At 42.3% G+C, this 62,991-nt stretch overlaps 4 protein-coding genes and 1 long non-coding RNA gene across 7 annotated transcripts; 4 read left to right on the forward strand and 1 right to left on the reverse strand.

The window, feature by feature from the left end:
- Positions 1–26,839: 26,839 nt before the first annotated feature.
- On the reverse strand, positions 26,840–29,950 carry oser1 (oxidative stress responsive serine-rich 1). Of its 2 annotated transcripts, none has more exons than XM_079579154.1 (4): positions 29,865–29,950; positions 28,649–28,758; positions 28,228–28,344; positions 26,840–28,117 (listed from the first exon to the last, which is right to left on the reverse strand). In XM_079579154.1, exons 2-4 carry the CDS (start codon positions 28,723–28,725, stop codon positions 27,247–27,249), a joined length of 1,065 nt encoding a protein of 354 aa, XP_079435280.1. In that variant the 5' UTR covers positions 28,726–28,758; positions 29,865–29,950; the 3' UTR covers positions 26,840–27,246. The 2 variants fall into 2 exon arrangements, with proteins under 2 accessions (XP_079435280.1, XP_079435279.1); XM_079579153.1 differs by having other exon boundaries at positions 29,592–29,920.
- On the forward strand, positions 29,914–33,150 carry LOC306979967. 2 transcript variants are annotated; one of them, XR_013793978.1, is made up of 3 exons: positions 29,914–29,995; positions 32,574–32,703; positions 33,014–33,150. It is a non-coding gene; the product is annotated as an uncharacterized lncRNA (long non-coding RNA). The 2 variants fall into 2 exon arrangements; XR_013793979.1 differs by having other exon boundaries at positions 29,914–29,980.
- A 1,139-nt stretch (positions 33,151–34,289) lies between these two features.
- Positions 34,290–35,468, forward strand: LOC306979480 (sperm-associated antigen 4 protein-like; the record flags this gene model as incomplete). Its single annotated transcript, XM_079578433.1, has 2 exons — positions 34,290–34,637; positions 35,254–35,468. The coding sequence occupies 2 exons, from the start codon at positions 34,290–34,292 to the stop codon at positions 35,431–35,433; spliced, it is 528 nt and encodes a 175-aa protein (XP_079434559.1). The 3' UTR covers positions 35,434–35,468.
- Positions 35,469–43,695: 8,227 nt separating this feature from the next.
- manf (mesencephalic astrocyte-derived neurotrophic factor) lies at positions 43,696–46,473 on the forward strand. The gene is made up of 4 exons (XM_079578981.1): positions 43,696–44,048; positions 44,794–44,921; positions 45,817–45,958; positions 46,039–46,473. The coding sequence occupies exons 1-4, from the start codon at positions 43,961–43,963 to the stop codon at positions 46,221–46,223; spliced, it is 543 nt and encodes a 180-aa protein (XP_079435107.1). The 5' UTR covers positions 43,696–43,960; the 3' UTR covers positions 46,224–46,473.
- Positions 46,474–48,128: 1,655 nt separating this feature from the next.
- Positions 48,129–52,054, forward strand: rbm15b (RNA binding motif protein 15B). Its single transcript, XM_079578273.1, has one exon. The coding sequence runs from the start codon at positions 48,219–48,221 to the stop codon at positions 50,697–50,699; it is 2,481 nt and encodes an 826-aa protein (XP_079434399.1). The 5' UTR covers positions 48,129–48,218; the 3' UTR covers positions 50,700–52,054.
- The last annotated feature ends 10,937 nt before the right edge of the window (positions 52,055–62,991 follow it).

The following is a 62,991-nucleotide window of genomic DNA, read 5'->3' on the forward strand; positions in this document are numbered from 1 at the left end:
TTGCGAGCTGTTGCGGGCTGCTGCGAGTTATTGGGAATTGTCGCGTTCTGTCAAAAATCTGTCAAGAATTGGGCGAATGTGGACAAGATCGCTGCCGCGCACACCGGGGTGGAGGCGGAGCAGGGACGTCTCGCTCCGCCGTTCGCCCCTGACTCGTTGAGCTCTCGCCAAATCGGGTTAAACAAAAAGCAAATACACAGCTCAGGCCTGTCCATATACTGGAGAATAACAATAGTTTTTCAGCTGGAAAAACTTTATAATCCACAAACACAGGCCTGTCTTCACCTGCCCCGCGCCCATCGCCGCTTGTTTTACATGTCTACGGTTGTAAATAAGCCTTAACTTCTCCATGGTGTAGCTGCTGTAACCACGCGCTGTTGTTTGGGTCAGTGGAGGCAGCGTGGAAGATGCATTCAGGGACAGCGGGAAAGGCGCACTTCTTACTGTCCCTTTTTCCCCACAAACGCGGGGGGGAAAATCGAGACAAATATACAACAGTGGGGTTCTCCAGCGGGGGGCAATAGGGGTGGCAGGGACTGGCTCCCAAACATCAGGAGGAACGACCGCAGGAGGAGGAAAAGCCGGCGGAACAACTTCAGCACCTGAGGAGCGGCGGCGGCAGGTGCTGTCCCGGGCCTGGAGCGCGGACTGGCCGAGTCTGTGTGACTTTTCTTTTGCTACTGCAGGTACGAAAATGTACTTTTCGGCGTAGCTTGTGTTTCCATCAATTGTGTGCGTGAAAACAGTGATTCTGCTCAACGAATGCTGCACGAATGCTGTACGAATGCTGTACGAATGCTGTACGAATGCTGTACGAATGCCCTCACGTTGAATTACGAAGCGCCACTACGCATCACGACAAGGACACGCTCCGTTGTGTAAACCCAGCATTATGCTGGCACACACAGCTACTAGCCTGAACTGCAGCTGTTACTGCCTCCAGTATATAACATCTGCGCTGAATGGGGAAGATGGCACCTGAAGAACATCATGTGGACTGACTCCACTGCCTCGATGCTGGGTTTCCACATAGGCACGATGCGTTACGAATGGCATTTTTTCGTCATTCGCGACGTAACATGACTTAACGCGTCTTAATGGGATTCTTAACAGAGCGCATCAGTTCGTGACATTCGTGATGTTCGTGGAGAAACGAATCACCCTCTGTTCGTGGAGTTCGCAACGGAGCGTGTCCTTGTCGTGATGCGTAGTGGCGCTTCGTAATTCAACGTGAGGGCATTCGTACAGCATTCGTACAGCATTCGTACAGCATTCGTACAGCATTCGTGCAGCATTCGTTGAGCAGAATCACTGTTTTCACGCACACAATTGATGGAAACACAAGCTACGCCGAAAAGTACATTTTCGTACCTGCAGTAGCAAAAGAAAAGTCACACAGACTCGGCCAGTCCGCGCTCCAGGCCCGGGACAGCACCTGCCGCCGCCGCTCCTCAGGTGCTGAAGTTGTTCCGCCGGCTTTTCCTCCTCCTGCGGTCGTTCCTCCTGATGTTTGGGAGCCAGTCCCTGCCACCCCTATTGCCCCCCGCTGGAGAACCCCACTGTTGTATATTTGTCTCGATTTTCCCCCCCGCGTTTGTGGGGAAAAAGGGACAGTAAGAAGTGCGCCTTTCCCGCTGTCCCTGAATGCATCTTCCACGCTGCCTCCACTGACCCAAACAACAGCGCGTGGTTACAGCAGCTACACCATGGAGAAGTTAAGGCTTATTTACAACCGTAGACATGTAAAACAAGCGGCGATGGGCGCGGGGCAGGTGAAGACAGGCCTGTGTTTGTGGATTATAAAGTTTTTCCAGCTGAAAAACTATTGTTATTCTCCAGTATATGGACAGGCCTGAGCTGTGTATTTGCTTTTTGTTTAACCCGATTTGGCGAGAGCTCAACGAGTCAGGGGCGAACGGCGGAGCGAGACGTCCCTGCTCCGCCTCCACCCCGGTGTGCGCGGCAGCGATCTTGTCCACATTCGCCCAATTCTTGACAGATTTTTGACAGAACGCGACAATTCCCAATAACTCGCAGCAGCCCGCAACAGCTCGCAACAGTGCGGGACGCATATTCGTGACCGTGCGTAATAATTCGTGCCATTAATCGTAACACGCAGTAACAGGTCGCAACAGTTTATTGTAGAATGTTTTGACAATCATACTGGATGAAAAAATATTTTTTTTAAATGATAAATCTATTAACTGATTGCAAACATGTAATTTGTGAGTCATATTTTTAATTTTCAGGTAACATCTACAACACTAAATGATGGCCAAGAAACTAATAGGCAGAAAAATTGGAAAATATTTGTTAAAAAAAAAAGACATTCAAAGAAATGTACTCTTACATGGATTTTGTAACTAGATTCCGTAGTTTTCTATCATGATTGTAATCGAAAGACACCTTTTTGCACTATACTAGTCTTCAATTAGAATGTATTTTTGTTATTTATGGCTTACAATGGGCATCTGGAAACTAGTTACATAATATGTATAGTAGGCGCAATACAGTATATAAAAACACAATATCCACTGTCTTTTTTTAACACTGGAAACTGCTGCACTGGAAGGAGGGCATCTGTTCTGGAAGGAGGGCATCATCCCTTTGCGACTCGTCTGCCACGTAGGGTGAAGGACCAACCTGTGCAAAAATAAACAGTCAAATCCAAAACATCTCATTCCACCATATTCATGAATTTTTAGTAACTTTTTTGGCACATAATCAGCAATTACACCAAATTAAGGACTCTTTAATTTGCTGCCTGACATAACACCCGTCAAAACGTGGCAAAGTGTCTATGGATATTTATGTAATGTTTTCCCTATATTAATTGAATCAGTGTCTCATGTCTGACCCTTCGGATTTATTACTTTTAATAACATAGCTTAACTCTAAAACCTCTAGACTTGTTGTCGTTGCCCCTTGGCTATTTTGATAACTTGTGCACCTAGGTGTTGTGCAAAACAAAACCAAAGGACATAGTTATATCTAGCATACTGAATCAGGGCATAAGGACCATTGGTCGTGAGCGCAGGCCGACGCAGTGCGCATCAATGGCCGCTGTTGCTACCATAGAGTGCTTGTGATGGCACAACGCGCATACACTGTTGACCATTGGCAAAGGAGCAATCACTGTTTTAGTTACAACGCCTATTTTCCACACATAACGCCAATGTAATATACTCCTGAACATACCATTTTCTCACTTCTAATAGCATAGCTTTGGACGGACTGTAGTTGCAATGTTGTACCTCCGGCTAGCCTAGTGCGCATCGAGCCTAATCCTGCCTTACCACAACGGTACGTTTTATTTAAGGTTACTAACAAAGTACACAAAGCTCGCTATACCACCGTGGTTCAATAGACATCGATGAGAGACGCCAGGTTGGTCATAAACACTGAATCGAGGCTACAGGATAGCTTAGCATTAGCACCTTTTGCTTTGTTTTGTTTTTTGTTACCCACAAGACAGATACTTACCAAAATGTAGGATTAGCTTTGAATCTTCATGAAGTCTGATCAGTTGCATCAAATATGCCAGGACTGCATTTTTTTCCACCAGCAAGAAGTCACCGTCGCCAGAGCCTGCCCAGTGCCTGGCTCTGGTTCACGGCTGCCTGCGCTGCCTGCGCTGCTGAGGCGAACTCTTCTCTGATTGGCCAGGAGCGGATTGCATTTTCACATTGAATTTAGCAACCTTCGACGCGTGAGACGTTTTGTATTCCGCAATGCTGTAACCACAAGATGGTGCTGTTTCACCATGTATTCTTTTTTGTCAAATGCATGATTCTCAAAAGTCAAATACAAATACATAATACATTATCAAAAAGTAAAATGTATAACAAAATGCATAACTCTCAAAAGTCAAATACAAATACATAATACATTATCAAAAAGTAAAATGTATAACTCTCAAAAGTCAAATACAAATACATAATACATTATCAAAAAGTAAAATGTATAACTCTCAAAAGTCAAATACAAATACATAATACATTATCAAAAAGTAAAATGTATAACTCTCAAAAGTCAAATACAAATACATAATACATTATCAAAAAGCAAATTGCATTACACAATGTAGAATGTCAAATGCATGATTCTCAAAAGTCACCTAAAAATGCATAATGCATTATCAAAAAGTAAAATGCATTACACAATGTAGAATGTCAAATGCATAATTCTCAATTGCATTGTAAAATGAATAAAGAGACCAAAATCCCATGGCAAATATGTAATGCAATCAAAACATTTACATTTAAAAAATAAATGAAATATGTATTGGCAAAATGCATAAACATAATGCAAAATACATCCTTGTAATGTAAAATACATTTTTAAAATGTAAAATGCATGTTGATAATACATATTGCAAAGACAAATTGCACGGTGAAATTAAAGATTGCATGGCCAAATGTCAAATACAAATCTAAAATGCATGCCAAAATAACATAATGTAAAGCCATTTGACAATTGCATTACAAATTGAATAAAGCTACCAATACGCTTCCATAGTTGGAGGGACGGGCCAGTAGTGTGACCCTGCTGTGACTACCACAAGCCGTGACACAAACACAAATGTATAAACCATAAGACAAAGTTCAGTTTGAATCTGTGGAAAATAATGCAAAATCACATCTTTTCTGGAACTCCTGAACAAGTGAAAGCTTACATGAATGAGCTACACCATTATGCCAAACAAACACAGATCATATTTTTTAAAATAACTATTTCATTTATTTGCCATTTCCTGCTTTGAGATTGGCTAAAATGAAGCAAGCAGCGATGTGTTCCACTCTATTCTCAATGATTCCAGATACATATTACAGTGTTATATGCTCTGTAGTATCAATCTGGCTCTAGGCTAAGATTATGCACCTTAACCTTGACAAACCTCCAAATATACTGTGTTACAGGTGCCAGTAAAGCCTGAAGTGTGTGGACCTACTGACTTTGTTCATTTGCCTTTTCCCTGCAGGGCCCTCTCTGTCTCTCTTTCTCCCTCTCTCTCTCTCTCTCTCTCTCTCTCTCTCTCTCTCTCTCTCTCTCTCTCTCTCTCTCTCTCTCCCTCCCTCTCTCATGCTCTCTCCCTCTCCCTCCCTCTCGCATGCTCTCTCTCTCTCCCTCCCTCTCTCATGCACTCTCTCTCTCTCTCTCTCTCTCTATTTCTCTTTCACTCTCTTTCTTTCTTCCTCCCTCCCTCCCTCACTCTCTCTCTCTCTCCCTCCGTCTCTCTCTCATGCTCTCTTACTCACTCACTCTCTCTTTCTCTCACTCTGTCGCTCTCTCATGCTCTCAACGAGTCACAGGCCACCTTTTGTGTCCATGCAAAAACTCAAATTCCTCCGGCCTCTGCCCACAGTTGCACACACACAAGCGTTCCTCTGCCCAGCAACAATGAAGTCTTTGTGTTGCACACTGCCCGTGTTTTCATTTCATTTTTTATTGCTTCTGAGCTCCTCGCATGGAGAATTTAATCATCTCTCTGCTTGGTTCCTGAGGTTGGTTTTGAAAAGAATTTTCTTTGTTGGTCGGCTGGTCGTCCTGGAGGCCGACAGCTGTGGTGTGTGTTCCCATGAAGTGCACATACACAAACACACACTTCAACAAGAGCCAAGGACAAAGCACTAGATGTTTTTAAAAGCCTTTGTCCAGTGTTTTTCCAACTCTTATCATCATGGTTTAACCGCTTGAATCAAAACTTGTTTGAAGCAAAAGTGCTCATGTCTCAGGTCTGATTCCCAAGGTGGAGCCTTTCAGTATGAAGTTTCCTTGTTCTGTCCGTGCCAGTGTAGGTTTCCTCTGTGTGCTCTGGTTTTCCCACTAAACCATGTCTTATAACAGAGTCCTCCCTCTGGGGCCAGGACTCCCCTGATAAAGATTCAAATGTGACTAATACAACATTTAGACATTTCTGTGTATCCAAAGGTAGCAGATAAAATACATTATTATAAAACAGCTGAGGCTTCAACCTCTGTTTAGAAAGATACACAAAGTGAACCATTAAGTCCTACATTAACTGGATACATCTTTTACATTTTTTATTTCATTTGTGATAAACTAAATCGTTTTCAGTCTGTGTTTTCCCAAAGCCATGAGGAAAATTCTCAAAAACAGGGCATTGTTGTACAAGAGAAAACACGGACAGCACAAAGTCACTTTTTGAAGCCACAACACCTGCAAAGTGTTTGAAATGTTAGCATCCAGCGGCCCTTCAGGTGTGAGCATTCAGACTGTTAACCTAGTTTCTGGGAGGCTGCATACCTGTGGAGAATGGAGCTCCGTCCTCTGGCTGTATCTTGTGTTCAGGGCTCAATGTCCATAACCTTTGAACTACTAATGTTCACATGAGTATTGTTCATCAACAGGGGAAAGTGAATACACTAGCTTTCACAGTTAACTATTAAAGCACAGTGAGGCATCAAAGCATTCATGCATCAAACTCTGGAATAGTTCGTTTTTTTTCTTCAGTTTAGCACGACTACTGTAGCACATTAACATATTGTTGTGTAAATTTTACCCTGCATGTTTGTTATTGTGTTAGGCCTATTTTCATGCTTGGTGTGAAAACAAATGGGGATAAATGGTGCAAGTGTCGCCTCGGGTCCGAAGGTGAGATCCTGAAAGGCACAGCGAGGTGTTTCAGCTGTTGTAGCTCCACATTTCAAGGGGAAATAATGAAGAGACGTCTGCAACAACACTGTTTACTAGTCTGCAAAAACACTGAGCTCCTCGGTGAGTGAACCAATGCTACCTCAGGTCTCTGGCATTTCATTTTCACTTTACATCCAAAATACTCCAGACAATTTCAATGTTTCTATTTCCTTATTTCCTCACTTGTTTCAGCTGCAAAGATATAAAAGGCCATCAGTGCAGCAATAGGAGCCTTTTCCAGGGACAACAAACAACAGCTGTAAGAAGATGTGAATCCAACCTGGGATAATCTCGCCAAAACTGTCTTGTGGACTGACCAAAAGGAAAGAAGATTTCTGAAAAGTACTTTGGTAGAAATGGAAGTCCCTCTAGAATTGTGTTGTTGTCATAGCCTGCTCTATTTAATGGTCCCACGTTTAGTCCTCCCATTCCCGTACACACACCTTTTTATTCTTTAAACTTCCAGAGCGTGTCAGATTTTTTTCTTTCCCCAAAATGACTCAGAGACTAGTGAGAACATTACACCCTCCTGCACTTTGGACCAACTCGCCTCAGACGCTCTTCCTCGTTGTCTACCCAACATTTTGCTGCAATAAGGTTAACAAATATGGACGTCTACAATTCAGTGTGTCATGTTGTATTGTAAGCACATTCATAACTTGGCGTTGTGTGAAAATAAAGCACATGATACCTCAGACACAAAATATCTGAAGACAAATAGACAACGTTCCTGAGCAGTGAGCCTGCATGGGAACTGCCCATTCTGTGACAAATGGAGTCACTTTTGGTGTTTAGGGAAGAAAGGTGGCATTGAGTGAGCGCCCGGCCAATTAAAGCAGAGTCTATGGAGTCTGGACTCTGTCTGCTTCCTATTTCAGGTCTGAACGAGACATCGTCAGGTTTCAGGTTTGAATCTGATTTGTTTCTCACCGCATTGTTTTACTCGGTTTATTCTTGGTTTAGTCTGTTGAATCCACCGTGTTAGGGGGTACTAGCAAGCCTTGTCCATAGAGTGACAAAAGCTAAAAACAATGAAAAAAGAAACAAAAAGCTCAGTATCTGGTTATTATGGTCATTCTAACTTCACTGCTTTTATTTGAAGGATTACTCTAGTATGTTACATTTTAAATCCTCATTGGTTTATCATTATCAAATGTACCATTTGTTCCCAAAGCGGGGTTCATGGGACACTGAAGGGGGTCGCAAGATGATTTTGAGACAATATTCTGTTTTTGACATTGAATTTTATTATTGATTGAAAACAGCACGTTTCAGTGAAATGAAGCCAAAAATCAAATTACAGTATCCAAACTAACATCATTAAACCAGATTGTAAATGTTTTGCACCTTTCATTGTTATAAATGCTAAATACATTTTACAGAACGCGTCCCAAGTTAATTGTTGAGGGATTTTGGTGGTCGCGGCCTGAATCAATCAATGGTTTTGTATAGCCCAATATCACAACAGGAGTTGCCTCACAGGGCTGCACCAAGCATGATGGCATTGAAACAGAACAGTAAATAAAACAACGTAAAGTTCAGGCGAGTGAAGTATCCAAGCAAACAAAATGTCCAAACAAGTGTCGACAGCAGGTGGCGACGAACAAAATCGTATTCATTTTCACCAGCATTATGCCGGATGAACCATGTCTCAAAGAGGGGGTATTATGCTTCTTGCAGGTATTTGGTAATAATCTCAAACACACCTTGATCATTAGAAAACGGTTGGTTAGAAAATGCAATATTGATTTAAAATGATTCTCTCACTGTTTTACTTCCTGATCGATTGAAAGCACCTCCATGTTTTTGCCAGGGCAAGAAGAGCATTCTTTGGATGCACGAGTGGCTCTAAACACAACTCCAGGTATGTTTTTGATGAGGAAACAGTGTTGTAGCCAGTGTAAAAGCTCTCAAAAGCAGATTTTGTATAATACCCCACCACCACATTTAAGACTACGCAGACAACCATTCTTGCAACTATCCAATTTAGGGTTGCCTTTCACCTAATGTGCATACACAACTTTTGTGGTACAAAAGTATTCTAAACAATGACATCAAAGTTAAATCTTTTTGCTTTAAACTCTGGAGCAGTTGAGCCCCTTCTTCTCTCCACTTCAGTGGTCACCACTGCAGGGAGTCAATCACTTCCTGTTATTAAGTCTGAGTTGAGGTCAGAGGGTAAGGGTGAGAGGTGGAACATGGCGTTGACAAGGAGGAGGGCTCTGAGCGAGATCTCTGTGCAGATGGGCTTCTTTTGGCCCAGCCCTGTGTCTGTAAATCTAAATGTGTGGAGGCCACAGCAGAGAGCGGCTGGTGATAGGAGGAATTACTGAAGAATGTCGGGAATTTCCTGAATGTTAATGACAGGGGCTCTCAGTTTCCAAAAGTAAATTTTCTTTGCGTAGTCTTTTGTAATTAGTTCATGTAAATATACTGTCACAAACACAGCGGTTGTTTGTGCAAACGCAGCCAGACTGTGGTTACATTTCCTTAATGACACAGTGTAATCGGGGTCCTACAAGGATGTGTCATGTCCCCCAAGAAATTTACAGCAAATGCTAGAATACGCTGTTGATATGAACTTTCCTTTGTCACATTTATAATCAGTGCTGAGTATTAAATCAAAGATTTTAAATTATGTTTTTATTTTTATTTGGTCTTTTTTTTTTTTCTTATCAGATTTGATTTGAATTTATTTAAAAATCCGGTTCCATATTTGCCCCATTTCATTGTGAATAATATTTTCCAGAGACCTGAACAACTCTTTAACACATGAGTTGTTGGTTACTGATATCAAGCATCACCCATTGCCACCACTGGGTATAAAGTAAGTAACACTTTGTGGAAGTGGATTTATTTCTAGTTTCAGCAGTGGCCCAATAGCAGTGAAAGATAAAACTGTGGAGAGGACAGCAAAACTAAGAACAAGAACACAACAGTGCTTTATTCCAAAATGTGGGGGAAACCCCATATGCAAACAATAACTATGCAAACAGTAGACTATAGTTCATAGTTCCATGTTGATCCAGGAAGTGTATTTTCCTCAATTCTGAAAATCTCAAACAGGCTGCGTACTACTGAGCAAGTATTGCTCCAGTGATTTTCTTTAATTTCATTTTCCCCTAACATATTTGCTGTTGTGCGTGCCTGTGAATGAGTTTGCAACAGCTGTATCCAGGATCATATTCTCAATGAGGTGGTTGAGCAGCCTGTTCAGCCCATTATCAACGATGTGTATGAGTTACACCTCCACTATTGTTGTCCATGAGCCGGAGCCCAGAGAGAGTCTGGTTACACCATAGTGTGACCTGCCAAGCCTAGTGTGCACTTACAACGCCACTGCGCGTTTACATGTTGTACTGACAACAAAACAATAGCATAGAAATGCCAGATGTTTATGTAGGCCAATATGATTTCATGCTGCTTTGTGAGTTATTATCTTTAGTGTGAGAGGTCGACAGCAGTTTTTCGCTCAGTTAACAACAAAAAGGTATAATACTTTAGGTGTAAGGGTAAAATTATTGTTTCACTGGCCATATGGTGCAGATAATGTGATATGACCAAAGGCATCACTTACAAACGTATTGAAAATATAAAAAAAAGAGTAGAAGTTTTGCCCAAAGTATCTTCAAGGAGCAAAAATGCATCAATAACATAATATGGGATAGAAATAGTCCTTTTTTTAAACAACATTTCAGTTGTAATGCTTAAACCATCACACTTTTGCTGCAGTTTCAAATCTAGCTAAGCTTACATTAAAGTCAAAGATTAAAGCAGTACTAAGTAACTCATGCCTAGAGGCCATGAGCGCCACTTCAGGTGTCGTAGCAGTTTTGATTTTTTACTTATTAATTGTCCGTGAGAGTAAATGCTACGCTGATAGAAAAGACGAAGGGAGAGAGGGATATTGTACATCCAATTACACAATGGAGATCATTTATTTCAATCAAACTTTGCTGTAAATACTGCTTAAGTGCCTCCAACCCGGAGGCAGAGAAAGTTGCAAGGGTGGTTTTCTGGACAGAGATACTAGGGGGAGGTGAAAGACCCCCCCAGTCATCCCATTAACACTTGTATTATCCGGGGACTACGAAAAGGGTTTATTAAGGTAAACAAGTTACTTAGTTTTTTTCTATAAAGAGACAGACAGAGACAGAATGTGCAGTTCACAAATTAGCCACTGGGGTCACAAGTTTAGTGAATTATAACACTACTCTGATTTGGGCTGGGATATTTCATAACACACTTTTTTCAAGATGGTTTTATAGCATTGAGGCAATGATGGCTGTCATACTGTCTTGAGTCAAATCTGGTAATGACAGCTGTGCTAGCTTTTAAACATGTATACACATTTTCACATTGGTATTGATTTCATGTTATTGCCTATAGATGGATTTAACGTGACATCAAAATCTCCCACAGGGAAAATATTTTGAAATATAATTGACAAGCTGTGAAAAAGAGAATTAGACTTTTGGGGGATTTCTTCATGGGTTGGAGCTAAATGAGCTCCATGTGTGTTTGAAGGTACAGTAAATCCAGTATGTTGACCCCAGGTTCGTTTTGAGGAGGGTGGGATCAGCTTGAGCATACCAAAGGCGCTTCGAGTCCGCACCCTCGGGGGAGACATCACAAGTCTAGCATACTTCATGGATGGAGTGGAGAAATGTGATTCTTATTATTTGCTCTGGGTGAGAATAGGGCTGACTGGACTCAGTTTGTGTGAGATTAATATTGGAAAAAAACTGCAGACCATGTGTTGAGGTTTACAGTGAGAGATGGAGTTTTGTTATACCATTCTAAAATCGCATATTTTTTTGATCATAATACTACACTTTTTATCATGTCTTCCAAGACAGTAAATACAGCCCGTCTTCACACCGGTTCATCCAGACACAGCCACATCACTCTCATCCTCTCTTCCCTGCACTGGCTCCTGGTCCATTTGAGGACTGATTTTAAAATTTGATGTTTGTTTTTAAAGCTCTTCGTGGTCTCGTTCTGCTATGTTTAACTGATGTTTTGACCGTACATCGCCCCAGCAGAGCTCTCTGGTCCCCCGATCTAATGGTTCTAGATGTGCCCAGGTCCCGGTGCAAACAGTGGGACGATCGTTCCTTTATGGTTGCTGCACCTAAACTGTAGAACAGCCTGCCCATCTGTCTCCATGTTCTTGCAGACCTGTCCCTTTTTAAGTCCAGATTAAAAAATCATCTCTTCAAACTGGCTATACAAAATAGAGGACATTATTTTAAAAGTTATAGACAGTATTAAAGACAGTATTTTAGACACGGCTTAGAAAAGACATAAGCATGCTCACATACAAATAATTCAACCCCATGAACTGCTACCAACCCCATGAACTGCTACAACCCCATGAACTGCTACCTTAACGTGGTGGGGTTGTTTGAGTGCCCGAATGATCCGAGGAGCTATGTTGTCTGGGGCTTTATGCCCCTGGTAGGGTCTCCCATGGCAAACAGGTCCGAGGTGACGGGTCAGACGAAGAGCAGTTCAGAAGATCTCTATGGACGTACAATATTCAAGGACCGTGACGTCGCCCGGCATGGCGCAGCCGGGGCCCCACCCTGGAGCCAGACCTGGGGTTGGGGCCCGAACGCGAGCGTCTGGTGGCCGGGTCTCTGCCCACGGGGCCCGGCCGGGCCCAGCCCGAAGGGACGACGTGGGCCCGCCCTCCTGTGGACCCACCACCCGCAGAGGGATCCGTAGGGGTCGGGTGCTGAGAGGACTGGGTGGCAGTCAGAGGCAGGTGCCTCGACGACCTGGTCCGCATGCACAGCTTCTGGCGTTCGGGACATGGAACGTCACCTCACTGGGGGGGAAGGAGCCTGAGCTTGTGCGGGAGGTTGAGAGATACCGACTAGATATAGTCGGGCTCACCTCCACGCACAGCTTGGGTTCCGGATCCCAACTCCTGGAGAGAGGCTGGACTCTCCATTTTTCTGGAGTTGCCCGCGGGGAGAGGCGGCGGGCTGGGGTGGGTTTGCTCATATCCCCCCAGCTCAGCCGCCACGTGTTGGAGTTCACCCCGGTGGACGAGAGGGTCGCGTCCCTACGCCTTCGGGTCGGGGACAGGTCTCTCACCGTTGTTTCGGCCTACGGGCCCAACATCGGTGTAGAGTACCCGGCCTTCTTGGAGTCCCTGGGAGGGGTACTAGATAGTGCTCCGACTGGGGACTCCATTGTTCTGCTGGGGGACTTCAACGCCCACGTGGGTAACGACAGTGAGACCTGGGAGGGGGTGATTGGGAAGAACGGCCTCCCCGATCTGAACCCGAGTGGTGTTCTGTTATTGGACTTCTGTGCTAGTCACAGTTTGTCCATAACGAACACCATGTTCGAGCACAAGGGTGTCCATAAGTGCACGTGGCACCAGGACACCCTAGGCAGGAGGTCGATGATCGACTTTGTAGTTGTGTCGTCTGACCTCCGGCCGCGTGTCTCGGACACTCGGGTGAAGAGAGGGGCGGAGCTGTCAACCGATCACCACCTGGTGGTGAGCTGGATCCGCTGGCAGGGGAAGAAGCCGGTCAGACCTGGCAGGCCCAAGCGTGTTGTGAGGGTCTGCTGGGAACGACTGGCGGATCCCTCTGTCAGTGTGGTCTTCAACTCCCACCTCCGGAAGAGCTTCACCCAGATTCCGGGGGAGGCGGGGGACATGGAGTCAGAGTGGACTCTGTTCTCCTCCTCCATTGTCGATGCGGCTGCTCGTAGTTGTGGCCGTAAGGTCTCTGGTGCCTGTCGCGGCGGCAATCCCCGAACCCGGTGGTGGCGCCCGGAAGTAAGGGATGCCGTCAAGCTGAAGAAGGAGTCCTACCTGGCCTTGTTGGCTTGTGGGACTCCTGAGGCAGCTGAGAGGTACCGGCAGGCCAAGCGTGCTGCAGCTCGTGCGGTCGCGGAGGCTAAAACTCGGGTCTGGGAGGAGTTCGGGGAGGCCATGGAGGAAGACTATCGGTCGGCCTCGAAGAGATTCTGGCAAACCATCCGGCGCCTCAGGAGGGGGAAGCAGTGCTTCACCAACACTGTGTACAGTGCGGGTGGGGGGCTGCTGACCTCGACTGGGGATGTCGTCGGGCGGTGGAAGGAGTACTTCGAGGACCTCCTCAATCCCGTCGTCACGTCTTCCAATGAGGAAGCAGAGGCTGGGGACTCGGAGGTGGGCTCGCCCATCACCGGGGCTGAAGTCACCAAGGTGGTGAGAAAGCTCCTTGGTGGCAGGGCTCCGGGGGTGGATGAGATTCGCCCTGAGTACCTTAAGTCTCTGGATGTTGTAGGACTGTCTTGGCTGACACGTCTCTGCAACATCGCGTGGCGGTCGGGGACAGTGCCCCTGGATTGGCAGACCGGGGTGGTGGTCCCTCTCTTTAAAAAGGGGGATCGGAGGGTGTGTTCCAATTACAGAGGAATCACCCTCCTTAGCCTCCCCGGTAAGGTCTATTCCGGGGTGCTGGAGAGGAGGATCCGGCCGATAGTTGAACCTCGGATCCAGGAGGAACAATGCGGTTTTCGTCCTGGTCGTGGCACACTGGACCAACTCTATACCCTTCATCGGGTACTCGAGGGTTCGTGGGAGTTCGCCCAACCAGTCCACATGTGTTTTGTGGATCTGGAGAAAGCGTTCGACCGCGTCCCTCGTGGTGCCCTGTGGGGGGTGCTTCGGGAGTATGGGGTCCGGGGCCCTCTGCTAAGGGCTGTCCGTTCCCTGTATGACCGCAGCAGGAGCTTGGTTCGCATTGCCGGCAGTAAGTCAGACCTGTTCCCGGTGCGTGTTGGTCTCCGCCAGGGCTGCCCTTTGTCACCGGTTCTGTTCATTACTTTTATGGACAGAATTTCTAGGCGCAGCCAGGGGCCGGAGGGTGTCCGGTTTGGGAGCCTCAGGATCTCATCTCTGCTGTTTGCGGACGATGTTGTTCTGATGGCTTCAACGAACCAGGACCTTCAGCACGCACTGGGGCGGTTTGCAGCCGAGTGTGTAGCGGCTGGGATGAGGATCAGCACCTCCAAATCCGAGGCCATGGTTCTCCACCGGAAAAAGGTGGCTTCCCCTCTTCAGGTCGGTGGGGAGTCCTTGCCTCAAGTGGAGGAGTTCAAGTATCTCGGGGTCTTGTTCACGAGTGGGGGACGGATGGAGCGTGAGATCGATAGACGGATCGGTGCGGCGTCAGCAGTGATGCGGTCGCTGTATCGGTCTGTCGTGGTGAAGAGGGAGCTGAGTCGGAGGGCAAAGCTCTCGATTTACCGATCGATCTACGTTCCCACCCTCACCTATGGTCATGAGATTTGGGTCATGACCGAAAGGACAAGATCACGAATACAAGCGGCCGAAATGAGTTTCCTTCGCAGGGTGGCTGGGCGCACCCTCCGAGATCGGGTGAGGAGCTCAGTTACCCGGGAGGAGCTCGGAGTAGAGTCGCTGCTCCTTCACGTCGAAAGGAGCCAGCTGAGGTGGCTCGGGCATCTGTTTCGGATGCCTCCTGGTCGCCTCCCGCGGGAGGTGTTCCAGGCATGTCCTAGTGGGACAAGGCCTCGTGGAAGGCCCAGGACACGGTGGTGGGACTATGTCTCCGAGCTGGCCTGGTGTCGCCTCGGGGTCCCCCCAGAACAGCTGGAGGAGGTGTGTGTGGATCGGGAAGTTTGGGCATCTCTGCTGAGACTGCTGCCCCCGCGACCCGGCCCCGGATAAAGCGGAAGAAAATGGATGGATGGATGGACATACAAATAATAGTATATAAAATAGCAAGTTCCAGTGAATCCACAAAACAAAAAAGTTTGGGATTTACATACTGTAGCTTTCTATTTTCACACAGGGGTTTGCTTGTACTGTATGTGCAAAAGTCCTTCAATAAGAACTTGAAAATGGTGTGTTGTGCTTGCAATAACATTTGATAAAACGTAGCCACTAAAATGCTACGTTTGTCACTTGCATTTTTGCTCCCTCCCAGCATACATTTGTTGAGCATTTCAGCCCTTGTTTGGTTTCCATATATTCTGATGTGATAATGCCTTCAAATTGAATTCACTACAACAGGTTGAAACCTGTCTTGCAGGAAGAGTTGCATAGACAATATCCACATGCACTCAAAATGAATTCAATAATGGCTTAACATCAAAGAAGACTTTTTTCCCATAAATACTTGTGTGAACTTTAGCCTAAAACCTTTGAATGGTTCTGCCCCGAAACAGTGACCTCTGGCTTTCAAACACCTTTTTGATGAATGGCTGTGGAGCCTTTATCCCATCCACAATGAGAGCATTAGAGCTCCCATGGTGGGCACTGACAGAAAGACACTATTAAATACATATAATGTGTGAGATCAGGTCCAGCAAAACCTGAATGTTGGACGATTACTCAGGGTGTATTAACAGCGTTTATCCAGTGTTAGCATGTGATGTAAAGCTACAGCTGAAGACCATTCTCTGAATTGTAAATGTACTTATCCTCACATTGACCTTTAACTTTTGATATTTATCAACAAAGCTGTTAATGTTAATATGTGCAGCTGACGGACCAAATATTCCTTTGCAGTTTGTTCGATCTCCATATACATTAATCTCTAAAGAGAAAACATATCCACAATAGATCCGACCCTAAACCGTGATAAATAAGCTGTCAAACAACTGTGCAGTGCACAAGGACAGAAAGTCAAGGTGTCCATGTATTCCCAGTTAATTAGTTTCTGATATTGTGCGTGCCTATGAAGCATGTGCTTATGATGTCTTTGGAAGTGTTTTGCTGCAGAGTCGGAGCTCAGACGCAAAGCCACTGTGACAGGGAGAGGATTAACCTAAGTCTAAGGTCCACACGGGCCCAGCATGCAAGCCCCCCGCCATCAAAGAGCCTGTTCAAGCCCTCCTCATGCTTGTGCAAATATCTGCCAGCGCCACGGAGAAAAGCCAGCCGCCTCCACAGGAAGTGGCTGCACTTAGGTGACGTATTAAAGACCTTTTCCCAGTTTCCCCTTAATGCAGCAAATTCCTCTCAACTGGGTCAAGCTGTGGAGCTCTGTATACACAAAGGTGCATATGAACTTGACTAGTTGACTTCTCCTCAACAGCTTCAGGAAAGGTCCGTCATATATTTAGAGACTGTATAGACAATCATAATAATAACTGCAATTGTCAGTGTGAACAGCATTACATAACTTACTGACCATTGCCTAATTGTACTCAACAAAATCTAAAATCAGATTTGCACATCAAACAAACAATCATAAACATCTAAGATAAACATGGGAAATGCAAATGGTAGAGCAGGTCGTCTCATGATCGGAAGGTGGGGGGTTTGAATCCCAGCTGCTACTGCCATTGTGTCCTTGGTCAAGACACTTCACCCACCTTGCCTCCAGTGTCTGTGTATGTTGGTGTATGAATGAGATGACTGGTGGGTGACTGGTTCCGTGCTGTAAAGATCTTTCCTCCCACTGTATTTAATTTGACACCATCTACCATAAACATGATAGTGTCATACAGTGCGATGAAGCCTAGACGTTAATTCAACCTGGGAGACCAATTTCAGCATCACCTACCTCCACCTAATGATCGCTTCCGTGAGGGCCACACCTCCACCTCAGCCTATCAGCGCCGAGCCGCACCTTCGTAGCAGCCAATCATCTGCCTTTGTCCTGCTTTTAAGCCTCTAGGAATCATGGTTCGTTCGCTTCCCAGCTGTGCTGCAACCCACCTCCACCCCATCTCCGCCTCTTCCATCCACGGCTTCTACCTGCTGCATCTTCACGGGTCTTTCATACCACCACCAGTGTCCAGGCTCCGGGGAAGACATCCCTATCCCTAACCTGTCCAACCATACTGAGTTCAGTTCTTAAGCCAATGTCTACAGCCGGGGTCTGATCGCCAAAAACGAATATTCATGTCAATAAATCTTCCTGATTGCTGCTTTTGTCTGTCTGAGTCTATCCAGGTTGAATTAACATTCGCCAAAAGAAAGCTGAATTACTGCCCTGCTAAAATATACCAATCACATATCCAACCTACATGCCACCACATTCAAATTGGAAATAAATACACTAATTGACTGAAATGAATTTGTCCTGAAGTTAATTTTATTTGACTTAAGCAACACTAAAAGTTACTGAATGCTGATCAGTAAGCAAAAGCTGAGCCAAACACTTTGTTTTGCCTTACCGATCTGGCTAGAATTTCATCGTATCATATATCACTTCATGATTGCAGTAAGATATCAGCCACGTGAGTTTCAGAGGAACAAGTGGCTCAGCTTAATGAAGGAGCTTCCAAAAATAAACATTCCTTTCCTCAGATAAGTTACAAATATAGAAACATTCACGTACAGTGCCCACCACATCTATTCATAGTGTGCATAGCTACGTCAAAATATTTGCATTCAGAGAGCAGGGGGATGACGGGGTTATTACATTCTTGTGTCTAAGTGGAGCCACACAGGCAGCTCTGCAGATGCGGCGCACACTTTCATTCACATGGGGCCAATTTCTCGAGCAAACTTATGTGAATGAAGGCATGTTGTAACAGTGCAGTGGTTTACCAAGATGGATGACACGTTTTATTGATCGGGGGAAATTTTTGTGTTGCAATCAAATTTCCTGCAGCGTATGAATTATGAGAGATTTCCAAACAGGTTGGCTCGGTTCCGCTCATACATTGGCCCTGCAGACATAACAACTCGCCTTATGAGATCCATTAAAATGACTAATATTGCGCCAGAGGATGTGTCACGCTGGGAAGCCTATCACGGGGAGGCTTGTTAATATTTACAAGAAAGGATTGGTGTATAACTAAAAAACACTTACACATGACTTATAAATGACAGTTCAACTATATTTGCAAAAGGCTCTTTAGTCCGTAATTGTAATTATAGAAAAAAAAAAGTGGGTAAAATTAGTATCAAAACAAGCAGAAACTATAAGATTATTCGAGTTACTCATAACTTAAAATGTGTTGTGTTTGTCTATGCAGTAATACAAGTTGAAGTTGTTTATTTATTGCTTCGCCATTAAAGGAACGGGCCCCAGTTTTTACATACTGAGATATGTTCATACCTTAGCTTAGACGAGTTGATGCGTACCTGTCCGGTCTTTGTGCGTGCGCTCAGTCAAGCAAACGAAAGACGTTGTTAGCATTTAGCCTCTCCCAGCATGTTTCTATAGCTCCAAACTGGGGGGGAAGTCTGAAGCTACCAAGCTGTTCCACGTTTTCCCAATTTAAATGCAGTTATGTGAAAAGTTACACGTTCCAAGTCTAGTTACACATGAATAAACATCTCGATTTTCTAAGCGGATCAAAAGCTGTACTATATTGTGAGGCGATTTAACACCTTAGGAGCACTTCGACATCCGCGCAGTAAAGTCGAGGTGCTTCTAACTTCACCCCAGTTTGGAGCTATAGGAATATGCTGGGAGAGGCTAAATGCTAACAACGTCTTTTGTCTACTGAGCGCAAGCACAAAGACCAGACAGTTGCGCATCAACTCGTCTACACTAAGGTATGAACATATCTCAGTATGTACAAACGGTGGCCTATTCCTTTAACCTCTTAACACTTACCTGAACCGAGCACATTTTCTCCAGTTTCTTGAATAAAGCGTCAAAATAGCAACAAAAACAAGACAAAATCGAAGATGAAAGGGCAACAAAAAGAGCTGGAAAAGTGGAGGAAAATGCCATGAATAAAGGTTTAAAACAACGCGGCAACAACGCAAGGAAGAAGATCTGTTTAGATCAGTTTTGTTCGTCTTAGCTTTCAAATGAGATGTTACACTGGCCTATAGCTCCCCAGCTAAGAAACTGTTAGATTTGGGTAAGGCCGAGAAAATGAGGAAAGGAAATAGAAAGGATAAAAGGGGAAGAAAACAGAAAAAGGGGACAGACCAGACTATAGATGTTTACGAAAACAAAACAACGAAACAAATAATATGGTAATACATTATTGACACTTACGTTACTATACTACTATACAGCACTATATACTGCTCTGTGTATAATGTGAAATTCTAGTAAGGATTTCAAAAAAATAGAAAAAGGCATTTCTTCCCTGTAATTCTGATTATTTAGGAAACTTTAGAACCACATTCCTCATACATTTTCACAGGAATCCGTGTAAAACCACAGGGTATAGCAAACGCTGTATTGGTTTGAGGCTGTATCATAGCCCATTGTAAATGCTGTGTATAAATAAATGGTCACTCGAGTTTCACTTTTAACATACAAGCGCCAAGATTTATGATTTCAACCATGTGTCTCAACCTCTCCATCTCAACATGTCACAATGTTTACAAGATCAGGCTTGAGACTTTAATTGAACCCAGCGCTCCTCTCGATGGTATATCATTCTCAGTGGTTTCAAATGACGTACTTACACTTTCAACATGGTTATCAATCCCATTTGTCCTGCACTTATACTATCATGATATCATCCAGGTGAAGTCTCCCATAATATGCCCATAAATATTGTGAAACACACAGGTTGTGTCCTATCAGAGTGATCCTTTAGCCACTCCATTCCAAGGTGATAGTAATAATTCAAGATAAATAATGATAATGCCAATGGGTTCTTGCAGAAGCATGTGGAAGCGTTTAGGGTTCACAGCCCCCAAATAGCCTAACTGTGTCCCATGTCCACCCCCCTGGAGTGAGCTGTGAACCCGATGAGGGAGATCAGAGGTCAAATAAGAAGTCCAGGCCTGCCTCCCCCAGTGGCAGCAACAGCAGAATAAACGGACAAAGAGAATTATGAATTTGAATATGTAGCCTATTACAAATCAAAACATTGGACTCGCTTCTGATCATTTAAAGTTTAAAGCCATATTATGCAACATTTCACCTGGAAAAAATTATGCAATGAAACAATATGTCAACAAAGTGTGTCTTTTCCGTGATCGAGCTCTCCCTTCGGGACATCACCAACTCATCTCGATATTGCTGTTTGCTGCTTTGACAACTGTTAGCCAGACATGAGCTTTAAATTCATTAGGTCCACATCCGGATGCTTGGCATGGGACGTTGTTATTGTTTTGACTCTTACTGTAGTTGTTCTTGAGAATTGCGGCATGATCTGCTCTTGTCTCACAGCAAGAAGGTCCAGGGTTTGATTTAATGTTTTTTCTAATCATGATTAGCTAACACAATAGCATCACTCAGTTAGTGTCATTTGGAAATATGCCACATCCCTTGTGGAATGTGCCAAACAGTCCATCAGTAGCTGATGTCCAAAATACCCCAAAGTAGGGTGGTGGTGACCTTCTTGCTGTGAGGCAAGATTTGATCCGATTTTCTGAGGGGTGTATGCATATTCTCCTTGTGTTTGTGTAGGTTTCCAGGAATCCCCTAAAAGAGAAAATGTTAATCTCAGTGGGACTTCCCTGGTTAGATAAAGGTAAGCAGTAACTTTACATACAAGAAAAAAGGCGCCACCTACTGACTGTTTTGTAAACATGACCTTTTGATTTGAGTGAAACATAGTATCTGGGAGTTTTTAGCAGACAAAGACAATTAGTGGTGCACAAAGAGGAAGGAAGTGGCCGTGTGAGCCTCCGGAGAGGATATACATCGGGCTGAGGGGAAATTAACTCTCTGAGGAGTGCTTTGTTTGATCAACTCCAGTAAAAAAAGAAATATGATGTGTGCTGTAAAGGGCATTTTAAGTGACTTACGGTAAAACATGAAAAGTAATCTCACAATGATTGAAACAGTCAAGCCAGTCGCCACGGCCCGACAATCCTGTCCCTGATCCCTGACACAAGAATGAGATAAAGGTGAGAGAATCTGGGAAGGCCGGGCAGTCTACACCTTCCACTGGAAAAATGAATGAAGCATGGGACATTTTGTCATCAGGTTAGGGGATCAAACTCATTGAAAAAGGTTTAAGTGTATGTTATAAGATTAGGTTCTTCATGTGCTTTAGACCAGTGATACCACTGATACCTCATCATCTGCAATTTTAGGCTTTATTCGTTTTGATTTAAGATCATCACATTTAAGTTTAAGTTATTTAAAGTGTTGTATTTAAAGCAGACATCATAGAGTTTACATCCAGTTTTGACATAATTGAGTCTAAAACATTTTTTTTTAAACTTTATTTAAGTGCAAGACATTACACTGACAAGTGATAGACATATAAGATATAAAGTGCATATATACATAAGTGAGGAGGACACAAAACACAAGACAAGTGGAATACATATGGGGAAGGAGGATTGCGCATGATTGGATGAATTAGGTAAAACTAGCCAACAGAACTGAAAAGAGTATAGTCATTTGATACCACGATACCCTTAAACTTTTTCCCCTCTCCCCCTCTTTCTCTCTCTCCTCTCCTACCCCCTCCCCTTTCCTCACCCCTCCCTCTTGACACCCCCCAACTCCCAGGCAAGAGTCAAATTTCTGATTTGATCTCGATGTTGGCCTGGTGGTACTTGTCAAATATTTTATGAGGTGGTGCTTCTGCCGTACCCCTTTAGCTTACAGCATGAGGACGTCACAGCTGGAGGTAAAACCAGTGTTGCTGCTTGAAAGTATAGTTAAATGGTTACAATCACATAAAAAAGGCCTTCCTTAAAGAGTAGTGTAAGTTAACCCACAATTACTTTATACTTTTAGAGAATTACTTACGATGTGCTGTGGTGAATGGACTAGTCAAATGCTGGAGAGAAACTTTGATATCAATTTAAACCCCCCAGTCAGGTCTTCAAAATGTAAGTAACATGCTGTTGCTGCCAAAATAACAGAGTGACTCACTTTAACCCTGACCTGAACCCCTTGCTGTGTTGTCATCCATTTGTTAAAATATCACTTTAAACTTCTAGTTAACACAACACTGTAGTCTCCAGTTAAGTGCCTCCTGTTAAGCCTCACCCACCAATTCAGCACAAATGTATACACACGTGTTAAGAATGAATTAAACCTACTGAAAACTGTTCTTTAATGGGATCTTATTTATTTCATTATTTGAGACAGACTTGACTTTTTAACTTTCCTGATGTTTTCATTTCAAGATTCCTGCAGCTGCACCTTGTGTATTGTTATTACCTCTCCCTCCTCAGGTAACTGTACCTGCCTCTTTTTCATCTGTGACATTATAGCCTTGTGATATATGAGGACCTACATTCCAGTGGGAAGAAAAGGTGAGTTGAAGTAAAGAAAGAAAACTAAAGTGGATACAGATTGCATGGGGATATAAGTCTATGGACGAATTAAAAATCCCTTTACTTTATTCTTTGTGAACAAATACTCTCCCCTGACTCTTACAGAACTTGATACTGCAGTTACTCTGCTCCTCTGTTGTCAACATTATGTACAACATGCCAATGAAACAGTGCAAACACACTTCAGAGAACACATCAAAACAGTGTTACTGAACAAGGCGGTCGGTCTGTGATCTGCCATCTCCTCATGGTGCTTAACAATGAGGAGATCCTGGCACAAAAGCATGGACGTATTAAGTCAATATAAATCAGTTGTATTCTCTGCTACATAAAGTAAAACTGGGCTGTTCTTTCAACACCCACTCCCTTTGCTCCTTTGTGTGGCATGTTCTCTTTGATCCTTTGGTTGTCTACATATATTTCATAAAATGCTGACATACAAGTACTTGTTCATTCATCTGCTGTCTGTCGAGGGCACTGGAAACTGGCTTAAACTCACACACAAGTGTAGCCAAGCAAAGCCAAGGCCGAGCAGTTCACCGCAGACCTGAAGACATTTACCCAAATGAGTCACATAGTCATTCCAGGGCTGTTTCAGAAAGGGTTGTACAAAATATTGTTCTGTTCTGTTCTGTTCTGTTCTGTTCTGTTCTTCTGTTCTGTTCTGTTCTGTTCTGTTCTGTTCTGTTCTGTTCTGTTCTGTTCTGTTCTGTTCTGTTCTGTTCTGTTCTGTTCTGTTCTGTTCTGTTCTGTTCTGTTCTGTTCTGTTCTGTTCTGTTCAGTTCAGTTCAGTTCAGTTCAGTTCAGTTCAGTTCAGTTCAGTTCAGTTCAGTTCAGTTCAGTTCAGTTCAATTCAATTCAATTCAATTTATTGTCAATTCTCTCTCATGTCATGCAAAGACTCAAAATGTTGTTGCTCTTCAAGCTTGGTGCAAGACGACAATAGCTGCAGAACTAAAGAGGCTGTGAAATGGGTCTGGTATCACCCTCTGAGAAAACTCTGTCCCTGTTCAACGATTGTCTGGCCTGTCAGACATACTTTTTCAAACATATGTAGTCTGGGATTGTGCGTGATCTCAACGATTAACCCTATTGATTTGACCGGATCAACCAATTAGAGAAACGCTGGATATGACGCAGAAACAAACCTCAGGAGGTCTTTTCAAAAACGTCCTTTTTCACGAGGCACGCTGTATCTTGCTCCGGTTTTAGGTGTTTTATATTTTCAAATTATTTAAAACAGACACAAGAGCACAAGAAAACAGTGTATGAGTCGCCGCGCACTTAATATTTAATGTTTTGAGTGCGGTGACAGCTTCCGTCTGTTGATGCGATGAACTCCCGCCTCTCACTCCGTGAGTGGTCCGACAGTGGTACGATCGGGAAATCATTGGCTGTGAGCAGCTGCCCAGACGTTTCTTCGTTTGAACAGAATGGAGCGAATGGAGGCAAGTTCTGTAACTGCCCAGCTCAAACACAATTTATCGTAAATGACTGATGGCCAGATGCCAGTTGTTGGAATATTGCTGTTTTATTGCCAAACTCTGCAGCAGGCTCTTTGGGCATTGTTTCAGAATAAGCCAAATCAGCATTGTCAGTACGCATCCGTGGTAATGTTCCGGTCAAAGTTCACAACTACCCACGGTGTCAACAAACCCCATTAAAACCATATATCATAGAAGAACAACCGGCTATATAGTGACTATTACGTCGATATGCCAGGTTTGCATTTATTCGCCATTGAATCGCAACTGTCCACGTGGGCTTAATCAGTCTATGGAAGAGTTTTGCTGTATTCACAAGTGCAATAAAGGAACCTCACAGTGTTGTATATGCCAGCCACCATACGTACTCATCAAATTTCCTACTGAAGAAAAGATCCAGAACGCCGTGAAGCAAATGGATTAAATGAATAAATTTGACATATAGCTAACTAGTAACCAATACGTCTATTTACTGAACCCAACAACTGTTTTTTATTTATTTACTGGTTTAGCAAAGACCACGAGTTCTTTTTCTCTTCCCAGTAACACAGTGTCCCTGTTTCTTACAGAATTCTTTTAAAACATCGATTTTCAACTCTCAATATATTCAATATCTGTGTCACACTCGCTCATGTTAACCGTTTGGGATACGATCTGGGAAGTCCTGACCTATAACCTGGACCAGCATGCTTTGCGCTTGGTGAGATGCCGAATCCGCTTATTAAAGGCACATAGTTCATATCAGAAAAGAAGAGCACACAATGTATTGTTGGTCTTATTGACAACAGTAATTTCACTTGAGTTGCCCTGTTGTTAGCTATTGTTATTGCCCAATATAAATATATCCCCAATATTCAAACCTGAAAGGGATTGACTCTCGATCCTCCCCAATATTTTACCAAATGTTACGCCCTTGCCTGTAGGCGCATCAAGTCAGGAATCAAAAGAGTTATTTTGTAGTCTGCACACTAACATAGACAGATTACCCGAAACCATGGTCGGGAAACTTCCTTTATTATAACATACACTTTGTAGTGGTTTTGGCCCTAAAAGTGAAAGTGAAATAGCGGCACCGTTTTTACAGAAAGCTACAAGTGTAAAGTACCTTGGATGCCATTCGTGGTTTTCAGCAGCCTTCTAAGAAAGGATAAAAAGTCCGAGCAAACCAAGTTACACTGTATTACACTTGAAGACGCAACAATGCCTTTTCACCTCAGTGCTCTGGTGTGTTGTGGTGCACAACACAGTGGAGTTCCCCATTCTTTTCATGGTAAAATCACAAGGTAATGAGTTGACTATACATACAAAAAGTAGAAACATATATTTACTAATTTGATGGGCACATGAATTGTTAGTTGAAAAGCTGTGTTTCCCAACCAGGGGTACGGGGACCATTGCTCCATGAGCACCAACCAGCAAACTGATGGTGCTCATGGAAAGAGGCGGTACAATCCATGTCCTTAGTGCAACAGTATTTTCTATATTTGCAAATGAGTGCCTGGGCCTTATCGTTCATGCCTCTCTATGTTTATTGGGCTGGTAAATTTGTAGCGATTGCTTTTGTCTATTGTAGCTATTTAGAAAAATGTCCATGGCTTCCAATTTAAGCTTGTGGTTCGGTATGGGGCTGCTTGTTTTGCAAACAGCTTTTTGTTTGTGACAGTTTTAAATGTTGGTCAGTGGAAACAAGCCAACAGTGGCTTGCTGTGATGTTGTTCACATAATGGACCACTAAACTTCTAGTGTCTATACTAGTACCAGTTGCAGGACAATCATTTTGGTAGAGCAAACAGAGTAAGATAACACGAGTTATAAAGTTATAAAACATATATTGCATTTATCTATCCTTCATTAGTATACCAAATGCAATACTTTGGCATAGTGCAGTAATTGTCTTACTTAGGCACATTCTTGTTAACCATCAGCCCAAAACTTCTTGATATTACTGCATTGAGAAAATGCTCCATGGATTCAATTTAATAAAACTTACATACCTTGAAATCGGTATCCAATTGTTGAAAAAATGTTTTTGTCCAGTTGAGACAATATCTTTTAACTGTTTAATTCAATTGTTAATACAGATCTTAGAAATAAAATATTATGCCCAGTAGGCCTACCATATAACTAGTTATCACTCTTGTATATATTTTTAGAAGTCTAGGGGAATTTTGTCATAGAAATTGGAATGGGAATTTTACTTCTGAATCAATCATAAGACTGAAAATTATGGACGTAACATCGTTATAAGCTGCGGGAAACCCTTATAGGAAACAGGGACAAGCTCCGAAAATGTACTTGGTGTAGATCCATGGGTGTAATGAACTTTAAAACGTTTGAGCGGGAGGAGAATAAAGGCTGAGCTTCATAAACCGTGTGAAGACAATAGTGCCCTCTTGTGGTTAAACAAACTGAATTCACAATCGCAGCCAAAATATTGCAGCCGATGTGTCTGTGCAAATTATGGCCCTACAAGTGGTACAAAAGCAAGTACAACTTTTTTTTGTTTTGTTTCCATATCAAAACTGAGAACACAGTGAACCAAACATTTTTATTGAGTGAAATCAATCCAGACCGATGACTTTCAAAGGACACAAACATATTCACACTAGTTGTTACAGGTTTGCATATTCCTACAGTATCATGTCATGTGATAACCCTGCACCAAGAGCTTTGGCAACTTCCCATGTGAACTCAAAATTAGAACATAAAAGTAAAATTAGCCATGGAGCACAATAGAATCAAATGACTTTAGTGTCTGGCAGATGTTAAATAAGCCTCAAATAAATGTCATAGAAGCATCATCATAGGTTAGCGTTATCATTTCTTATTATTGTATATTTAATTTCTCATGCCTTATCCATTCTAATATGTATAGACAATCCACATAGACCATTTCAACTTAAACCAGGAACTTAAAATAAATCCTTATTTTGTATATTAAGTTAGTTAAATTCAAGTATACATCATTTCAGCCATGTGTGACATTTTCTTGGGGATGTACAGATAATACTCCAGGTAACCTGAAAGGTCCTCTATTGTAATATCATCTACATAGGCTCTTGCCTGTTCTGAACACGAGCGAACAGAGCCTGATGACAGAGATCCCGGTGATATGTTACTGTTGGTGCTGACAGTTCTCGGAGTGTCCCCTGGTCCCGGCGTTGCTTTTTCACATTCAGAAATTACATTTCGCAGACCGGTGAAAGAATACACCTCCACATTGTTCCAACTTGTAGGATTAGGCTGGCAACAACACTGGGGCTCAGGCAGGCTGGTGTCCTCTTTGCCTTCTGCAGTATCCAAACTACTTTCGTGGCTGCAAGAGCATGGAGCTGGTGATGTGCGGGTGCTGTTGAGCTCTGATAATGCTCTGAAGTCAGCGACTTCAGTGTGGAGCGGAAGAACTCCCCCCTCTGCTCCATCACAGGCACTTTTCTCTTTTCTGCCCTCCTCACTCGGCTGCACTTCTCCAGTGGTTCTAACAGCAGGCATAGTTCCTGTTAAGGAGGAAACCGTAGCTCCGAGTGGTGTGCCATACGCATCTGATGTTCCGAATACCAATGCAGTAATGTGGCTTTGTGCACAAGAAGACAATGGATCTTTATGGGCTGCAGTGGACAGAGCTTTTCTTTCCACTGTGGGACAGGGTTCAGATGGCTCCAGAGGGACCAGACGCTGGTGTTTCAGACAACCACAGGGAGGTGACAGTGCAGATGCTGTAGCAGTGCTACAATATGTGAACTTGGGAGGTTGAAGAATGGGGGACTTTGATCGACGGCGCCGCTGGGTTCTAGAAGCTGCTCTAGATGTTTTTCTTGTAGATCTACAGATATAGAAACGATGAGGGTTATCATTGGAAGTAATGCAAAAAAATAATGCAGCACTATTCACAAACAATACAAATCATTTAAAGTAAAAATGACTGTAACTTACCCATGCCAGTTGTCTTTTTGGCAGACAACTTTAGGCTTAGCGCCATTAGAGTCATGACAGGCACGTGAAGATGATCTCGGAGTCACAGCCTCTGAAGCACTCACTCCTCCTGATAAACTGAACAAACAAAGTAATTTGTACATATTACTCTCATTCTACCTTAAAAACAACATAATCCTTTAAAAAACTGTCAGCTGAGTTTGGTTGCAATGGTTTTCATGTAAAACAGGCTATCTTCAGCCTATGTCTTGATAAGAAATAAAAGGAGCTGCAAGGACAAAACCTCAAATCCAACGCCCTCTCAGCTGCTTTAAGTGAGAGAGAAATAAAGTGGTGGACTGCACCATCAGTTGATTTGTAAACTAGTAAAATACTACTACCTTGCTTTCCATTAACAAACAAACGGAGCCTTGCGTCATACCTCTCAGCATCAACTCTCAGCTTCTTGAAAGCTGTTTGCAGAGTTTCTTCTTCACATTCCTTTCCTCCTGCCTCCATGGTGGGAGGAGGCTGCTCTGACCAGCCACCCAGCTGAAGCACACAAATGCAAGTTTAGAAAATAATGGAACAATGCACACTTCCTAATAAGAGACGACAGTCTGTTTAATTTCACATTTTGGTTGAAAATGAAGTTTCTGATTTTTCCTGTTCAAACTGAATTGTTTGGCCCAAACTCGGTTGTAGCTCTCCCTCCTGTATCCCTCCTGTACATTCGCAGTGTTGATGCAAATTAATCACATGCACGTTTCACACGTAGAGCTTTGAGTAGTGGACAAGTGGCGCAGGTGGGGGACCACCCCCCCAAAAATAAATTGCGCTAATTTAGAGATTCTACTTCCATCGCTGAATAAAAATATAGGTGATGACAAAACAAGGTCTGTTTTTGCTGGATTTACAACATACTCTGTGGTGGCAAAAAACAAAATTAGCTCTACAATAACAAAAAGTCAGGTATGCCAACTTCATGGCACACGATGAATGACGCGGATGAATGTCAAATAACCTATTTTGATCGATGAAGTGAGTGGGAAACCGAGACATGTTCATCACGTTACCTTTACTTTAGCGCGTGATGTTCTGAGTATGCCTTTCTTTCTTGATTTATTCTCAAATAAAACAGGAATTGATGTTTGAGTTACTAATGTGTTATGTGTCACATATCACACTTCATCGTGGATAACAGGTAGGCGAGAGTGAGAAACAAAAAAGGCGATCTTGGTTGTAAGCAGTTGGTTTCATAAGCACTCCGTGTAGGCTAGCGCTAACAAGCTAGTTAGCTTTAGCTAACTTAGCTCTATCAAAAAACAAATTAAGTTTGTTAATCTACAGCGCTCTCATTTCAAAACACAGTTTCCAGTACTTACGGCTCCCGATGTCCTGGACGCGATCAAGAAGTATAGTATTATGCTCAGAGCATAAAGTGTTGATCTCTCCCTAAAGGCCTTTGGATGTCCACAAACCAGCGAGGCTAGCGACAAATAAGGTAAGGAGTGGGTAGCCTTCACTAGCTTCCAAGAACTAGCCCCTTACGCTTGTCTTCAGAAATGACTCGTATTAATAAGTATCAAAATCAAGAAAATACCAAAGGGTGTTTCAAGTAATGTAAGTAAGATAAAATTAGACGACGCGAGACTGACCCTCAAGCGATTTCTTCGGCCTTGTTTACAGTCGAACCATTTGTTTTGCAGTGACTCTGCAACAACCACAACTCTACACGCTGACGTCAACTGCTGCAAGGGAGCACGTGACCCGGGTGAGTTACACGCAGGTTACAATATAATTCTTTGGGTTACACGAGTCCGTATTCTTCAATGGTTATATTCCCATAACTCCATATAATATGATATGAATTGATTTGGTGATGTATAAATATGCAAATATATAAATACAAATAACCACCGAGGATAATACATAACGTATAAAACACTTATTTCCAATGTGGTATCTGTAGTCAAATCATTCTGCCTATGTGGCCGGTTGTCATTCATACTTCTATGTTAAATCTATGTTCATACCACATATCCAGGCCAACATTGTAAATAAGAAATTGTTGTTCAGGTCAATTATATGTTTTGCCTGATGAAATAAAGGGAATAATATGATTAATCATACATAGGCTGTGACGAGACTTTAGACCAGGGGTGGGCCGATGATTTTTTAATAGGGGCTACATGAGTAACTTGAATTGAGTTATTAGGCTGCACCAACAATAACTTGAACTTAATTCTGCTAAACGTTTCCCTATTGCAAACTGTCGCCTCTAGAAAAAGACCAGAAGAGGGCATACATCAGGCTCGGTGGCCTCTCCAAATCGGCCCTGGAGCATGCCCCCGTGGCTCATAGAATAGACAAAATCTATGTTTTACCAAAATCCAACCTGATGTACAACACTAGCAAACTTGAAAGTGGGTGAATGACTAAAGCTGTGTAAAGATTGAACATAACCGAAGCACAACAAGATAAGATAAGATAAGATGGTACTTTATTGATCTCACGGATGGAGAAATTGCATTCGATGAGAGAGCATCCGGCAGCAGCACCCATTCAGTGCGCACCACTCTTTTTTTTTCTTTGGTGAAAGATCGTTGTGTCGCAGCCGCCATCTTCACTGTTTTGGTCACAGGAGGAGCACTGGTTGATGGGAAATCCGTAGACGATGACCACGGCGGTGGAGCTCTTGCGCTTGGCCACGATGTTCTTGGCCACACAGGTGTAGTTGGCCGTGTGGGACAGACGCGCCTGCTTGATGATCAGGTTGTGGTCCACGGTGATGTAGAAGTTCCTGTCCTCGGCCGGGTCCATGATCTCGTTGTCCTTCAGCCACTCCACCCGCATGACCTTGGAGGATGGAGAAACTGTAGCTGCCCTCTGTCTCCTCTGATCATCTGAAACGGTGCACCGCCTCCTGGGCTTGTCCCCGTCTCAGAGCGTGGTGTCCTGCACTGGTCAGCTCCACCTCGTCCTTCCTCTTCCTCCTGCACAGCTCCCTCCACAGTCTATCACCATCTCCTCGTTGGTCCCTTTTGTTGTTTCCTGTAGCTCCTCTTGTGACGCCTCCTCCGTGCTGCAGGTGTGGGGGCTCTTGGTGCCTCTTCACTGTTCAGTGTCTCAGAAGAAGATGTTTCCCAGAGGCCATTTGTAAAAGCATGGTTTACATATTTTATTAAATCATTAAACAATTAATTCATGATGACATTCAAGAGCCAAAAGTCAACAATATGGCAACTGTTCTCTCAGTGGCCTAAGATAAGATAAGATAAGATAAGATGGAGAAATTCACTTCAGGGTGTAGAACCTCCAGAGTTACAACAATATACAACGCTACAAGGCTATATAGTGTGTGGGATGAGTTCGACATAGATTGTTGTGTCTATGGTGAGAGATAGAGCAGGATGATTGAATGACAGACTTCCTTACTTCGCTAGAGTAGGGACCCTGCACACCCATCGCACAGTCTCTTCAAGGTAATAATGCCTTCAGGGAGGAGACTGCGGAATCTACGGGCCAGTTCTAGCTGACTGAAGAACAGCTTCATACACAAGGCCGGGAAACTGAACTCCCTGCCCTCCGTCCCACCCATCTTCCCTCACTCCCCGCTCCACAATCAATGATGAGAGAAATATAATTCAAATCATTCACATGGTTGTCAAATAAAAGATTTGAATTTAAATTTGAATTTTTAGAATCTACATTTGGAATAGACATCTCCACGGTAACTAGGGTGATCTTGTTTCTATGGCTCCTGCATGTCAGCATTCCACAGTGTTAGCTAGCTAAGGAATTGTCAAACAGCCATTTTGGTGTTTGCAGTGAAAAAGTCATCAAAAGTCCTCACAAGTCCTTGTCAAAAATGTCCTTTTACACTTGGATTAGCGGTTTTGCAACGCGTATGTATCATGCTACAACATGCAAATGTGCTGTAAATTTTGAAAGTTTGGCTCCGAATGGTTTACTGTTAGGTTGAAAGTAGTTGTTTTAACATGCCGTTTGGATTTTATTGCGAGTAAAACAGGAATATACGAGCACGGGTATCGCACAAAATGCTGTACCCTGTGTACAAACACTTTTACCAATGTTTGATGTGATTTTAAGCAGCAAACAGGCTTTCTGATGGCTCCTTTTTACTCTAGGTCGTGGGTAAACGGTCAGATTTCCCTGTATATTAGCTTAAAATCACACTAGTTTTGTTTGAAAGGCACAAAATGTCAAGAATGTTATTAAATTTGCCCACTTAGCTTGTACAAAAGCGGTTTAGACGTTCTGAAGCATTGTACAATATAATACAATCCCCAAAGTAAATATCACCTTTGACTAATGATTGTATTTTTATGTTTGTCTTTTTCCAGAGGTGCGTAGAAGCATTCGTCTACAGAAGATGGGCTATTACAGCGGTGCGGACTTTGACGAGTCCGAGCTACAGCTGAGGAGTCATTGTCTGCAACGGCCTGTCATCAACTACAGAGAGACACCTTATAGGTAAGCTTCCAGTTTGGGCATGTTTTATATTCACAAATTAGCTTGTGCGACACTGAACACGGCCACAACATGATGCCATTTGCATAAACAAATACGTACGAGACCTTTAAAATCAGTTAGTTATGATAATCCTAATTTTGTTCCTTGCTTTGTTTCTGACAAGGGACTAAAAACATCTGAACTCCCAATGTCACAGTTTGAAAATGCCGAATTGAAATTCAAAGGAGCATGTTTGGTCCCTTGTCCATTCGAGACAGAGTGTGAGTTTTACCTTCACTTAATACGACTGTTTCTTTCCATTTTGTTGCAGGCCACAGCGTCGTCACAAAGAGCAACCTTTGCAGCTGGAGCTAGAAGCAACAAGGATAGATCGCGGGACTTCACCTCACGTGTCAACGTTCCAAAGAGACCAAGCGACGTCTCCTCATGTGCCAACGTTTCAGAGAGACCAAGCGACGTCTCCTCATGTGTCAACGTTTCAGAGAGACCAAGCGACGTCTCCTCATGTGTCAACGTTTCAGAGAGACCAAGCGACATCTCCTCATGTGTCAACGTTTCAGAGAGACCAAGCGACATCTCCTCATGTGTCAACGTTTCAGAGAGACCAAGCGACGTCTCCTCATGTGTCAACGTTTCAGAGAGACCAAGCGACGTCTCCTCACGTGTCAACGTTTCAGAGAGACCAAGCGACGTCTCCTCATGTGTCAACGTTTCAGAGAGACCAAGCGACGTCTCCTCATGTGTCAACGTTTCAGAGCGACCAAGCGACGTCTCCTCATGTGTCAACGTTTCAGAGAGACCAAGCGACGTCTCCTCATGTCCGAAACTACCATCCAGTCGAGCGTAAGTGTCTGAAGGACAAGGGAACGCAAACCTATTGGCCTGAAGAAACAAGGTCAACCTGGAGCGGGATGTTCCTACGAGTGCTTGCAGCTCTCCTATGGATTCTGGTCGTTTTCTACAGTAAGTATTTTTTCTCACTTAAGGAAAGGCACTGCAGGTGAATTGGGGAGCAAATTAAACGTGCTTGTTACTTAGTTAATAGCTAATAGTTAATAGCAGAAACAAATGTAAAAAAAAAAAATGTGGCTCAAAATTCAATAAGTAATAATTATCAGGCAGGATCAATCAGGAATTAGATAGTGAAATATCCTTCAGAGCAAACCCTCAAAATATTGTCGTCAAAATATTATGTTGAAGAATTGTCTGTAGGAGCTACTAATGTGGATTGCAATCGCAATTATTAAACATTTTATTGTGAAGATCAGGACATTTATTTTATTTCCAGGTCAAAGTTTATATGTTAGAAATAAAAAAGAAAAAAGTCAGTTTTGTTGCAGTCTCTCCCCTTAACTAAAATCGACATAGTTGTTTAGCTACTTGAGGCACGACTGTAACCATTGTCTCTTTTTCTCTTAGTGCTGCACCAGGCAGGAGTCCACAGGATCTTTGATGGAGACCAGAAGATCTTAAATGAGGACAAAAATATCTTAAATGAAGACAAGATCTTAAATGGAGACCGGACGTGGCTAAAAGAAGACCAGAAGAACCTAAATGACGACCAGAAGAACTTAAATGAGGACCAGATGATCTTAAATGAGGACCAGAAGATCTTGAATGTGGACCAGCAGATCTTAAATGAGGACAAGAAGATCTTAAATGAGGACCAAAAGATCTTAAATGAGGACAAAAAGATCTTAAATGAGGACCAAAAGATCTTAAATGACGACAAGAAGATCTTAAATGAGGACAAGAAGGCGTGGGAGCACAGCAGCAACACTAACGGGAAGTTCTTTTTTGTCGGCAAGAAAGGCAGCGTCTACTTTAACCTCCCTCAGCCTAAGGTCATAACTGATCTGACGTTGGCACACATCACAAAAGTGAAGGCAGCGAATGGAGCGTTCGCAACCGCGCCCCGGGATTTCTCTCTTTACGTAAGTAGCACCTGTTCTATGTCATTGGTTCAACACACTTTAGGGTAGCATTTTTCATTATAGAAACTCACAACACTATATTCTTAATGACACAAACGCAAAACAGTATTTGAAGTAATTCGAAGATTTGATCCAAACGTTTGCTGACAGTTAGCAAGCCGGCTACTCTGGCAACTTCAGCATTCGTTGAGCCTGCTCAATGTATGTTTCCTATAGCAGTTAGCCATCAAAAATGGCAAATTATGAAAAATTCTGAAGTTTTTCACCTGTTGTCAACCATCATCCACATTAAGGTGAGGTCAAAGCCAAATTAGAAATCACTAATGAATGTATAGAGATTTTGGTTTAAATACATGTTAGTGTCTAAAAGTTGCTACTGAGCTGATGCTAAATCATATTCAGTTAAGTTTGTGCTTTTTGTGGTGTCGGAAATACATCCAGTGGCCACTAAACATCATCTTATAAAATGTTGACGATGCCAGCTCAGATAGCAAACGACGTTCTGTTAATTTAATGGGAATATTTTAATATCTGGTAGAAATGCTGTATAGGTGGATGTTAAGCAGTTCTCTGTCCCGTACAGTGAACTAATCGCAGCTTTGTTTCTGTTTTCCAGGGAATGAAAGCTGATAAGGAGCAACTTCTTGGACGCTTTACGTACAACGAAAGGGGCACGGTGCACCAGACGTTCACTATCCCCGGCCAGGAGGCTTTCGGGCGCCTGCGGCTGGCAATGGAGTCTAACTGGGGCGACACAGCGTCCACCTGCTTCCACGTCTGGCTTCAGGACGCCTGAGGCCCGTCTGGACTTCCGTATCCTTTTTGCAAACACACACACCCCCACACATACTGACTCGACAATCTTCCACCCCTCATCCAGGAAAGCCCCTCAGGTTCTGGTGCTGTGCAGACCAGAAGGCGAGAAGGTATTTCCCGGCAGAGTCAAGGCTCATTCATACTTCACAAGACGCAACAACTTTGTTCTTGCACCCTGAGCTGCAAGAACAAATTGATGCCACTTTTGCCTTGTAGCCTTGGAAACTTTTTGTAACTGACAACAGTTCTCTGGCGACTAGGCAAAAGTGAAGTGAATCTTGTGGAGTATGAATAAGCATTTAGACACGCGCAAAGCCCTCAACCGTCGTTAGCAATAATAGCGACAGAGGAGGGAAAATGGCGCCGTGGTTTAGCGCTTTCTCCTGGGGCATACTTACTTTTTCGGATCAGTGCATCTTCGGAACTTAAAGAGCTTTCTGGATTGGAGGTGGAAATCTTGACACTTTAAGTAGCTCCTACACCGCAAAAAGCATAATGGGTGGAGTCAGGTTTAACCTCTTAACCCCTGCCTCAACCGAGCACATTTTCTCCACTTCAGCTTTACCCAAATCTAAAAGCTTCTCGGCTGGAGAGCAACAATGTAATACCTCATTTGAAAGCTCTACAAAAGTGATTGTAACTTTTTTGCCACATCGTCACTGTGTTTTTGTCACATTTTTGATTTTTTTTTATTGTGTTTTCGTCTCATTTTTGTCACCTTATTGTTGTGGTTTTGTTACGTTTTTGGTTGCTTTTCCGGCATGTTTCTGTTGCTCTTTTTTGTTGCTTTTTTTGTTCTTTTTTGTTGCTTTTTTTTGTTCTTTTTTGTTGCTTGTTTTTTTTTTTTTTTTTTTGCTTTTTCATTGCTTTTTTGTTGCTTTTACGGCGTGTTTTTGGCATGCTTTTGTCCTCGTTTTTGTCGCTATTCTGATGCTTTGTTAAAGCTTTTAGATTTAGGTAAAGCCAAACTGGGGAAAATGTGGTCCGTTCAGGTGGGGGTAAGGGGGTAACCCCTGCCTCAAACGAGCACATTTTCTCCACTTCAGCTTTACCCAAATCTTAAAGCTTCTCGGCTGGAGAGCAACAATGTAACACCTCATTTGAAAGCTCTACAAAAGTGATTGTAACTTTTTTTCCACATCGTCACTGTGTTTTTGTCACATTTTTGATTTTTTTTTGTCGTGTTTTCGTCTCGTTTTTGTCACCTTATTGTTGTGGTTTTGTTACGTTTTTTGTTGCTTTTCCGGCATGTTTCTGTTGCTCTTTTTTGTTGCTTTTTTTGTTCTTTTTTGTTGCTTTTTTTGTTCTTTTTTGTTGCTTTTTTTTGTTTTTTGTTGCTTTTTCATTGCTTTTTTGTTGCTTTTACGGCGTGTTTTTGGCATGCTTTTGTCCTCGTTTTTGTCGCTATTCTGATGCTTTGTTAAAGCTTTTAGATTTAGGTAAAGCCAAACTGGGGAAAATGTGGTCCGTTCAGGTGGGGGTAAGGGGTTACATTTATGGTGTTAGTTTGTTTTTATATTAGTTCCAAAGACTGAATTGTATATTGAAAAATCCCTTTGAAAAAAAAAATTAAGATACTGTTAAAATTTTTGGATTGTGTAGGTGCTACTAATGTGAAGATATTGCTGCAAAAAAAATATTTTTTTGCCTTGTAGCCTTGGAAACTTTTCGTAACTGAAAACAGTTCTATGGCGACAAGGCAAAAGTGACTTAATTTTGTTCTTACAGCTCAGTTCTCGCATCTTGTGGAGTATGAATAAGCATTTAGATACGTGCAAAGCCCTCATCCGTCGTTAGCGATAATAGCGACTGAGGAGGGAAAATGGCACCGTTCAGTGCATCTTTGGAACTTAAAGAGCTTTCTGGATTGGAGGTGGAAGATTATTGTCTCAAACATAAACTAGTTCAGACAGCAAAGAGGCTGTGATGTGTTTTAAGGCAGATGCTGTAGAAAGATGAAATCTTGACACTTTAAGTAGCTCCTACACCGCAAAAAGCATAATGGGTGGAGTCAGGTTTAACCTCTTAACCCCTGCCTCAAACGAGCACATTTTCTCCACTTCAGCTTTACCCAAATCTAAAAGCTTCTCGACTGGAGAGCAACAATTTAACACCTCATTTGAAAGCTCTACAAAAGTGATTCTAATTTTTTTGTCACCGTGTTTTTGTCACATTTTTGAAGTGTTTTTGTCGTGTTTTCGTCACGTTTTTGTCACCTTATTGTTGTGGTTTTGTTACGTTTTTTGTTGCTTTTCTGGCATGCTTCTGTTGCTCTTTTCTGTTGCTCTTTTTGCTCTTTTTGTTGCTTTTTCATTGCTTTTTTGTTGCTTTTACGGTGTGTTTTTGGCATGCTTTTATCATTGTTTTCGTCGCTATTCTGATGCTTTCTTTAAGCTTTTAGATTTGGGTAAAGCCAAACTGGGGAAAATGTGCTCGGTTCAGGTGGGGGTAAGGGGTTACATTTATGGTGTTAGTTTGTTTTTATATTAGTTACAAAGACTGAATTGTATATTGAAAAATCCCTCTGAAAAAAAATAAAAATACTGCTAAAAATTGTGATTGTGTAGGTGCTACTAATGTGAAGATTTTGCTGCAAGAAAAATACATTTTGAGAAAATGCCCTTTAAGGACAATTTCCCAAATAAATCTATTGCGAAACATTGAATCAGTGCAATAATGAAACATGTTATTGTGAATATTAGGTGTTTTATTTTGTTTCCAGGTGAAAGTTTAAATGTCGAGTCTTGCCTTAAAACCAAAAATGTCATGAAAGCTTTGAATGAACTCATGTTAAACCCTTGTGTGTGTGGGAAATGTGTCCCACATCCCGTTGTTTTCTGTTCCCAGAGAAAGAATCGCTTTCTGAACCGGACACATCGCGCCGTCTTCCTGGACCTGGATCTGTGGCGGTTTGCTTCTTTGACGAGAGGCTCTTTCGGAGTCGGTCTTTGGGCGACACGGTGGTTAGAACTCACACCTCATAGCAAGAAGGTCCTGGACCTTTCTGTGTGGAGTGTGCATGTTCTCCCCGTGTCTGTGAAGGTGATCCTCCGGGTACTCCGATTTCCCCTACCACTAAAAACATGTACAATAGGCCAGGATGAATGTGAGTGTGTTTGTGAGTGCCCATGGGGGATGACGGATGGAAACTCGCCAAGGCTACAATCCGGTGTGGCTTGTTTACATGGATGAGGCGTCAGGTGCTGGGGAACCAGAGCACCTCGATGTAAAATGGGCTACTGGAACAAGGCGGAAATGGGAGAGATGCGAGAACAGGGCTCTGATGGAATGCTACTACTCCAGTAACCCTAGTCAGAGGGGCTACATGCAGAGGATGTGGGAGAAATGGTTACTTCGAAACCCACAGTCCAAACTCACGGCGAAACAACTAGTAGCTCAGTGTTCCAACATCCACAAACGGCAACTGCTATCACAACTTGAGATTGACGAGGTACAACACCAATGCTCCGGCAACGGGGAGCCAGGACACCAGGTCAGAGGGGAGTTAACACCAGCCCCCACAATGGAGATTGGGAACGAACCCCCAATAAGCGCAATCACGCTGAACGAGGCAGCGACTGACCTGAAAACTAAGATCATGGCAAAAATGTCCAGCAGGCAACCCCGAAGCCAATTACAGAGGCTAAGAGAAGTACTGTCAGAAAGTCTCCTAGAAGATGTGAATGCAGCTCTGAGAGCAATTCCTACATCAACCATCACTGAAACCAATGAGCTGATATACTCCACAGCAGCAGTGATCCTAGAGACACTTGGCTATCGTAAGAGCAACCATGAGATGAAATACCCACCATGGAAAAGAAGGCTGGAGGATAACATCAAGGCAGCACGGAGGGAAGTGAGTGAATTGACAGAGGCCTTGAAAGGTGCAATGAAAAAGCAAGTACCCAAAAGGTACAGCCAGATACCCATACCTGAAGCATTGGAAACTGCCAAACAAAGGCTCCAAGCCTTGGCCAGCCGCCTAAAGAGATACACGAGAGACAACGAAGCCAGACGAGTAAATCGTCTGTTCGCAACTCAACCAGCGAAAGTGTACGCTCAGTGGCAGGGTAACAATAACAGAGCAGACCCACCAAGGCTGGAAACTGAACAGTACTGGAAAGGCATATGGGAGAAGGAGGCAGCACACAACAGTGATGCACAGTGGCTGGTGGCTCTGAGAGAGGACCACAGCAACCTCCCTAAACAGAATCCAGTTACCATCACAGTGGCAGACGTCCAAGAAAGAGCCTCAGGTATGAAAAATTGGACAGCACCAGGCCCTGACATGATACACGCCTACTGGCTTAAGAAACTCACGGCTCTCCATGAGCGCTTGGCAGCACAAATGAACCAGCTGCTGAGGGATGGGAATCACCCTGAATGGTTAACCGAAGGGCGCACAATCCTGATCCTGAAGGATCCCTCAAAGGGTACAGTCCCATCCAACTATCGGCCAATAACCTGCCTCTCCACAACGTGGAAGCTCATGTCCGGCACCATAGCGGCTAAGATAAGTAAGCACATGGATCAATACATGAGCACAGCTCAGAAGGGAATCGGTAAAGATACCAGAGGTGCCAAACACCAGCTCCTGGTAGACAGAACAGTCGCTCGAGACTGCAGAACCCGACACACTAACCTGAGCACTGCCTGGATTGATTACCAGAAAGCCTACGACTCAATGCCACATACTTGGATCATTGAATGCCTGGAGCTCTACAACATCAACAGGACTCTAAGAGCCTTCATTGCAAACTCGATGAGGTTGTGGAAAACCACCCTTGAAGCCAATGGCAAGTCACTTGCACAAGTCTCCATCAAATGTGGCATATTCCAAGGAGACGCCCTGTCCCCACTGCTGTTCTGCATAGGTCTGAACCCCCTCAGCCAGATAATCAACAAGACTGGCTATGGATACCGACTCAGGAACGGGGCCACCATCAGTCACCTCCTCTACATGGATGACATCAAGCTGTATGCTAAGAATGAGCGAGACATCGACTCACTGATCCATACCACCCGGATATACAGTGCAGACATTGGGATGTCATTCGGACTAGAGAAGTGTGGTCGGATGGTGACTAAGAGAGGGAAGGTAGTCCACACAGAAGGGGTCTCACTCCCAGAAGGAACAATAGCAGACATTGAGGACAGTTACAAGTACCTCGGAATCCCACAAGCAAATGGCAACCTCGAAGAGGTGACAAGGAAAGCGGCTACGGCCAAATACCTCCAACGAGTAAGGCAGGTCCTAAGAAGCAGCTCAATGGCAAGAACAAGTCCCGGGCAATAAACAGCTACGCCCTGCCAGTAATCAGATACCCTGCAGGATTAATAAGCTGGCCAAAGGATGAGATACAGACCACAGATGTTAAGACGCGAAAGCTCCTAACCATGCACGGAGGGTTCCACCCCAAATCCAGCACCCTGAGACTGTACGCTAGCCGTAAGGAAGGAGGCCGAGGACTAGTGAGTGTGAGAGCCACTATCCAGGATGAAACATCCAAGATCCATAAGTACATCAAGGACAAGGCTTCGACAGATGACATGCTCAGTGAATGTTTCAGACAATGGGGAACAGAAGATGAGGTGCTGGAGGTCCCGTCATGGGAGGACAAGCCCCTACACGGCATGTACCACCGAAACATAACTGAAGTGGCGGATATACAGAAATCCTTCCAATGGCTAGACAGAGCAGGACTAAAGGACAGCACAGAGGCACTCATCATGGCTGCACAGGAGCAGGCCTTGAGCACCAGAGCAATAGAGGCCCAGATCTACCACACCAGACAAGACCCCAGGTGTAGACTGTGCAAAGAGGCCAATGAGACAATCCAGCACATAACTGCAGGGTGTAAGATGCTGGCAGGGAAAGCTTACATGGAGCGCCATAACCAAGTGGCTGGTATAGTGTACAGGAACATCTGTGCAGAATATGGGCTGGAAACCCCAAGGTCAAAGTGGGAAACACCTCCAAAGGTGGTCAAGAATGACCGAGCCAAGATCCTGTGGGACTTCCAGATACAGACGGACAAAATGGTAATGGCGAACCAACCGGACATTGTGGTGGTGGACAAAGAGCAGAGGAAAGCCATTGTGGTCGACATAGCAATACCAAGCGACTTCTACATCAGGAAAAAGGAACACGAGAAACTAGAGAAATACCAGGGGCTCAGAGAAGAGCTGGAGAAAACCTGGAGGGTGAAGGCATCAGTGGTGCCCGTGGTCGTTGGGGTACTCGGGGCAGTGACCCCCAAACTGGAGGAGTGGCTCCAGCAGATCCCAGGAAATACATCAGACATCTCGGTCCAGAAAAGTGCAGTTCTAGGAACAGCAAAGATACTGCGCAGAACCCTCAAGCTCCCTGGCCTCTGGTAGAGGACCCGAGCAGGAGGAAAAAGAGACCGCCCGCGGAGGGTGAGGAAGAGTTTTTTTATATATATATATATATAACTAAGTGTATTTGTCTAAAAGTACACTATAAGATACTAAATTGTAGTGTATTTTCTATAAACTGTAATAAAATTTAAAAAAATAATGATATTTGATTCCAAGTACATTTTTCTGTAAATACACTAAAAGATACTTATTTAAAGGGACTATGCGTAGTGTAAAAATGTTAAAATTTCACTCCTCCCCGTTTACCATAAAGACCACAGCCGTGGGGGAATTCATGGCGGATTTACAGACTCCCCCTCCCCAGCTCTGACGAAGCATGTTCCTAAAAAGGACATACGGGCGGGATTTTCACCGTAGATTCGGCCCTTGTGTGACGTGTAGCTCGCGCTGCTCCAATGCTAACAGTCCGACCGAGATTTCAAAAATGTATATTACGAAAACCAGACTGGTTTCATATATTGTGATTAACCCAGCGTTATCTCAGGAGGAATATCTAGCCTAGTCTAGTGTTGAAAAAATTGAAACCAGGCGTTAAAGTTGTTTTTAAGGTGTCTAAACTCCAATGCTTTTCAATGGGGGCCTAGTGGCGATATGGAGGTACTACAGCAATGGCCGTAGTGAGTATAAAAATGACTAACTTGCATCTAGCCCCTTTAATAGTATATTTTTATTAAGTGTTTTTAAGTACAAATTAATTACAGTTGAAATGTAAGTATATTTTAGTTAGTATGCAAAGTTCATTTTTAATGTACTAAAAATTTGTACATACAAGTGTACTTACAACATACTTTTGAAAAATTTAAATATCTTTAAAGTGCATTTAGTTGTACTTTTTCACACATTCATGCAAGATTGTTGATGTGTCTGACTTAAGGAGTAACTTATGGTCAAAATGTATTGAACCACCAACAGATGTGCTCACTATAATTCATTCATTCACCACACTCCGTGATAATAGCCTGTCCACAAGCCATAGCCATAGCTCTAATCTTCAACACAGCCTGCAACCACCATCAATTACTCACAGTTTTGCCTAAGGGACTGTTCCATTTTTAGTTTAGTTTATTTGAGCAGTTTATATTTGATTTATCTCATTTACAAAGTTCACATTACACAGTTAAGGACTCTAAAAAGGAGTAGGCTGAAGCAAGAAAGCTCATGAGCAGCTACCCTAAATTAAATGTAATAAACATTTGTAGCCTATTTCACAGTTTGTGGACTAAGAATATTCTCACACTGAAGTTTGAGTCAAACTACCATAGGAGTTTTTCTCACAAATTTCCTAAAGAAAGCTGGGTTATTCTTTTAATCAAAAGTTTAAATATGACTTTGTGAATTTTGTTTTTGCAAAAATTGTGTCAAGAATCACTCAGTTATACAATCTGGCAACAAAAATTGTAGGGTGTTCATTGTCTCCCTTGGTAAAAGGTTATAGGAAGGGCCAAAACAAAAAGCAAACATAAGAAACGTTTGCATCATGTAAAATAGTGTAATGAGTCCCCCAACAATATAAATTCACTCATAACATTTTTCATGACTAATTTCTTATATCGTGGATAGCAATTAGCAAAACATTTTTATTATGACTAAACACATGCACATTAAGTTCATTTTACTCTTTTTATATATTTTTTGTCCATGGACCACTTTGGGAATGGCTTGCCTGTTTTATTTTAAACAAACACATGTCCAACTTATAAAATATGCCTACGTATCCAAAAAAACAAACAAACAAACAAAAAAACATAAAAATCGGTTTCAGAGAGACCAAAAAGTAGGCTTTATGGTCTGTACCTAAAATTACAGACCACATGAAAACAGAGCGGTGCTGGCCCAATCATACTGCGCCAACTGGACCTTGTTCCCTAAATGTTCTGTGACTGTCCAATCGCAAAGGACAGCGTAGAAAACTACAGGAAGAGATAAATCTCTGAACCAATCAGGTGAAAGAGTGGTGTGACGTAGCACCGGAAGACTCGTGGAATCAGGAACGCTGACGATCGTGCTCACTTTACCGGCGTCCCTCATGAGTGCGAATCTAATGTTCAGCCAGCTCTTTCTTTATTTGTAATTCAAACTGGAAGTATCCAATATTTAGGACCGACATGTTGTGTTTAGGAGGGTTGTCGGTGGCCCTCGCCTTGGCTCTCGTTCCTGGTAACTCTGAAGCGGTGAAGGAGGGAGAGTGTGAAGGTAAGCTTGACTGTTAGCTGCAGTTAGCAGCACTTAATGTAGTGTCTCTTTAGTTGAAATGAAAAATAAATAACCTATTGCGGTTGTTTGTGAAATCTCTCTAAACATTGCACATTTGAACACATTTATGAATTTCATGACATGCAATTTTTCTGTAGGATTTAAACCATGCTTGTTCTCATTGTTTATCAATGCAAAGGAATACAACGCTTCTTCGGCTTTTTGTATATTTTAGTATTTTAATTTTTTTTAGATCTTTGCAGATTGTTGCAACATTTATCTAGTTACGGGCTTAACCTTTCTCAAGCTACTGTAGCCTATATAGCCTGTATCTATTTCAAGATGTCATACATGACAGGCTATTTAAGACGCTTGTGTACCAAAGGCAAAATGCTCAAAATAGCAAATCCAAAATCAGAATGGGTCTTTTGCAGACACGTGATTACGTTGAAGGCGGCCATCAGGACACCTGTCAATCACACACTGATTGGTGATTGATACAACTGTGGTTGTGTCCCACATGCATAGGTCCTTAGATCCATACCCCAGGTATGGCCCCGCCCGGTCAGCCGTATGTGACATTATGTGGCATTAACTGATAGTAAATTTGTCTCAGTTATACCCATTATGCAACAATACATTTGGTCCATTTTTAAAACATTTTGCAAGATTGTATGATTATATTGCAAGATTATATATATTTCAAGATTGCTTGGTCCTCTGTCTAATTATCTTTATTTTTCAGTGTGTGTGAGTTTTCTAGGTAAATTCTATGAGTCATTGAAGGAGAATGATGTGAAGTTCAATAGTGCTGATATTGAGAAGGCCCTCATAAAATCCTGCAAAGATGCCAAAGGCAAAGACAACCGTTTTGTAAGTAAACTGAACAATGATTTTCTGTGATATTGACAAAATTAAAACCCGAATCTCTAAAGTTTGCCACGCCAATTACTGTATCAATGTATTTTTTAGATTTAAAATAACAATCGTGTTTTCTGGAGAGAAACCAGCAACCTTCTTCCACAGTAAAGTAACAGATGAAGCATGTATGCTTCTGGGAATCTATGGCTTATTATAGATATTATAACTACTAACTACACTTCTGCTCATGTTCTATTTCGATATTGATTAAAAATGTGTGACACCGGCTACATATTTAAGGCTGCAGGCGATATGTAAAAAAATGATGATAGATGATATAATGGTTTGTACTCTGTGTGTAACAGTAACCTGTTTTGTGACTAGTTTCACCAATCTTCCCGAGACCAGCCCTTAAGTGTTCATAACTACTGATATACAAATTGTGCACACAGAGTATCTGTTATAGAATAAAATGAAATTGCTATTTATCATACTGGGTCATGCTGCACAGTCGTACTATCTCTGTCGTAGCCTTGGCTGTGGTGCTTGGGTGCCTTCCCTCAGCCACTGAATGTTTTGCTTATGTATCAGTATGACACTCGACAGAGGGTATTTATCTCTCTTCGGTGGAAAGATAGGCAGACTTGCATGGTAGGATGACCGCAATGTCTCGAGTTCATATCTCCGGGTCAAGACATCCAGACTCCTGCCCATTTTTCATCTATCCTCCCGGACACCATTGTTATTTCTCTAACAGTATCATAATAATGTAGTCTGTCACTTGTGTTTCACTTTCGGTCACAATACTAATACAATCATGACAAAAAACAAATTAAACCCCCCCTTTAACCTAACGTAACCGTGTTCATACAAAATGCTTTAAAATCAATTTGTTTCCTGTGTTTAGTGTTATTACATTGGTGCAACAAGTGATGCAGCTACCAAGATAATCAACGAGGTGTCTAGACCACTCAGCTATCACGCCCCAGTGGAAAGGATTTGCGAGAAACTCAAGAAAAAAGACAGCCAGATCTGCGAACTGAAATATGGTAACTTGCTATAAGCCTTATCAAGACAAAATTGTTTTAGAAGATTGAAACATTATGTGTCATTATTTTTGGTATTTTAGACAAACAGTTGGATCTGAGTACCGTGGATTTGAAAAAGCTCAAAGTGAAAGATTTGAAGAAGATCCTTGAAGAATGGGGAGAGTCCTGTAAAGGCTGTGCAGAAAAGTCTGACTTTATTCGCAAAATCGAAGAGCTCATGCCCATGTATGCACCTGCAGCAGCCAAAGCACGGACAGAACTGTGATGGAAGCAAAAGTGCCACACACGTTTGGACTTGACTTGGATGTATTTACTAGTGATTCAAATATTCACAAGAAAAGAAAGGTAATATGTGTGTGATATATTTCATTGCTGTTAGTTTGTTTTTGCCATCTGTCAAACTATAGACAAGTTTTGAAATTTAGTTTTTTTTCTTTATTTAACCCAAATGATATACTCTTTCTATTTCTGATAGCAATATTTTGTTTTCTTTTTTTCTGTCACAACTGTCAATCTATCCTAAGATTTGGCAGCACACCTGTACACCAACAGGTGTATTTGGCAATACACCTGTATTACCTGCTGATACTGGTTTTAAGTCATGAACGTACCTAAAGGGACTATATTTGTCTTTATTGCTGATGGCTGATATGACAGCTCAAGTGAAAAAGTGCACTTTTTTTCTTTTCTTTTTTTACAAAAGCCACATGCCATCTTGCCTCACTTTCAGTTAAGGTTTTATTTAGTTTTCTTCTGTCCTACTTTGAGTTGAGGTTCTTTTTCTTTTTACTAAGGTTTTTGGGCTCCTTTGATTCACCAGGAGGGCTGCTGGGTTCATTTCTTTATGAATACCGGAAGTGAGCTTGTTTGCCCTCCATAAAAAAACATATGGAGGTGGTTAAAGAGGCCTGCTCTTTTTAATTTTGATGCAATGATTTAATTAGTTCAAACAGCAATTTTGTGGGAGAAATTAAAACAAACTTAAAAAGATAAAGATGTTTCTTTCTCTGTCCCTAAACTGTAATAAGCAAGAAAATTAAGTTAGTGGTAGAGGGCCTGTGGACCCTCATTTGTATATGACACAATTTGGAGTGAGCCTGAGTGTACCACAAAGGTTTGTGTACTTATTTTAATGCACACAGGGTGACTGTGGTTGGGGTGACTTGAAATCCCCATGTATCATGTTATAAATACGCTTGTTTCCCGCCCAGAACCCTTTTGTCAACAATCCTCAATTATTCAAAATAGATGAGAAAAAACATTTTCTATAATTGTATCTAATGTCAAAAGTACTAGCCTCACTGTTCCACCGACACATCTTGTAACTGTGTCACAGCATTTGCAAACCATTTGTTGTAAAGAATCTACAGGGCCTACAAGGTTTTTATATGATGCCAAGTCATGTGGTCATTTATTGTACTTTTTCATTAAAATATACAAAACTATACAAAATGTGATTTTGTTCATGTTAAACATACCTTATGTAAGCTACACACAGAACATAAATCCATGATTTAAGTATGTTATTAATTAAATGTACTTAAAGGCACACTACGTAACATTTTGGACCATACTGTTGCCATCGGTATAAAATATGCTCCTAATGACCAGCTCAACACAGAAAATGCCATTACTGCAGTGGGTAATCAAAGAATTGATTTAGATGAGAACCTAGCCTGTTTAAATCTGAAATTCTACTCACTTTAGGCAACATTTCCATGACAACGACCTGGAAATGTACCCACTCCGGACAGGGTACATTCATGTCTTAAGTGGTGAGCTGCTCACAGCAAAGGCACATGTTTATTTGTATATTTATGAGGTATATTTTCAAAATACCTCATAAAACAGAAAATGTCTGTCATAAATTAAATGGTTGTATTTAAATATTTATTGAGTAAAATTCTACGTGTTGTGGCTTTAAATATATAAATAAATTAAAAACTCATAAAAGAATCGCATACGTAACGTCATACGTCGATGACCTGCGTCACGCTGACTCCTCCTTCCAAAGGGAAAGCGCACATTCCTATTGTCCAAGATGGCGGCGTCGGTTCAGGGACCTAGATGCTGACATGTTTTTAACCAATTTTGTATTTTTGTTTGGACATTTATGCACGGATTTGCTTTTCCAGGTGGTACACTATCTTCCATTTAACTATTGTGTCCATCTCGCGTTTGCAAACATCTCTATCATTGGTTCTGCGGGAAAGATTCCCATCAAAGCACCGAAAAGTTTGAGCTCCATCCTCCTTTGAAAATGAAGAGGCAGGCCGCTAGAGAGACTAGTCCGTCCAGGGCCATTGCTAAACGGATGCGAGAGAGGGAACGAGAAAGTGCACGGAGGGATGAGCTGCCACCGCCCCCGTTGGCTCTGTTGCTGGCGGAGAGTCGCGGGTATCATCGGCGTAGCCGCAGCAGAGAGCGAGAGAAGCCGCGGATCAGGGAAGAGCGGACGGCTGCTCTGGAGCTGCACCACCGCCATGAACTCCTACTCGGGCGGCCTCCTCTACGGACCACTGCCACTGAGCTGCCCGCAGCCAGACCCGCCACTTTGGAGTACAAAACACTGCTTATCAGTAACCTCGGCTCCCAGGTTTCGGACGAGGACGTAGAGGACACGCTTTTTCATGAGTTCAAAAAGTTCGGGGATGTTAGCGTAAAGCTATCCCACACACCGGAGCTGGGCCGGATCGCTTATGTAAATTTTCGTCACCCAGAAGATGCAAAAGAAGCCAGGCATGCTAAATCCTCCAGATTGATGTTGGGGGATCGTCAGCTGAAAATAGAACCTATGTACGTGAGGAAACGGAGCGTAACTCCGCCAGACGTGGGTTACCTACCTCTGCACGCGCCTTACACCTACAGACAGCGCTCTCTATCTCCTCCCGGTCCTGGTGTGAGTAGCATGAGAGATCTGAGAGCCAGACATTATGCTCTAGAGACTTTGGGGCTGAGTAGGGAGAGAGAAAGACTTTTGGATTATTATGGCATGCTGGATGAGAGGGGCCGACCCTATGGCTTCCCTCCAATGCCAGTGGTGGAGGACTTGAAACCAGAGGACGATCAGCGGGCCACCAGTAACCTTTTTATTGGTAATCTTGATGGAAATGTTACAGAGGCTGAGTTGAGAAGAGGCTTTGACAAGTATGGCGTAATCGAAGATGTTGTAATTAAACGACCTGCACGCGGACAAGGTGGGGCATATGCTTTTGTCAAATTTCAGAACCTAGACATGGCCCATCGGGCTAAAGTAGCCATGCAGGGACGTTTAATTGGGGGCAACCCTATAAAAATTGGCTATGGTAAAGCTAATCCCACAACACGACTTTGGGTTGGAGGTCTTGGTCCTGGCAACTCACTGGCTGCCCTTGCTCGAGAATTTGACCGATTTGGAAGCATTAGGAATATAGACTATGTTAAAGGGGACAATTTTGCCTACATTCAATATGAGAGTTTGGACGCTGCTCAGGCTGCATGCACACAAATGAGGGGTTTTCCTTTGGGGGGTCCTGAGCGTCGCCTCAGAGTTGACTTTGCAAAGGTGGAAGAGAGTCCATCTCGTCCTTTTCCAGCTGGATACCAACCTGCTGTTGCACTCCCCTCCCATTATGATCTCCTTGGTGAAGCGTACAGCCGCCATCGTAGCTTAGAAAGAGAGTTACGAGGCAACCGAGACCGCTCCTCCCCTACATCCCACAGCCTTCTGTCCCAGAGAGAACGGGAGAGGGCCCTGCTGGACAGGGACTTCCCCAGCAGCCCCACACGAAGCCTGGAGAGGAGGGCAGAGGCATTTGGTAGAAGAAGGAGCAGGAGCCGCAGCCGGGAACGCTGGCTGAAGGAGCGGGAGGAGAGGAGGAACCGCAGGAAGAGCAGAAGCCTATCCCCTGATCGACCAGCTGAGGAACGAGAACGGGACAAAGACAGGGGAAGGTCCAGGCTCCGAGGACAAGGAGGAATGCTGTCTCCTGATGCTAGTCCTGACAGAGCACGTGTTCGTGCCCCAGATTCCACTACAGAGCCCAGGGACCACTCCCCTGACAGTGGCAGGGCTGGCCACGCTCTCATCACCGATGACGAGCCACCTTCGAGCCGCCACCACAGTAAACGGAGCTCAAGTGACCTTAGTAACCACCACCATCGGTCCAGTGAGTCCACCAACTCCCCTGCACGACACACTAACACACATGTGGCACCAACAACGCTGTCCGACTTTGCGCAGGCAACACTTGCCAGAGTGTGGCACGGTTTCTTTGCCCTTAAGAACAGCAGCTTCCCCACTAACCTGTACATGCTGGAGGGCGGCACATCCTTCTTTAACACCATCATGAAAGACACCCTCAAACTGCAGAGCCAGAACCAGCCCAGTCAGCTGAAAATTGCCCAGCGATTGCGTATGGACCAAACACGCCTGGATGAAGTGTCGCGCCGCATTAAACTGGGCCGACCAGACGGTTTTGCTATTCTACTGGCAATACAGGGGCCCGTGGATCGTCAGGCGCCTGCTCCAGAGCCCGGGCTGCAGGTGCGTCTGCTTCGGCACCTCGTCACTTACCTGCGCAACAAGGAAGCAGCTGGAGTGGTGAGTCTGCCAGCTGCTCATGAGGGCAGCACAGGGGCCATGCTCTATGCTTTCCCTCCTGGGGAGTTTTCCCAGCAGTTCCTCCAGGTGGCCAAAAGGACTGTGGGTAATCTGGAGGAGGAGCACATGGTTATTGTGATTGTCAGTGACACAAATTGAGCCATTCTAAATGTAGAGATGTGTTGTCCAAGAGCCAAGAAGAGGCCACAAATACTTCAATGTAGAATTTAGCATATGCATTGTATTTTATTCATTATAATTTTACTCAATGAGAGTCACTACATTCATCTTTTTAACTTATGTCAGGTAATCTTAGACACAAACTATTAAAGACAATATGCTCCATCGCTGCACATACAAAACTAAAAACACTAAATCTGATGGGGTTATTGATGATGCTTGTTTACGTTTTTTGATATTGACCATATTAACATGATATATAAATGTACTCAAATTTATTAAAGTGGATTGTACTGTAAAGAATAGGAAAGCGGCTCAAATCACAGGCTGAAAAAGCACCAGCCGCTGTGGCCAAAAGAGGCAGCCGACCGTCCCTGTGACTGTACCTTAGACATAGTGTTTTTAACTATTGAACCATTCCTGTTTGTTTTTAATGTGCGATATGTTTTTGCATGCAGGAATATGTCTCTTTGGTCTGTATGTAGCTTCCAGTGACTGTAAACACTAATATGGACTTTCTACAAACTTGAGTGTCATGGTGCAAGGTGTATTATAAACCTTTTTAGTCTATACGGATTTTTCTATTATTCGATTACAATACATGACTCCATCCATTTGCTAGCCTGCCATTGTTTATTTATTTCAGTTTTTGGTTTACTTCTTGACCAGATGCTTAATTTTGGAATTTTGTCAATACTGTACAGTGGGGTGGGGGGATGCGTGTAACTACGGTTTAACATACAGACAATTATTGAAAAATGCATACAATTCAGTCATGCTTTAGTGCAAATTATGAATAGAAGCTAAACTAATTCTGTAACTCCCTTCAATTAGAAGTAGTTTTCTAGTTGGTCAATATATAATATGAACAGTTTACAATCGTGCTTTTCCCTAATCCTCACATCTAATAATGGAAATTTACTTAATTATTAATAAACACTGAAGTTTCCTCATCATTAAATATAGCTTTCACACGTCACCACTGGTGTGCCTAAATTATAACAACGCTTCTTGAAAAACATGTTTTACCTCATAATAAGCTCATTTATATTGCTCAATGGTCAACACTCTCTGTAGTAGTTGAGTTGATGCAAACAAACCATAGTGTGATGGAAGGGTGTGTCTTAATAAGTCAGATAACCACACAGTTATTTCCCAGGATATCAATAATAGTTATGTTCACTGTATTAAACATGTATAGGACAATAAATAATGGGGACTAACGGCCAATTTCAAAGATGGCATCTCTCTAGCAACCAGTTGAAGTACAAAATAGGGTGACTGATTTTGTACAATGTCTCTGTGCTTGTCTCCGTTAAAGAACATGTAAAGAGTATTGGAATAAAGTGTAATAAACATTTTATGCTTTCTTACACTGACTTGTGTGTTATTTGAGCTATCTACTTTGTATTTGAGCCAAACTGTTGTTTAATTGAACATAATTTTCAGTGAAGTAGTTAGTTGTGTTTTGTTTTTAAAGCTGGGGTTCCTGATTTTTCCTGTTCAAACATTGACATTTTTTGTTTTGTGCCAAACTTATTTCTAGCTCTCACAGTCCCTCCTGTGTATTCAAATTGTTCAAAGAATGTAATTAGATGCACATTTCAGACCCGTATCCAGCATTGAGTGGTGACAAAGTGAAGCAGGGGCGGCTAAATTCCACTCATTTAGATGCGACTTTATCATCCATTGCTCAACTAAACTTTAGGTGAAGACAATACAACAAGGTCTGTGTTTTGCTGTGTTTACAACATACTCTGAGGTGACAAAAATATATGTATTCCACAACACCAAAAAATCAGGTACCTCAGCTTTAAGGGAAATACATGTTACTAAACTTGACAAAACTTATTCTAGCCTATACAACCGTTTTCTTTTCCTCATCACATATAATATACATTAATGCTCATGTTTATTCAAAGGGACACCAATAGGCTGTGATATATATATAAGTAGATAATAAAAATTCGAAGTAATATTATTCATAATACAGTTTCACGCCATGATTATATCCTAGTGCTACCAGTAGAGGGCAGTGCAAGACAAGGCATTATTTCCAGTGATGACAGGCGCCTGAAGGCTTACAGCAGACTGCGGTTTACTAATCTTGTCATTCCACAACACCGATGTGGAAAAACCGTTGCAGAATTTTGAGAATGAACTCTCTCCTGTCCTGACGTCAGCACAGCACCAGCTCCAGTCTAGACGTGCCTGGTAGAACAAATTCTTGCTGCTGGAAGAACTTGGGCTGATGGAAAAGCGGTGCCCTAGACCCACATTTGTGTCCAAGTTTTTGAGATTTACCAGCTGTAATGCTAAGCAGTTTTGATCTGCTGCCAATTTGATGCTTTAGCCTTCATTCATCCACTATTTAAGATTACATTGCACTCATAAATGGACATACAAAGCTGCACTATTATGAAACAAATAGGGGATGTTGTATGCTTCATATACAATTAAGAAGCATACAACACACACACAGAAGAGGGCCCTGGACCACACTTTTGGAACCACCGTTCTATGCTGCAGTAAACTCATACGTAGTGTTCAAATTTTATAATTGCAAATGGCTAGTCACGCAGCAATCATAGAAGCTTTTCAGTAATATAACCCTTGACCACGTAAGCAACATTTGGTGTGGTGGTGCTGCATCTGGTCCAGATGAGATTGCATGCACTGGAAAAGCAGGCACCCGTTGGAATCAATAGACTAAATTCAACTCATTAGATGCTCCACGGGTGATTCAGAGTTTCCCTACTGAATGGTTTATTAAAACTCTGCATGTCTTTCCCTCATTATGAAGCTTCCTCAATCTTCCTCTCCTACTCAGACTCCTGTCCTCCAAATATCACTCATTTTTATCACCAGTGATAGTAAAGACCTCCTGGTCGGCTTTTACACCAGGAAATGGACAGCTCCAGAGTCCTGAAAAATTCATGTGTAATGATGGGAGGTCTATTATTATGAAGCTCAGAGCAGCGTGAGCGCTGTGTGGAGCAACAGAAATACATAAGGCTAATCTAACGCATGGCTGGTACCACAATTTGGACATCAGGGCATCATTAAATGATTTCTGTTCTTATTCTCATGTTGTTCAACTTATTGGTGATGAATTATTACTTTATAGCTGCCTCTCCATTGACTCTAAATGGAATTAGGTCTTGTTCTTATGGTAGCGGTCATCTACCAATAACCCTGATGGTGGACTCTGATCGCTGCTGTTGACACTTCATCCACCTTGCATGTGTAAGGTGTTATTATATTTAAGTTATGATCAGTTTTATGCATTTAGTTTTGTATAGGCTGGGAAGAGAGGCCCCATTTCCCACCGTTTTAAGAGACCCCTCAAGACTACAGCTCTGATCAAGACAAAGCAGAGTGATGTGGAATCTGCTGCAAACCCACCTAATTAATACGCCAGGGAAACCGATCCTAAAAAAGGAAATATTCTGTGAAGTACAAGCTGAAAATCCAACTGGGGTCCGAAATAACTGCAGTGGAACATCATAAACCACAATGTTTGGCAAAAACATTCTCAAGCCGCAATATTTTTTCCTTTGAGTTTGCAGAAATGGCGACGTGATCACCCTCACCCTAGATGCATGAAGTGTGACAAGTGTGTCCATGGTGTAAAAAAGAATAGAAAAAAAGGTTTCATAATTTGTGTGCCCCTTCATTAGATCAATGACTTGTGTAATTAGAGGAGCAGAGCATGTGAATACGGGTTGGCAGAGGGAGACAGGACTGTGGACAGATGTGCAGCACACACTGACCTGCAAAATAAAAGCCAGGTAATTAGGTAGACAGGCTGACAATTATATGGGCTCAGTAGCAGCGGCTCTCACCAGATCCATGTCCGTTATGTGGGTCTAGTCTTCCCCTTGCACAAAATCAAACAGATCACACACACATTGCTCATATTAACCTCGTTCTATCCAAGGACACAGAGATGGAAAATAACAGTAGGATGTAAAAGTTAACACATGATAAACAAAGAGACCAGATTGATACTTTTGTGATTAATCAAGACACTAAGTGGAACCTTTGCGGTGGAATTATTCAATCATTTTTAATAGGAGGATTGTGTTTATTTATTTTTCTATGTGGCTGTTGTTAACAAGGGAGAGTTAATGGCATGTTTAACTTCTCCCTCAAGCAATTCAAATGCAAAAAAAACAACAACAATATATCGGTTTTCACATTATTCTAAATCAACATTTAAAGTGCATATGACACATTAGACACAATTTTTGCTCAAACATAGTTAGAATAATCATATAACCTACTCAAGATACTGCACACATGTTTATAGTGATGTTTATAGTTTCACTTCCTTATTGGACGCTGACAGGGAGTGATGTAGATAGAGGTAAACAATTTTAAACCATTTTAAACCATGTTATACATGCGTTTCCAATAATCACGCATAGGTCCGGGCACCATTTTGAATACCGAAGTATAATTATGCAGTACTACAACATATAATAATATCTCTACTCAGGATGAAAATGAAAGACAACTGATTGACAGTGGCATTTTTATGTACTCGAAATCATTGCTCAAGAAGATAACAGTTAAAACACGGCCCCAGAGATGCACGTTTATGTGAAGAGACCATCAAACGTAGCAGCGCTGTCTGTCGAGCTACAGCAGGATTTACTACAGATCTGCTTTACTCCTCAGACTAAATTAACCCATCAAAGAGGAAACAGAAAACCTTTCTCTGGGATTTTTACAGTTTGTCACGTCAACAGAGTCTCAGTCTGAGTCAGTGTTTAAGCTGCTCAAGACATTAGCATGCTACCAGTTAGCAACTGTCAAATATTGACAGTTCAGTTATTCAAAATGGCCGCCATAACAACAAAAGTCACTTGACTGAAAGGCATGTATATCAATTAGCCAATCAGTTCCCGATTTTACCAATATCGGTCCAATCACGCACCAAGAGACGGAAGTCGTCACCCGGCGCAGCAACTGATACACTGTTTTCTTCTGCTCTTTTTCGTCAGTTTTAAATTATTTGAAAAATATAAAATCCCCGAAACTGGAGCAAGCGTTCCTCATGAAAAAGGATGTTTTTGAAAAGACTTCCTGCAGCTTGTACCTGCGACATATCCAGCGTTTCTCTAATTGGTCGATCCCGTCTGTCAATCACGCCCACCGGGAAATTGCTGAAATCACACTCGCTTCCAGACTACATATCTTTGAGAAGTCTTTGAAAAAGCATCTTTGGCAGGCCAGGCAATAAATACATGTAACACTTTCTAGAAATGTCCAAAACACAACATTGTATTCAAACTGGAAGGATGAACCCCAAATAGGTGACAGGTACATTGGTAAATGAAGTGAGCAGAGAAGAGATGGAGAAAGAACGAGGAAAATGTGGGTGGATAAGACTGATTGCTCTCAGTGTCGCAGACAAAACTGCACCACGATTTCTCAGTGCGCTGGAAAAAGCGAAGCCTTCTGCTGATGAATGGTAGTTAAATATCACATCTGCCTGCCTGGGAAGAGTACTGTGAATGCAAAATTATGGCGCATAATATTCAGCATCTCAAACAGTCCTGGAGATCTACATATAGGGTTGAAATTGTGTGTACTCAAGAAAAAGGTTGGTGACCTTTAATTCCAAGTGTGATGCACAGCGGAGTGGATAGTTCAAAGTGATAAATGGTGAAATGCCTTCAAGGAGAGGAGCCAGAGCCGCCGGGGAAACAGCTGGATGTATTCACAAACATAGAACCGTGTGAGCGAACCCTATTTGAAAGCTGCATGTTTGACGTCAGGATTTGAATACAATTAATTGTGTTTACTTATATGAATCTTCTAGGTTTAAAAAGCATCCTTATAGCAATTTTGTCTCTTGTACATACTTATATACCAGGGTCACTGGGTTAATTATACTCATATTTCTGTCCCAGTATGTTCTTTTTTTTAGACTAAAGCTATTGAAAAAGATGCAACAAAAGTAAAGAATTTGATCTGGTTTATTATTGTCAAAGTCTTTCAGTCATCTATCACTGAAAGGTTGGTGGTTCAGGGCCAAACCACACCGCCCTCTGTAATGACTCATCATATCACACATAATAAATGTTAGGATTCTTCCAGGTCATTTTCCTCACAAATTAATTCCCTCCATTTCCCATTAAGTGTGCTGCAAATGTTTAATAGGATTTCCACAGTCACTGGTCCAAAAGATTGCACCCTCCCCTCCTCATTACCTTAATATGAAACTACAGTGACGGACAGCAGCCGTATGTGTCCGCTGGTACAAGCAATAGTCCAGCTAGATGGAAAATATTCCACACACACATACAGTATATCATTGTATTTATACTGTATATTCTGCAGATTTTTATTAGATTACCTATATGCATATTTGTCTCTCTTTTGCCAAACCCTCTATGACTGTTCATTAGCAAATATAAATCTAGAAACAATGAGTCTTTCAAAAATGTGCTCTGGTCCACTTTTTTATAGCCTACATCTTACAAGAAATGATCCTTCTCAAAGGTTTCTCTACCCACAGATATTCTATCTCATTGTACAGTATTTGCTGGAAATGTCACCATCCCTGCAGCATTACGACCACAGCATCTCTTCCAAATAAGGACATTTTCAAATTAATTTCAAATTTTTGTTAATTTGATGGATTTACACTCACCTTCTCACCTGGTCGAGCACTTCCATCACTGTAGGATGAAGCTGAAAGTATTATAACAGACTCAGCTTGTGTAGCTCGTCCTCCACTTCAGTGTCTGCACGTGTGTTTTGTCTGTTGTAATGGATAGGGTCTCGCAAAGGCCCTGTCAGACCTCTCAATGGGGGATGTAGGGCTTTGTGTGTATTTTTGTGTGTTCCTGGACCAGTTTGTGTGTTGTGCTGGCTCCCAGAGTTGATTGGATTGGATTGCATTTACAGGCAAAGGGGCTGGATGGAGGAGCAAAGCAGCATCAGCTGCAGGTCGGCTCAGACAAAATCTTTGTGTGTGTGATCCACAGGTTTGGTGAGCTAGAGCCCTTCAGTGTTTCAGTGTAGTTTGAACTTACCAATACATCCCTATATTTAGTTTCCAGTATGAACTAAAAATAACTTTTAACTCCAGTCAAATCAGAGTGTTGGAAAAAAAGAAAAGAAATGAATGAAACATTCTTCATGCTTCTTTCAGAGCACAGCTTGAGTGGACGCGCTGTCTGTTGCTTATAACACCCACTGCAGCAGTTATCACTGGCTCACTGAGCCGTCATTGTGTCTGTTCGGGCAGTTGGATTCTTTTTAAGAATGAGCAGATCGCGTGTCTCGATCTGCTCATTCTTAAAAGGATGCGAGTAATTACTGAAGTAACCCGCTACTGTACTTAGATTAGAGTACAATTACTTTATAAAGCAACTATGGATTACTTTTTGAAATTTTAGCTGAAATTGTTTTATTGCTCGTAAAATGTCAGAATTTTAGAAAAACAACCCTAAGCTACACATCTGTCTGGAAATATAGACATTATTTTGAGTTTATGTCGTCCAGAGCAAAGGATGCTGCAGTACAATGTTCTCAAATGGGAAAAACTAAGTGGGGCAAACCTAAACAGCCTGGCTTGATAAACTGCAGTCGGGTATTGATGCTGAAAGTTATTTCGATGTATGGCTTGCTTCAGCTTAGTTCAAATAATATATATGTAAACTTAATATGGTATTTTATTCTGATCCTGGAACAAATACATTTTGCCTGCCTCAAAGTGAAAGACTGTTTACACATAGATGTTCACCTGCAGTGCGCACTGAACGTGCTACGTTTGACCAGCTGTTGAGCTCTAAGCTCTCATTCTGAGAGCTGCTTTCATCTCAGGCTGCAGCTCACTCTCTTTATGGAGAGAGTGGCTCATGGCCAGTGTGTGTCTGTGCTCCTGCGCCTGCTGCATAGAGAGGATCAGATCTGGAACAACTGCAGTTGCAATAGAATATTGTCTCGTCCAGAAGGATTTGGCTAATTGGTAGAGTTTTGGCAGTGCTGTAACATCTGAATACAGAATTAAGTCTTTCTTTGTTGTTGTGGTTAGGATATGTTTATCTTTGAAAATTAGGCAAAAACATTATATCACATCCTCATTCTGGACTAGTCAAAAGGCCATAGCATCTGAACGTATGAGGGAAGTTAGGCAGATTATGACGCGAGATTGGATTTTGTGTTTGTGTATGGAGAGAGAATTGTCTGAGCTGCTGCTGTGCCTGTGTATGTATGAGAGGGCATGTCACTGACGTCTGTACATGCACTGGCAGAAGCTGAGCTGCTGTGGCCAGTGATCACTCACCACGTCATACTCTGAGGTATCATTAAACCTGACCCCAGAGGCCACAACTCCAGTCACTGTCTATTTCATGCTCAGCATTGTCACTTTGTAGCATTTTCTGATAATGCTGCTACATTTTCATAGCATTGCCTTTGTTTATTGCTTAAAATGCAAATGCAGAGGGATCAGTCATTTCTCAATAGCTAAAGGCACTTGTGGCTTTACAGTGCGGTTTCTTCATTTGTAGATATAGCTCTATAGCGTCAGTGTGAGGGAGGGTGATAAACTTCTCATTTATTGACAGTTATAATGGTGGATAAATGCTAGGTATAGCAATAGCGTGTTCTTACCTGTTTTATGGCTACATGCATTGCTTGTCATCTTGTCACTCTAAACTTTAAAGCCAAAGAGCTGAAGGAGAACTGTGTTTAGAATGAATGGATCAAAACATCTGTTTCACTGATAACAAAATTCATGAAGTATGGACTTTATTTGTTCTACAAAAAGACACGCATATGAAATATACCTATTGTTGTTACACTCAGAAAATAAAGATGAAAGTATTTGTGAAATAAGCATAATTGCATGTAGTAATAATAACAATAATACTAACGCTCAAAGTCATACATATGCATGTGTGGCATATGCCTTTTCCATGTACACTTTTTCAGGCTGAGTAAAGGCTAAATGTGGTGTTTAGCAAACCATATCGTCCCCAAAACACTTTTTTTTTTTAAATCGCTCTTCATCAATTTATTCCTGTTAGAAATACAGTGTATTTATAAACCTCTAATCTATGGCTTAAAACGCTCAGATTAATTCCATGTCTTTGACAAAGAGAAAACATCATGTGGCGGGAACTTTAAGCCACAATTCTGTGGCAATCAAATCAAATGTTTCAAACAGGGACGGATGACCCAAATGTGTCAGTGTTATAAACAAAATCCTTAGCCATTGAAATGCCTTGAAATTGAAGTTTTGAAAAAGATGACAGCTTCATTACAGTGCAAAATGGAATTCAATGTAAAAAGGAAATTATACGTCCCTTACAAACTTTGTGAAACAAGACACTGCCCTGAATACAGCGGCAGTAATGTGCAACAAATTATTGTTTGTTTATTTGTTTAACTTTTACACTGATTGACGTTGGAATATTTATAAGGAAAAACCTGTTGCCACACCAAGAGAATGAAAGAAGCCAATATTTAGAGTGTATTTTATTTAGTAGAACATGGCATGGGCAAAAAGGAAACATATTCACAAACACATCTGGCTGATATACAAATAGCAGACCACCCTCTCTGAGAAGTCTCATTAAATGGACAAACATCCAAAGAACAACTTTCCATAATGGACCTCCCATGTCTCAAGTGCAATACAATAAAGTGTAGTCATTGTTCAGCAGTCAGTCCTTTGTGACGATTGAGAAGAGATATACTACCGTATCTAAGTTGGTTTACCGTACAAACTAAGATTATAACTTGGAATGAGATTATATCAGTCATTTAGTTGTTTATTAGTGTCTGGTTACGTGCCACTGTTAACATGGACTATGGGTCTGCTTTACAACATTAGCTGAAACAAGAAGTTTTGCTTTTGCTCTGGTGTCCGAGCATGCGGTGCACCAGAAACCATCTAACACCTTCACAACTTGTAATGTCCCAGCCATGCACAATCTCCCCCTGAAACAGAAATGAATTCAACAACTGTTCACTGTGTACGCGGTGATATTAAGGGAATTCTTGAATGCATTAGTTGGTACACCAGGACCTCAGGTGGTTAAAATGTGCTTTTGTAGAACCGGGTTAATTAATTTTTCATCACTGCAATGCATGGCCGCTTCAATTAAAACGTGCTTGGATTTTGTTGCCAAGGGTATGACCTAATGTTTAAATGCAGGCTACGTCCATGTTTTGATACAGTGCAGGACCATGTCTCTGTTATGTTCCTGTGGAGCCACCTTTCTTGAAAAATAAAATTCCATTTATTAATCACAGTCATTACAGAGAGGGAGTAAAAAAAGAGCAACAATGATAATAGTGATAATTTAAAAGAGTTATCATCTATGTGGTGACTCATGATCGCACTATTTTAGTTGAAAAAAATCATGCTATACTCAGTAATTGCCAGCTGACCAGCCTCCATTGTGCCCATGATCTTGTAATCTTTTTTTTTCTTTTTTTGTTGAGGTGGGTGGGGCTGTTGAGGTTCATCACGGGCTATGAGCTTGGCTAACATCATCATAGTTTAGCCTTCTGCTCAGCGTTAACATTTGAGTACACATGAAATCCCAAAGCAAGAATATGCAGACTACAATGAACAGACTGCAGTAGTGCGTCAGACCCATAGTTTGTTATGGCCACCTGAAAACAGCTGCACCATACACGTACCACTGCGCTAAAACCACACAGAGATGTTTTTGCATAGACATCAATTCAAGTCAAACTCATGCAAATGGATGGAGGACACACAGACAATAAAGAAAGAAAAACAAAAATCACAAAAAGTGAGTGCATGTGATGGACAGATTCATGGTTAAACATTGTTTCCACAGTTCAATTCAGTTCAACAAGGTTATCCGGCTTTATAAAAATAAGTGAGCTCGTTACATAAACCACATTATTTTCAAAACAGAAAGATAACAGATAGATCTAAGCGTTAACAACCCATTCAGTAATATTTTGAGCATTTGTTGAGCAGTGTATCCGTGACATGTAGCTACTAACCCGGCCGGCCCTGCAAAATATTGCTTAAGTTCACAAAGTCCGTGAAAGGCAGTCAGTGCAACGGCCAAGGCCTGTGTGTGTTTATTGGAAGTTGCGACCATATGTGTATTTACATGTGAATGTGTTAGTGAGGCCAAGCGAACATGCAGCATTAGTCCCTGACACCCCGTTCAGCACCACACAGAATGTCAGCATTGACAAAAATAACAGACGTCAAAAAGCTCCTTTCTACAGTAAGTGTCTCATCCACAGAGCTACAACAAGGCATTTTGAGGCTAATTTATCCACACTGAGAGTCTGTGTGTTACGTATGATGTGTAACTGACATGAACTTCTTCAAAAACACGTCTATTTCTCAAAAGGAATGTGTTAGAAATATTACAGACATAGTTGTGTCGTGCCAAAGGCTAATGTAGAATTAGTTGCTAAAATATTTACAAAATAATGCACCAAACTGTAGGTGGTGCCAAAACTGAAGAAATGTATTTTTGTTGTTGATTTACTATTGGTACAGCACTCTTTTAGTTCAGGCTTGAATAAATAAAGGTTATTGTGTTGCCCAGATTAATTAACAATGATTTACTTTATTTTAGCTCTGTGCATGTGGACATTTCACTCAGAATGAAAAAAAAAGAAAGAATCCAGTTTAAACTAGCATAAAGGCTAACACAATAGTAGCTACAGTATATTTTCCATAAAACAAATGTTTGACAAAACATTTCTGATTTCTGTGAATGTAATACTTAATAAGTTAAAAAATAATTTACACAATACATTTCAAATAATCTGTCAACAAAACACAAAGAGTGGAAAAAAGCAAAAAGATATTATTCAAATTTGTTGTAAACTTTATCAAACATATACTACAAAAGAATGGCCTAAAACAGCACACGTGTCTAGTCATGTACAAGTTGTACAAAGGCTGCAGTTCAGCTCTGTGTTAGTGACCAATGATAATAACTCTGACGGAGTATGTCTTATTAGTTAATAAATACGACGAGAGTACACAATAGAGTTAGAAGTGAGGAGCAGACAGAGAAAGCTCAAAAGTCTCTATGGCTTTTATAGGCTTTGTGGCCCAAACAACCTTCAGTATCATCAAAGCAAGGCTACATTTACCAGTGCCAGTCAGTTAACATGGGCAGAGCTTCAGACAAGACTTGAACAAAAAGGAAAATCATGGGATATTTTTGGAAAGCGGGAACAGAGAGACCACTAACCTGTGGCATTTACGTCCCTGTCACATTGTTAAAAATATTCA

This window comes from Gobius niger (genome assembly GCF_951799975.1).
Source record: "Gobius niger genome assembly, chromosome: 20".
Classification (NCBI taxonomy): Eukaryota; Metazoa; Chordata; class Actinopteri; order Gobiiformes; family Gobiidae; genus Gobius; species Gobius niger.

Coding starts and splice junctions, on each gene's coding strand:
- oser1 (XM_079579154.1), bottom strand. CDS start 28,725: ATGGAGGCAGGAGGAAAGGAATGTGAAGAAGAAACTCTGCAAACAGCT. Junction 28,345..28,648: donor CTGAGAGTTGATGCTGAGAG/GTATGACGCAAG, acceptor TTGTTTGTTCAG/TTTATCAGGAGGAGTGAGTG. Junction 28,118..28,227: donor CAAAAAGACAACTGGCATGG/GTAAGTTACAGT, acceptor CTATATCTGTAG/ATCTACAAGAAAAACATCTA.
- manf (XM_079578981.1), top strand. CDS start 43,961: ATGTTGTGTTTAGGAGGGTTGTCGGTGGCCCTCGCCTTGGCTCTCGTT. Junction 44,049..44,793: donor GAAGGAGGGAGAGTGTGAAG/GTAAGCTTGACT, acceptor TTTATTTTTCAG/TGTGTGTGAGTTTTCTAGGT. Junction 44,922..45,816: donor AAGGCAAAGACAACCGTTTT/GTAAGTAAACTG, acceptor TCCTGTGTTTAG/TGTTATTACATTGGTGCAAC.
- rbm15b (XM_079578273.1), top strand. CDS start 48,219: ATGAAGAGGCAGGCCGCTAGAGAGACTAGTCCGTCCAGGGCCATTGCT.